The 71,296-nt window shown below is 41.9% G+C and overlaps 4 protein-coding genes across 8 annotated transcripts; 1 reads left to right on the forward strand and 3 right to left on the reverse strand.

The window, feature by feature from the left end:
• Positions 1-5,619: 5,619 nt before the first annotated feature.
• meis3 (myeloid ecotropic viral integration site 3) lies at positions 5,620-19,288 on the forward strand. 2 transcript variants are annotated; one of them, XM_050072164.1, is made up of 13 exons: positions 5,620-5,999; positions 6,375-6,476; positions 10,813-10,952; positions 11,260-11,434; positions 11,503-11,577; positions 11,679-11,729; positions 11,877-12,026; positions 12,230-12,338; positions 13,373-13,518; positions 15,140-15,216; positions 16,127-16,185; positions 16,297-16,383; positions 17,936-19,288. In XM_050072164.1, exons 2-13 carry the CDS (start codon positions 6,465-6,467, stop codon positions 18,133-18,135), a joined length of 1,281 nt encoding a protein of 426 aa, XP_049928121.1. In that variant the 5' UTR covers positions 5,620-5,999; positions 6,375-6,464; the 3' UTR covers positions 18,136-19,288. The 2 variants fall into 2 exon arrangements, with proteins under 2 accessions (XP_049928121.1, XP_049928131.1); XM_050072174.1 differs by having other exon boundaries at positions 5,629-5,999; positions 11,527-11,577; positions 17,936-19,287.
• Positions 19,289-29,830: 10,542 nt separating this feature from the next.
• On the reverse strand, positions 29,831-40,615 carry rinl (Ras and Rab interactor-like). 4 transcript variants are annotated; one of them, XM_050073801.1, is made up of 11 exons: positions 40,279-40,615; positions 39,833-39,998; positions 35,965-36,076; positions 35,285-35,357; positions 34,950-35,038; positions 34,759-34,841; positions 33,242-33,473; positions 32,432-33,130; positions 31,942-32,259; positions 31,718-31,852; positions 29,831-30,992 (listed from the first exon to the last, which is right to left on the reverse strand). In XM_050073801.1, coding segments are annotated over exons 1-11 (2,370 nt in total). In that variant the 5' UTR covers positions 40,281-40,615; the 3' UTR covers positions 29,831-30,531. The 4 variants fall into 4 exon arrangements, with proteins under 4 accessions (XP_049929758.1, XP_049929748.1, XP_049929739.1 ...); XM_050073791.1 differs by having other exon boundaries at positions 39,833-40,042; XM_050073782.1 differs by lacking the exon at positions 40,279-40,615 and having other exon boundaries at positions 31,718-31,849; positions 39,833-40,240.
• Positions 40,616-42,087: 1,472 nt separating this feature from the next.
• sirt2 (sirtuin 2 (silent mating type information regulation 2, homolog) 2 (S. cerevisiae)) lies at positions 42,088-50,150 on the reverse strand. Its single transcript, XM_050069546.1, has 16 exons — positions 49,964-50,150; positions 49,752-49,801; positions 49,510-49,561; positions 49,160-49,270; positions 48,984-49,025; positions 48,775-48,881; positions 48,228-48,284; positions 48,031-48,099; positions 47,820-47,949; positions 47,650-47,709; positions 47,454-47,509; positions 47,276-47,352; positions 46,923-46,974; positions 46,743-46,810; positions 45,312-45,378; positions 42,088-43,380 (listed from the first exon to the last, which is right to left on the reverse strand). Exons 1-16 carry the CDS (start codon positions 49,977-49,979, stop codon positions 43,240-43,242), a joined length of 1,155 nt encoding a protein of 384 aa, XP_049925503.1. The 5' UTR covers positions 49,980-50,150; the 3' UTR covers positions 42,088-43,239.
• A 448-nt stretch (positions 50,151-50,598) lies between these two features.
• dmac2 (distal membrane arm assembly component 2) lies at positions 50,599-55,562 on the reverse strand. Its single transcript, XM_050069279.1, has 6 exons — positions 55,532-55,562; positions 54,170-54,360; positions 53,549-53,629; positions 52,570-52,709; positions 52,238-52,400; positions 50,599-52,145 (listed from the first exon to the last, which is right to left on the reverse strand). The coding sequence occupies exons 1-6, from the start codon at positions 55,547-55,549 to the stop codon at positions 51,974-51,976; spliced, it is 765 nt and encodes a 254-aa protein (XP_049925236.1). The 5' UTR covers positions 55,550-55,562; the 3' UTR covers positions 50,599-51,973.
• Between the last annotated feature and the right edge of the window lie 15,734 nt (positions 55,563-71,296).

Below are 71,296 nucleotides of genomic sequence, written 5' to 3' on the forward strand. Positions count from 1 at the left end.
TCTGACATTTATCCTAACGATATGAGGCGGTCTTTGTGGAAAAAAAAGCTTGTTTAGTGGACTAACTTTACACTTGAAGGTTGCCCGTTCACTTACGTTTTAACAGTACACTTGAAGGTTGCCCGTTCACTTACGTTTTAACAGGGCTGACGCTACTAATGCGCCCGGCTGTATCTAGGCTAACGGCTAACATGCTAACTATTACTTTTCGTCACGAGTCACTTGAAACAAATTTAGGACGATAGGAGACAGGTTGAAATAAACCGAAATTTCCCTTTAACTGTCGTTTGTGTCCCACTGCTTTTCCCATTGACACCCCCGCGTGCCATTAAACTATAATGCCGACCGGCCGCGTATCATGCTGACATTAAAGGACTGCTTTTTTGTCACTGTCTGATGCTGCAAGTCACTGCCCAAATGCCATAGCCATGTCTAAGTGTACCGTTCTTCATTTAATCATGCATTTACATGAATTTTTGGGCTGGACCAGAACAACTGGGCCAACTCTGTAAGCAGAAATCAAGACGAACAAAAGTCTGTGACGCTTACAGTTTCAAATTAAAAGCCCTCTAGTGTTTCATGCATGGTCCAGCCAGACTAGGTTTTGACCTGGTCTTGTTTAGTACAAAATTCAGTCTTTCAACGGATTTATTCAGCCAATTTTGATTTAGTTATACAAAAAAATTGCAAACAAAACCAAACTATTCAGTCCAGGCTTTTTAAGGGCCTCCTCCCATTGGGGACCTGGGTAATAAGTCCTACTCCCCCCACCGCTATGACGCCCCAAAACCATATATACTGTGTGTTTAGTAGAATGTACCATATGTTTCATTGTTGAACTTCAACAGAATAATGCATCCACAAGCACTTAAAAGAGAACTTAACATTATCTTTATCACAGATTACTTATTATGCTCAGCCCCCCTCCTCACACACTAATGTTGATGCTTGTCTAACATGTACACACACGCACACACACACAGTATTTTCAACAGAATCCAATAAGCTCTGGGAAATCAATTGGGGTGATCAGGACACTTAATGAGTCCAGTCCTTGCAGGCCTAATTCTCCAGAAGGCGAAGAAACAAATTCAGAGCAAAGAAAAGAATTAAACCTTTGACCAGCAGTCAGAGTAAAGCCGAGTCCCCTCACACACTCCCCCCCCTCCCCTCCATCCAAGCCCTAGCAGTGACAGGTAGATTAAGGGGCGTGATAGATGCCCTTCTCTGTATCTCCCTCTCTCCTACCCCCCCATCCCCTTTCCCTCCCCTCCATCCATCATGGCGGCTGGTGTAATTGCGGCTGCGTGGGGCTGGCAGAGGGAGCCTCCATCCATCTCCTTAACAACAAACAGTCAGGAGGACGGATGGCGCTGCGCTCCCCAGTTAATCTCCATCTATAAGAGGGGGGGGCAGCGAGGAGGAGGAGGGATGGAGCAGGAGAGGAAGAAAATAACAGAGGGGAGAAAGGTAGTGTTGGCTTACTATAAACAAAAAGAGATGGAGAGGAGGGAAGGATGGGGAGATGGTGAGAGGCCATGCCCAAACAGGTAGAACCCTCAGTGAAGGAAGAGGAATGACCCAGGAGGGCTCGAGAAACTGGATGGAAAGTTTGCAAACAGGCTGCAAGTGCAGATAAGGGTGGATTTGCTAAGTGAGCGTGCCAGAAGAAAGCAGGAGAGATGGTGGAAGGAAGGGAGGGGGGCGAAAATTTATGTCTATGTGGCCAGACGACCCAGAAACTGGAGAGGCACAGGCTCATAAAAATGCACTCTGCACCCCCTCGACTACCCCTCACTTCTACCCGTTTCCTTCCCTCATCCTTGTGTTCTCCCTTTACTTCCCTCCATCATTTGGCTCCCTCTGCCTCGTGTAGCTGGTGGAGGGTCACACGGCTCTCTGATGTTTTGGTGCGGTTGTGTGCGGTTGCCAAAGGTCACGGCAGCCATATTTTCTTAATGGCGGAGTCACTGAAGTCAACAAGGCTGGGTGGCCCTTTACTTTCCTCCATCTCTGTCCTGTAGAGTCAAGTAAACTAGACTTTTTTGGCAACGTGAGGGTAGCAGTTTGAAGAGGTTGTTGTTTTACACCTTGCAGATGATGCATTGGCATTTCAACAGCTTTCAACATCATATTTTTGTTGGCACCAACAGCATCATGGAAGGTGAAAATTACAGAGGACAAAAGCAACTTGTAAAAAAGAAAAATGTGGCATTTTTTTGTTTGCTACCTGCTCAGAGCTTCATGAGATTACAGTGGCCGAGTCTGTTTCTAATCTCATACACAAAGACACATGCAGTCTCGCAGGTAAACATCCACAGTCATACACACAGTCTCACAAACACAGCTTCCTTCTCTGCTTGTTGTTTCCTGTTTTCTAGCCCAGGGCATCGCCTGCAGTGAGGCCCGACTTAGAATAGGAGCACCTTGACACTGACCCACCAGCACGCAAGCAAACAACTAAGCAAGCACACAAAGACACACAAACATGCACCGCCATCATGGACACACTTGCATGTGAGTCCGAGCGCACGCCCTCAACAGGCCTTGGTGGGTGCAGGGGAGCGAGCACTTGAGCCTTGACAGGGAGTGACAAATAACTGCAGCAGCCTTGACATGCAGAATGGTCCCACAGTGAACCTGCCTGACTGATATTCAGCTGTGTGGTGCAGGAGAGGAGCTTGTTTTTTACAGCAGAGCTCCACAACCAGAGGGAATCTGGTAAACCTGCATTCACCTGGAAGTTTGCCTTCAGACAAGTAACCATTTCTGCATATTAAAACCAACAATGCATTTAACAAAACAGAGTATAAATGAGAGTATTCAAGTCATATGCTGCTGAGAAGATCTGACATGATGCTCAAACTTAAAGATTTATATAGTAGGTAGAATTTTATGTTCAGTTTGTTACAGTGTTAACAAGACGATAAGAACATCTTCTAAAGGCATCAAAAGGAAAACTATTTCATGTTGGAGCAGAAAATAGAAAATTTGCCTTCCATTGGCTGTATGTCTTCATTGTTTTAATAATAATTGCAAAACCAACAAAAGTTTTACCATTAAAGGCTCTGTTTTCTTTCTTCTGACCTTACTAAAACTCAATGTGTAGAAAAGTATTGAACAGAAATAAAGTAGGACTATTTACAGAACACAACAAAATCTCACAAAACATAACATTCAGAACATTTTGTGAGATGTTATGTTGTCTGAAATGTCGTTGTTTTCTAAAGTATTGTAGTTTTGTGAAATTTTGTGCTTCCTGAAATGTTGTGTTTTTTAAAGTTTCATAGTGTTTTGTGAAATGTTGTTATGTTTTTGTGAGATCTTGTGTTTTCTGAAGTATCGTTGTTTTCTAAAATATTGGCGAGTTTTGTGAAATGTACTTTTCAGAAACATCGTAGTTTTCTAAAAAAAAATAAATAAAATGTACTCTTTAGTGAAATGTTGTGTTTTGTGAGATGTGTTGTTTTCTGAAACATCATTGTTTTCTAAAGTATTGTAGTGTTTTGTGAAGCGTTGTAATGTTTGGACCCTCAGGGCCACCATACCAAAGTATTTCCTGTTTTGTAATAAAGGCCATGGATTATTAAAACATTTGTGTTCACCAAAAAGAGCATTTACACTTAAATAAATGTACATAATGTCATCATACAGTGATCCTACTTATGTTTGAGATACTTTTCTCCTCTGAATAAAGTTATAAAACTCCAGTGTCAGAAATCTAAATGGGCTTATTTGGGATTTGTGAAGGCTGCTGTGTAAAAAGTACTGTCAACATTAATCAAAGGTATAAAGCAGATTAAAATTTATTGTATGTAACCATGTTTTACATCTATGGTCTTTATGACCCTATAAGCAGTGCAAAATTACTGTAGAGGACCTCTGAAACATGTCATCTGTAAAACAAAACACTTACTGTAAGAAGTATCAAACCAAAATGAGTGCTAAGTGTGTGTCTAAGTTTTGTTAGGATGGATTTCTACTGATAGTTGTTCCCATATAAAGACACTCTGTAACCTGTGAGATTCTTTTTTCTTATTATTTTACTGTAATATTTCACTTCACCCTGCTCTTTTATACGCCTGTGCATGGTGACAATACTAAGATAAATCTTGTTCTATGTATACAAGGGTGTGTGATATTAGAGGACATCTGTGTGTCTTTTTGGGGACAACATATGTTGTGTTAACATTATGCAGTGCAGAAAACTACAGGCGTTGCCTCACTAACACAAGGAGAAGTGATAAAAATGTCAGATCCTTTAGTGTCTGTGATGTAAATGAGAGTAATCTACATGTTTAGATAATAGTCTGTTAGATAAATGTTACTGAGACCTTAGATTTATGGTCTGAGTGAGGAAAAACACTGGCCATGACTTGTGATTTGTGAAGGCCCTCCACCAAGAGAAATAATAAACCCCAAAACCCTGTGAAGATGAATTCCTCAGATGATGCTCACCTCAGTGTTAATCCTTTTCATTCAACCTGTTAAAGTGAAAACAAGCCTTGGATCGTCTTTTCCAGCCCATTGACACTGCCTCATGGCTCAGTGTAGGAGGGGGTTGAGCGCTGTGATCACGCCTGCAGGAAACCAGCATCCTGCAGAGTTAAAAGACCCCTGGCTGTACGCTCGGTGCGGGGCCCTCACAGGCCGCCCCACGGTCAAACTCCATGCCGCCCACGGAGACGCCTGCCTCGGCCCGCTGTTCCCCGCCAAGCCGCTGCTGATTGAAGTGCAGCCGCCTGTTGGCCCCTCACAGCGGGACCGGGGGAAGAGGAGCGTTTTGAATAATTATTATGTTACTGAGGTGACATTTACAACACAAGACTGGGAGTTTAGCTATTCCACCGACATGTGAAAGGCTTTTCTCCTCTCTGGTTAAAATTAAACTTTCTCACGATGTGTTTTCTCACTTCTCCCAATCAACAAAAGAGGGCCAAAGGGTGACATTTGGGCTGTGTCAAAAGGCTGACTCACAATTGATTGACAATAACAATAAAACACTTTGAAAGCTATTATCAGCCAGTGAATTTCTTGTCGTGTAGCACGCTTCAAACTTATTTATGACCCTGTATGAGGAGAAACTTTATTAAAACTCTTTATTTTTGCTGCAAGTGCCCTTAAAACTTAACTCTCCTGCAGGCCAGACACATTTAGATTGCGCAATTTTTCTTTCTGGGTGCATTTAAAAGTGCATATTTCCAATGTGCTGCATTTGTTATCAGACTTATCAAGATTTTGAGGCGAATCCACTGCCACTTTTTAAAAGAAATATCTGTTTCCAAGCTGCAGACACGATCGTGTAAGGGATTTCATACCCAACACAGACTGTTCTTATCACCTTAATTGATTGTCTAGAGTTTAATAGACTGTTGAACGGGCTCCATCCCGCACAGAGCACGATTCTTCTTCTATCCCGAGATAGCGCAGCTGCAGCGGGGATAGGGAGAAAGTGTGGAAGGATGGAGGGATGATGGAGAAGCTCGGGAGGAGAGACGAGATAAAACGATCGCGGGGGTCTTCTTCTTCTTCTTTTCTGGCGTTTGTGTGTGTGATAAGGAGGAGGAGGAGTAACGGAGGAAGAGGAGGAGGAGGGATGGAGGAAAGGAGGAGGGGGGGCAAGAGACCCCGTCGCGTTTTGACCCTGCGAAACCTCCCCGCACACCGCCACCACCACCACCACCATCACCACTCCTCTTCCTCCTCCTCCTCCTTCTTCTTCTCTCCTCTTGAGACAGAAAACACCATCGCTCACTCCCAGCCGTGACATTTTCCAGCCTGTCGCCGTATGCTGCGCGGACAGCGAGCACAAGGAGCCAAAAAGGAAGGGACGCTTTCTGTCTGCCCTCCACAGCCACCGAGCATCCCGACGGGCTGCGAGCCGGAGCGAGAGGCGCACCAGGCGGAGGCGAGGCGCTGCAGGAAACCGCTGCTCCCTTACACCGGGTTTCTGGACTACACCGGACACGGCCCGAACAGGACTGGATATTTACGTCTCGGTGGGACATTTTACACCATTTCACTGGGAGCCCTTTTTTACATTACTCAACAGCATCAGCCAATTGCATTTATTAGGCTGCGAGCTTTATTATAGCGTTTACTGCCGCTAAGTGTATTATAAACCATTAAGCTCACATCGACAATAGCGCAGGCAAGGATATCAACGTCCATAAAATCTCCAGTCCCGTCTTAATGTAATATAAAACGCGATGGGCACGGAGTAAACACACACATACACACACAGGGAGCAGGTCTTCACTGTTTTCCACCCTCACCCTTATATTGTTGTTGTTGAATCCGTGTTGGCGGTTTGTGCGTGATGTTTATCATGTTTGCAGCTTCTGTGTTAATGAAAAATATACTTTTATTTCCAGGACCACGGGGACACAGGAAGGGGGCAAAGCTCGCTGGACTAACCGAGCAGCGCATCATCATCTCCGGTGTAGGACTGGCTGTCGAGGCGCATGGAGAAGAGGGTAGGTCTGCTGTTTTATTTATAATTATGAGAATGGTTTAAAGCAGAATCTGGCGGTTAACAGATTTTGTATCACTTTAAAGAAGAGGTAATTAGAGAAGCACCATAATGGGAGCGTATGGTTGGGGATCCTCTTTGCACTCTGTGGTCGGGTGTAGCAGGCAGACACACAAAACACAAGGCCCACTGGAAACAGACTAGTGGACTGTACTGGCATGGACTTCATGTTTAGAAAACAACAGGAAAACGTGCCCTTTTTTGTACTGTAAAACTATTACAAATGCTCTGCATGTACCACAAAATATTAATTTCTAAGCGCTTTAATGGTGCTGCAAAGAAAAAACTTTAACCAGGAACCTCTAATTCATAAAGTGAAATGCAGTTCAGTTGAGGTTATGTTATCTATATTTTGCAATGCTGATAGCAGCAATCTCTCAAAACGCTTCTGAGGAACTGTTGATTTGGATCTATGTTTCATCCTCCCCTCTGAGTGATATGGATTTATTGTGCAATGTCAGTCAGGCGTTATAATGGCACATAAGGGTTAGAGTGGTGTAGGTCAGAGAGGAGATGCAGCTCTTCAGCTTGGTAAGTAGGTGAGGTTTTTTTTTTTTTGCTACAGTGATTCAGAGGCATGTTGGAGGTGGAGGTGGTGTTGGACAAAGACAGTGGCTGATGGACAGCAGGCGAAGCTCTGAGTGGAGGAGAGCAATTAGAAGTGTACAGTGTGTAGACAGAAAATCAGTGCTGTATGAAAACAGAGCTGAGGAGTACACACACACACACACACACACACACACACACACACACACACACACATACAAAACCAACCAACAACAGCTTAAACATCAAATTTAAATGCAGATTTTCAAAGTTAAATAGGTTTCTGCTGTTAGTTTAATAATATAAATGTAGTTTCTGGGTGTAAACTGGTCATTTGTGCAGCTACAGGTTATACGAACTGGTTACTGGATGTTAAAAAAAGTAGCATGGATGTTATTTTTCATGGAGCATTTCAACTTTATACTGCACTATTCTATTTTGCACAGTGTGAGAAACAAAAGCATTTATTGGGCGAAATTTTAAGAGAACAAAATGGAGGTTAAAGATCTAATGCATGTTTGGTGGAAACACGTTGGAAGAGTGTTTTAAAAGTTTTCTTTTTTATGGCACTGTGCAGTCAGGTCCATTTTGATTTGCTGTTTTATCTGCTTTAAATTAAAGAGTCACAAACTTCTATCTGTATAGCTTAAAAAAAACTATAGGCAGCTTTAAATAAGTACTTTTGCACGTTTGCTTCAACTTTATGTTGTCCTCAGTCTTGTTTCTAAAAGTGCAGAAAAACAACTAAACTTCAAGCAAATTCACATTTACTTTTTATTTTCCTAATTCGAGGCACTGGGAAAGTTAGGGTTAGTTTGCATGTGCTTTTTATGTAGAAACGAGTTTAAGATAATAGCTATTATAATAACATAACATGGAAATGTCAACAAAGTTAGATGTACCCGGCTTTTTAAAAATAGTTAAGCAAGTTTATTAATTCAGTTAGACTTTAGGAGCGTCTGAAATATGAGTACCGAATTTTGTCTTCGTTTTTTACCCTTTATTTAACAGCCTTTAATGTTTCAGTTTAATATAAATCCAGTTCAAAGTGAAATGACGTTATTTCTGCACAGACTGCATGTTTCCCCAGATGAAGCAGCCTGTCAGGCCCGTAAAAGTTTTCTGCATCGCTTGAAAAAGCACAATTAAAACTTGTTGTCCTGCCATCTGAAGCCTGTTTACCAGCTCCGTGACTTAAAAAAAAAGGGAAAATTCGCGGAATTTGTCATCTCGACTTGTGCGCTTTGATCCGCTGGACGCGCAGAAACCCGATAGGAGCCGTGCGTAAAGAGAGACGCGCAATCCGATAGCGGTGATTGTGTTAATAGCCAGACTCCATAAAAACTAGAAGGTGTCCCGGGCCAGGGCCTCAGAGCAGGTGCTTTCTGTGATCCCGGTGGCCATATGGGACTCTGGAATACAACAATTTGATAAGCCATTTAGGACAGTGGTTCCCAAAGTGGGGTCCAGAGACCTCCAGGGGTCCTGCAGAGGGGTCTGCAAGAGGACAGTGCATGCACATGAAATTTAATTTCTCTTTTATTTAATTCCCAGAGGTCACCATAGAGAGTGTAATTGCTTTGATGTTGGGTTTCACTGTTGCTGTGTCACCACTTACAATTTAGATTCTAGTAACACCAAGATTTTTGTCCAAAAGTTTATGTGTGGAGTGCAAACAAATTGGACACTGTGAGCCATTTTGAGTTTTGATAGTGTTTAAATGTATCTTAAAATGAAAGGAAATATTTTAATCACTAAAAATCTGAGCAAATAAAAGGCTGTTGCAGTCACACACTTGTGTAGTAAATCACAGCCTCGTGGTGGCCTGCTTTGGGAACGGTGTCCACAGAAGAACTAGGCTCAGCAGATCATAACTTTTACAGCTTGGTTAAAATAATACAGAAGTGAAAGGTGTCCGGGGCCAGGCCACCTAGCAGGTGCTGTCCGTCTGTGATCCCTCTGGCCCTTTGGGACTGCGGCAGGAGTCCCTTTAATCCAGCAGAAAGAGAACAGAAGCAGATCTGCTGACCTGAGCAACGATGCCTCAGAGACAGAGGCTGCAGCGAAGCACAAATTAGCTCGCTAACACAGAGAAAGAGAGGGGGGAAACCAGAGAGTCACACATGTATATTCATGATGCAACATGTACAAGTTGTGTCTGTTCTGTGTCTGTGCATGTGTGTGTGATTTCATCTGTGAGCGTGCCATATGTGTGTCTGATTCACTGTGTTGGAGGGTGTGTGAGCGGGCCCCTGTGAGGCTGTCACAGCGGGTTGTGAGGGACGTCTCAGCACGGCTCCTGTCTAGTCTGAGTTGAGGAGGGAGGAGACGATATTAGCAGCTACAGGCTCATCGTCTTTCTCCATGGATCTCATCTCCCTCTTTACATGTCTCCTCCTTCGCTCCTCTGCTAAGCACCAAAACAGCAGACTTTTCAAGAACCGAGAAAATCTGCTTTTTTATCTTGACTTGCTTTGAGATTCAGAGGTTATCCAAGTGCATTTGAAAAGGGTTTATGATCCTGAGGGTGACAGGATTTTCAGCAGCATGTAATCCTTCAACTGAAGTGAGAGAGTTTTCCTGATGAGGGAATGGGGATGTGCACACACAGCTGGACTTTGCTCCATCAATTTACACACACACACTTGGAGTATAGCCAAAATGCATCAATGTAAATTAGACAGAATGATTTGATAAAAAGGACTTTATGCTCTTCTCACTGTTGATTTTTGTTGATACTGGGGTTTGTTTTGCTTGCAACGATTAAAACATCTTCCCCACTACAACACTACTATCATTAAAACTGACAAAAACATATGCATGTACGAGGGCTGCACAAGTAATCGAAATGTAATCGAAATGGCCAAGTGCAAAATCAGAATTGTAGGAGCTGCAATTTTTTGGTAAAGGTAAAACGTGTCACAACGTATCATTATTAATGAAGCATTGTGGTGCTACAGAGATACCTACAATGCCTACAAATCATATTCCAGATGTAAGGGAACACGCTTTGGTACAGACACCAGCAAAAATCACTCCATCTTCTATTTTTTTCAGTGAAGATGAAATACAAAATTTTCCTTCCCACTTAAATCTGCAGTCAAAATAATGGCGATATAATTTTTTTGGGCATATTGTGCAGCCATAGCATGTATACACATGCAATCTGAAATAATTGGTGCATTAACCAATCAGTGGATTGGAAAAAAAATAATCAGCAACCATTTTAGTAATGTTTTAAATCATTTTTTTTTTATGGCAAAAATGCCCATAATTAACTGGTTCCAGCTTCTTAAATGTAAGAGAAATGTTTTTCTTAGTTTTCTACGATAGTAAATTGACTATCTTTGGATTTTTGAATGTTGGTTGGAGAAAAAAAAAGCAAACTGTACATGTCAACTTAGGTTTTGGAGCTATAGACCAAACAATTAATCGAGAAACAATTGTAGGTTCAGTGAAAATACATGTTAGCTGCAGCCCTAATAAACACACAAACCACATTAAGTTCTGTTCTTAATAAGCAGCGCCAAATTCGTTCAACAATTCAAACACTGCTGCAGCTGTAAAAGAGCAGCAGCAGATCTCCTAACTGAGCATTCGTCCAGTAAGTCGTGTCTCAGAAGCCCCCTGACAGCTCAGCTCCACAACACACTCACAATACGACTTGATGTCAGACAAGCACAGATGTCGAATGTGTCTCATGTTTTCCGTCTTTCCATCTAATTGTGTTTCAGTATGAAGAGCTGGTGCACTACTCAGGGTCGGAGGGCATGTCGGTGGGGGGGTACGGGGACGATGTCAGGCCGCTTCCTCCCCCACACTACGGACCCACCATACCCGACTCCCTCAAACACCACAAAGACCAGATCTACGGGTAAGCATGTGTGTTTGAAACCCTAGATGTGGAGGAAATAATGATTTATGCAGCCTGTTAGCGACAACATTGTTTAAATTACATCTGCGCTTTTAGCAGATTGACAAACGGTTTATATTTGTGTGGCGAATATTAAAATACATGTGAAGTGTTTACAGCTGTCTGTGCTATAAAGTTTCTGTAACACCTTCTGTGAATGTATCGTGTGTACACTATGTCAACTGTTACTGTGTTTATGTATAGTATGTTAACTGTGTATATATATATGTGTGTGTGTGTGTGTGTGTGTGTGTGTGTGCGTGTGCAGTCACCCACTGTTTCCACTGCTGGCCTTAGTGTTTGAAAAGTGCGAGCTCGCCACCTGCTCCCCTCGAGACTCCGCCTCCCTCTCAGCCACCTCCCACCTCCCCGGCATGACCAATCACAGCGACGTCTGCTCCTCTGAATCCTTCAACGATGACATCGCCGCATTTGCAAAACAGGTGAGTGGCAGCCGTGAGAGCCAATCACAGAACAGACATCAGTGAAAGGATGTTTTTAGGTTTTGTAGTCATTTGGTTTTTTTGCGTCGCAGATCCGTTCGGAGAAGCCCATATTTTCTTCCAATCCTGAGCTCGACAACTTGGTACGGCGTGCACAGAAATCACATGAAAGTATAAACGCGCTTTTTCACACGTGCATTGTGGGATATGTGCTGATAAGAAATCCACTTTCTCCTCTCCACAGATGATCCAGGCCATACAGGTTCTTCGCTTTCATTTACTGGAGTTAGAGAAGGTTGGTCAGTCTTACATTACATTACATATGGAGATGTGTGAATTGCTTTAAGAGAGGCTTTAAAAAATGTGAACTTGTCCTTTAATTAACACATAGGCTCTGATTAAGTCAATTAACAGTATGATGAATGTAAATCTGTTTCCGCAGGTGCATGATCTGTGCGATAACTTCTGCCACCGCTACATCACCTGTCTAAAGGGCAAAATGCCCACAGACCTCATCCTGGACGACCGGGAGGGCGGCTCCAAGTCTGACATGGAGGACTTCACCGGATCCTGCACCAGTCTGTCGGAGCAGGTGAAACAAGCTGTCAGAGTGCAGGATGTTAAACAGCATGCAGTGACGCTGTAGGAGCGACACCACCGCTCACCTGCCCATCTGCATTCACTGGATGTCTGAATAATGACCGTGTGTTTCACTCTCACCTGCTGGGAGTTCTCCATCTTCCCATTGCTCCACCTCCTCCACCAATCGCCTCTCTGTCTCTTCTCTCCCTGCAGAATGCATCGTGGTTACGGGAGCCAGATGAATGTGCCACGACTCCCCTGGGAACGCCAGGCACCTGCGGCCTGCCTTCACACAGCACAGCAGACAACTGTAGCGACACAGGTACACACACACACACATATATACACACAGTGGAAATACTGTATGAGTGAGAAAAGACTGCACTGTATTAACATTTTGATTTTCTGTCTTAAAGGGGCAGTACACCACAAAATCAAAAAAACATATTTTTCCGTTTACCTGTAGAGCTATTTATAAATCTAGACTGTTTTGGTGTGAGCTGCAGAGTGTTGGAGATATCAGCCGTAGAGATGTCTGCCTCCACTCCAATATAATGCAACTAGCCGGCACTCGGCTTGTGGTGCTCAAAGTTCCAAAAAATAAATTTGGAAACACTCAACGGCAATGTCTCCGTCCAGAAATCATGACTCAGTTACTCAAGATAATCCACAGACCTTGTTGTGAGCAGTTTCAAGTAGGAACTATTTTCTTTCTACCAAACTACCCCCGGAAAACTGAGTTACTGTGCAGAAGGAAGCGTGCATCTACTCATGGACGAGAGGCTCTTGCTCTTGACAGTGTGAGACATACACATTAATGGCGTCCTCCTCGGCTGAGCTATAACGCTAGCTAGCTCAGTGGTGCTAGGTGAGCTAGGACTAGATGCATGCTTCCTTCTGCACAGTGATACGGTTGGCAGGTATAGTTTGGTAGAAAAAAAAAGTTCCTACGTGAAACTGTGCAGAGAGAGAGACATTGCTGTTGAGTTTTTCAAATGTATTTTCGGGATACTTTGCACCACTTGCTGAGTGTCATGTAGTCACATTTTATCGGAGAGAAGGCAGACATCTCTACGGCCAATAACCTCCAACACTCGGCAACTCACACCCAAACAACTGAGACTGATAAATAGCACTACAGGTAAGATTTTGGGGTGACCTGTGCCTTTAAGATTACTTAGATTAGATTAGATTTATCTCATTAGCAAATCATTGTTGTTAAAGCTGGATACTCAAAATTGGTCAATTTTAGTTGTAAAACACACATTATTGCAACATATCAGAAAATACTGTGAGCTTGTATCAGCTGATAGACATTCATACAGTCCCTGAAATATGATTTGTGCATCCCTGCAGGCGATGGTCTGGACGGAGGAGCTGCCTCCCCCAGTACAGGAGACGACGACGACTCCGACAGAGACAGGAGGAACAACAAGAAGCGGGGAATCTTCCCCAAAGTGGCCACAAACATCATGAGAGCGTGGCTCTTCCAGCACCTGTCGGTGAGAAAGCTTTGTCACAGTTTTATCACATCAAAGACAAATATTGGATTTGGACAATAATTAAAACCTGCAGGGCTGTAACAAACAAAGGAAAGCTGGTGGACGGCGCTGCACGAGAGACTAATTACTGAAAGAGAGGATTTAGTGTGAGGCAAAACGTCACTGACAGGAACAGACAGAAGAGGGAACCGAGTGTGTAATGGAGGTCAATTAAATTAAATGAAAAATCGGGGGATTAAGTGATTATGTGAATATGCTCGCTATTGAATAACTGTGGAAGTGATAGAAATGGAGTGAGTAATTGTTGGTGAGGTAATTAGCTACTAAATGAGGCAGGTCAAATGTTGCTTCACTCCAATTATTACAGTACGTGTGTGTGTGTGCGAGAGAGAGGAATACAGAGGGAGACCGAGGGCTTGCTGAGATTGAAAATGTGAATTCAGATGGAAGGTCATCAGTATTCACACCGAGCTTTCTCTCACATGCAACTGTAGATTTAAGATGAAGTTACATTACGTCATTAGTTGCCTCGAGATTATTCTGTTGTTGATCCACAAGAATTCAGTCATGTTTGGACAAAAAAAAAGCTGGGTTTTTGCTCTCTTTAAAGGGTAACACAACCTAAATGAGGTATTCCAGTGTTATTTCCGTGGCTTAGGAAAGTCCAATCAAAATACCAGAGAATTAAGTCTCAAACTTGTGATGTCATTAAGTATAAAGTCTGGAGCTGCTCCATTGACGTTGACTTATGTACCTAAATTAAAGCTGTTATCTCAAAGCCACCAGACTACACGGACAAAACACTTATTCTACTTGGCACAACGCGGGAGTTGCTGGTCTAATGCTGCCCCGATTGATGTGTAAGGGAAAGCAGTGAAAATATTCCAAATATAGTGTACACTTAAGCTGATATTGATTTTTTTTAGGTGGCCAAAATATGTTTTGCTGCGGCCCCCGTCCACAGCAATACGTTGCTTAGCTTCCGAGATCGTAGATTTGGTTTATCAAAGACGATAAGCACAGCAGAGACGTCAGATAGGTCGGACCATCGTGTTTAACTGTTAATCTTTAAATGGTACAGCTCCTGCTGAAATTGACAATACACATAAACAAGTTTGGCGAAATCTCCGCAATTGAAAACACAGTGAAAACAGATGTCTACTCGGACGTTAGCGAGACATCAGGAAGATTTGATCTAGGCTATACCAACTGGTCTAGCTCCTTAGACATTAGCTCAAAGTCCAGGCAGTTTAATAACTTTAGCGTTATACTTATGTTCGGCCATGTCGTCCAGCTAGTTTGCTGTCTCTGTCAAGTAGCTGTCCATTAGTCACTAACTCTACAGCACGAAACAACGCTTCAAAATAATGTGTTTTTTACCAAACTTGACATGTTTGCGAGTCACTTGTGGTCCATTCAGAATGGACTCATGACCCACTTTTGGACCAAGACCCACCAGTTGTTCACTGTCTACACAGCAGCCCCAGACTCTATACCCGGTGACATCACAAATATTAGTTTGAGCACTCTAGTTTTTGGATTTGGAGGAGAGTTATTTATGTTTACTGATATTTTTGGACTAAATTTGAAATTAACCCTTGCTCTGTATGTCCTCCCCCAGCACCCGTACCCGTCTGAGGAGCAGAAGAAGCAGCTGTCCCAGGACACAGGACTGACCATCTTACAGGTCAACAACTGGTCAGTGCACTCTCAATCAATACACTAATTCTAGCCCTGTGGCTCACCAATAATCAGTTAAACTGTCATGTTTAAATGTAAAACGCCAACTTTCAATTTAACAGCATGGCTGCGGCCACGTCAATAACATATTGGCGTGATAGTTTGGTGCAGAAATGAACAGTATCTACATTTTACAGCTCACTCTTATTGCAGTTTTTGCTTGGTAACTCCTTATCGTGCATGTTTTGTGCAAATAAATGTCAGTTGAATGAAAGGTCGCACTTTTACGAGACTTTTAGGCCATGAGACTGTAATCTATTTTATTAGAGAGGGGCTCGTAACGGAGGAAGAAATGTCTTGCTAAGCATCTTTTTCTGAAGCTGCAGCACAGTAAAATCCACTTGCTCTATGTTCATAAAACAGAATAGCAAATCAATATCCAATAATCAGATGGTTTACTGCCCCACAATCCCCTGTGTGCTCCCCAGGCACACGTGTATCTCAACAAGCAGAACACACACACACGTACGGGACGTTTTCATGTTTCTGATCAGTTAGTTCTGTCATAATGTTTCATGTCTGCACCTCAGATACTGAGACAGAAACATATCCAAAAGAGGAAGTGTGCTTTACATGTCAAACAATAGATTCTGCAATCTGATAACTTACATGTTTTTATTTGTACCCCGCTGCAGCAAACACACAGAGTGACCCAGTCAATGCAGATCAATCAATTATCACAGGGCGATCAATACCTGCTCTGCCCTAACGTTGATTTACTCTGCCCTCTAAAAGGGTTAAGTGGTTGTAAAATGGAAAAGGTTAATAGTCTCCCGGTCAGCCTTTTTCTTCATTAACGGGTGGCCTCGTCCATCTCTCTCCCTGTTTCTGAACACACTCTTTCTTTACGTCTCTGTCCCCTGTGCAGGTTCATCAACGCCAGGAGGAGAATAGTTCAGCCGATGATTGACCAGTCAAATCGCTCAGGTCGGTGTTTATAAGTCAGTCAGCTGGTCACTGGCTCTCTCAGTTCATGTGTATATACGAGTGTGTGTGTGTGTTGTATATCTGTGTCTGACGGTGTGTGTTGTCTCACAGGTCAGGGTGGCCCGTACAGCCCAGAGGGAGCAGCTCTTGGGGGCTACGGGCTTGACGGACAGGCCCACCTTGGGCTACGAACAGCAGGTACAGTAGCCTGTAGGGAAATACTGCTCTTCTTCACATGCGTACAGAACAGAGCACAAAATACACAACTCCAGGATAATGACAATGATATAGAATATTTTTCACTGTCAACAAATCCCATGAAAAAACAAAGACAATGAACTGATTCTACTCTCAGTATTGTTTGTGTAAACAAAGCCTGATATTTTATTCCTCTGAGTTCCATTGTTGTCCAAAAACTATTCGAACGTTTCTTCATCATCATGAACACACACACGGTTATTTATTTTGACTCAATCCCACATGCACCGTCCTGCAGCCCCAAATACTCACCAGAGCTCCAAATGTGGATTAATCCACGTCTGAAAATAGTCCCTCAAATTCCATTATTTCCTCCTGTTTAAGTGACATTTATTAAAAACTACAGTGGCCAACTGTTTCTAAAAATTAATAAACCTTTTAAAATATGAAACTAAATGCATATTTTTTAAGATTTACCTCTTCATTGGGAACAAATAGTTGTGGGGTTGAGGGCCACACAGGCGCTGGAGACTTTAACACTGTTAGTTTTAATCTTTGGTCTTTCCAAAGGATTTTTGGAGAACAACAAAAAAAAAAAATAGAGAGAGAGCATATCACCCTTTAAGTCCATGTAAGGACAGATTAGATAAAAAACACAGTCACTGCTGAGTCTTCGCAAAAAAAGTAAAATAAAAATTTAAAAGAAATATGGCTTTAAGGGGGCACAGTTGAAGTGAGTAATTTTAAATAAAAATTCACATATAAATATTTATACTCTGTTTAATCTTCACTGTGCTTTTTAATTAAATACTGTGAATATAAATATTTAAAGGCATGAGTCAAGAGTGAGTGAGTACTTTTTAGTGACGTGTCAGAGGTAGTTTCCGTGCAGACTCCTACTCAGCCTTCCAAAAACTCCTGTTATTTTTCCTATAATTTGAACATAATTAAATGACGAAGTTATTGAAGGCAGCATTGTGTTGGAAGCTGTGGATGGATGCTTTAAAGGAATAATCTGTATGATTTAAATGTGAACTAAAGGTACGCTGACCACCAAAAGTCACAACAACAGACTGAACCCTCTTCCCCATTCTGATGCTGAGCTTGAACTTCAGCAGGTTGTCTTGACCGTGTCTACATGCCTAAATACACTGAGTTGCTGCCATGAGATTAGCTGATTAACTATTTGTGTTACCCAGCAGTTGAATAGGTGTACCTATTTAAGTGAACGATGAGTGTATGTTTGTCTGTATTTAAGGGGAACTTTTATAACAATGGTTACGACCTAGGAAGAGCTGGTACAGAATATTTGTGATACCGTCAGACAGAGTGGAATAAGATGATTTTAACAAAGTGAAATCTACTAAAACAACGGCAGAGAACTGCATAACATGGGGTTAAAGTAGCAGGATTTAGATTCTGTGATTGAGGGTGGTTTGCCAAATTAAATTAAATCCTGTGCACTGCATCCGTTCTGTATTTATCCGCTTCAGTGGAGCTAAATCATAAAAAATATCCCACTTGTAAATGTAAACCTGTGTCTTCCCACCAGGTCTCCAGGGGATGTCTTCTCTGCAGGGTGACTACCCAGGCGCTCTACTGTCCCAACCAGGCTATCCTCCCCACCCGGGACCCTCCCTCCACCCTTACCCGGGCCCTCACCCCCATGCCGCCATGCTGCTCCACCCGCCGCCACATGCACACCCCGCAGAGCCACTCCTCGCCCAGGGACTGGACATACATGCACACTAGTTGTGGGGGGGGGAGTCGGAGTTATGTGTGTGTGTGTGTGAGGGAAATGTACTGTATGAATGTGTGAGTGTGTGCGGTGAGATATGAGTGTGCGTGTGTGTGTGTGCTGTGTATGTGTGATGACGCATACTGAACACTATTTATAGAAAAAAAGACACATTGCTCCAAAAGTTTACATTCCCCACTGAAAGACACTGACCTCAATGTAGCTGTTCCACTCACTCACACACATACGAGTAGACATAAACATTACACTCAAACACACACACACACACACACACACACACATACACACACACACACACACACACACAGTCTGGACCCACAGGTTTAAGCCATACCTCTTTCAGAGTAGAAGTGCTTCCTCCTCTCCAAATGTCTCCACTGTGTCCTGTGGGTGAGACACATGCTTTAAACCACACTTCCCATCATGCCTGCTGAACCACAAGACGACAGTCGAACGGCTCGAAGAGACAGATGAATATTTGTCCCCAGACTTTGCGACAGCACACGGACGTTACTGGATGGGACTCGATCCTGTGAACACGCCTTCTTCACTTCTCCCTGTCTTCCTGCACTCGTTGACTGTCACACACACAAACACACACACCTTCACACACACTTTACTCAAAGCTGATTTGAGTTTTTTCTTATTCTATTTTTATATTTATGTGTGCCACTCCAGGCAGATGCAGCTTCACGTGAGCTTGTCGAAATATTAGTGCTCTTCCTCAGCATGAAGCTAAACACTATGAATGACTTCCAGTCTGCCTCGCTCTCGTACCACTGACCTCCTTAAGATGCCAACAGGCGTCCGTTACCTTAGGATCTTTCCTACACACATGCAAACACACAACATACACACACATAGCAGCAACACTGAAAGCCATTTCCACACACACACACACACACATATACATATACATATACATATACATACACAAACACACACACACACACACAGACACAAAATCTCTGTAAGCATTTCTAGTACATTTTTTGTGTGTCACGGTAGTGTGTGAGGGGAGCTGCAGCCAAAGGACTCTTGAAACATTCGGCTCCCTCTCCACTCTGCTCGGACTGCTGAAACATTTCTGAATGATGATGGGAAATACAGTTAAAGTATTAAAATGTTTTTTTTGTAAGACTTGTCACTGGTTGTCTGTTTTTGCATGTTGTCTGATTCTCCCTGTGGCCAGGAGGTGATGGGTTTTCTGACAGCAGCAACAGTCATGTGTTTGGAGGGTATTGAGGAACTGGGTAGATAGTGTACAGACTCTGAAACTGCACGTCAGCAGTGGCGCACCTAAGGGGGGTCAGGGGGGCTATGGTTACGGCTTGAAGTGACGTTCACTGCTCAAATCAAAATGGCAGTGGATGGCATATTCGCTCGCTGCAGCAGGTGCTCTGCCCTCGCCGAGCCCTCTGTTTCCGACCTCACAACCATCCAGTGTTGGACGGTGGGTCACTACACCAGCCTCCTGGGTGAAAGTATCTGATTGTTGGATCCATCAACATCCCCTCCCACCTGCCATACTCAGACTTTTCGCCCCCTTAACTTGCGTTGATGTCCCACAGCATTTCCCCCTGATGCCAGTGTGCACTGTTACACAACAATGCTAACAGCCGCATATCATGCCGACATGAAAAGACAATTTTTGTCGTCGGTGTCTGACACCGGAAGTCTCTGCCCAAGCACTTATATTCGACGACTTCGACAAAGTTTTAAACATGTTTTTGTTAATTAGATCATACATAAAGAAGCCAGAAGTGTGCAGTTGATAAAAAACACCCTAAAATTAAAAATGCTGATTTTGGTGAGACACCTACCGGGAGATCTTTTGAATAAAAGTATAAAATATTATGGGGAAAACAAATTGTTGGTGGTTTTGTGCTCGCTGTTGGGACATATTCTCAAGTCTGTTCCAAAGTTGACCCATCTCACATAATGTCTGAATTATGGAAGTTTCCATCTGGTATCACCACTGATGGCCAAAACCACTCACTCTAGAGATTTGTATAGTTTATATTGTACAATACTTTGTCAGGAAATGGAACCCAGCCAATGTCTAGGCTCTCTGTTTGTCAGAAAATGTAGAAACTGACAGTCAGTTATGTGCAGTGGTTCCCAACTGGTACAAAAGTGGGTCACAGGTCCATTCTGTATGGACCACAAGTGACTCGCAAACGTGTCAAGTTTGTAAAAAACACACTTTATTTATAAGTACAGTCGATTTTTGGCATAATTTGCTCTCAAACTAGCTCGGCTACATGGCCAAACACAAGTATGACACTATATGTATTGAACGGTGTGGACCTTGAATTAATGACGAAGGAGAAATCTGGATCCTGTTGCTGGACCAGTTGGGAACCACTGGTTTAGCACAAAAGCAACTCAGGATTGGCCTTTTATAAGCACTGTAAAATGTTGCTCGTTTTGCAGCAACTTTCCTCTGAAACACAAATGCATTTTCCCCCAGAAACACAACAGCAGCGGGAAAATTCCTTCCTCTGAGCTCTGTTTGAGCTCGTCAGTTGCTTGGTTTTTCTCATCATCTTATCCTATAACTTTTATCAATCCATCAGATATGTTTAAATCAACTATCATCACACTAACAAATTTGAAGCCCCCTCTTCTCACTCACAGACACAGCCAGAGTCAAAAACAGATGATTAAATAATTAAAAGCAGCCCAAACCAGCTTGGGTGTTCTTGATTTACAATAATCTATACGACTCAGGAATATTTTGATTCCTTCATGAGATGTTCCGCTCACTTTTACACAACCCTCTCTTGATAAATAGTTTAATCTATCTCCTTTTTTCCAATCATAAGTCACATCAGTCCGTCCCCTCCTCTGTGTGACTCTGAGGTGCAGTGATCTGTCACACAGACAGGGTTATCACAGGGAAAAGATTTTATCTTTAATGCCTCATAGCGTGGGCCGGAGCTCCTTGTGGCTCATGTAGATCTTTTACAGTCCTTTCAATCTTCTTTCATACTTGTTTATCACCTTAATTAAGGATAATTACAGGATGTCAACATGTACAAACTCTTCAAACTTAAACAATCGTTTTGCAACTCGATGTACGTGCTCTGTCCTTAGCCTTCACCTCTTCTCTGATCTACATCCTTTAAGCCGTCAAACATCCATACATAATTCCACCCTTTGCCACCCTACATCACCCACAGCACCCCAAACACACAACAAACACTGAATACCCCTTCACCCTGCCCCCATTCGGCCTGGAGCAGGAGGCGGGGTCAGGGGCCAGAGTTCAAACAGGGGTCAACAGGAAATGGCTGTTCTCCCTGGCACCCGGATCCTGACCTCAGCACCCCTCCACTTTTCATTTCTCTCATTTGTCCCTCCACACATTCATTCCTGGGGCATGTTGGTCAGGATGGGTCCCTCACTTTTACTCTCCACCTCTCGCTTTTTCACGACACGTAACAGGCCTCGCAACTTTTGTCTCAGTCCAAACTTATTCCACATCAGGATGACCTCTGAGGATTGAGGGGTGAACGCTGGTTTAACACAAAGCTATTTGTGGGACGGCATGTGCACACTTTATTTTTTTTCATGACATGATAAAATGAATAAACACTTATTCCTTGAGTTAAAATGTGGTCACGTGTACACTGAAAACATACACTGTCCATAATTTATGTTATGATAATGGGTAACTTTCTTTTCTCATGTCTTTGTATCTAAGTTACTAATGTGAATAGCTTTTTTTTTTTTTAATTGAGCTGGCATTGGGCAGGGGCAAAACAGGCTGCAACGTAACAATTTGGGGCATTTGGTGCCATCAATTAACATCCACCAAAAGTGCTTTTTTTGCGCCACTAAAAGGCTGAGATTATTACAAGTGTCTGACACCATTATATAGAAAGGGTCTATGACAGAGTGAGATCCTTTTTGACGAGAAACAGCCCCAAGATTGCTGTCCAGAAACCTATAAGACTCCATTTAAATAAAGAGTAACTTTAGTTTAGCCAGCATATTTTCACATCTAACTGGGTGAATTTAGCATTCACATTAACCCAACTAGAGTCGGTGATTATTGGAACTGTTGAGAAACAAACCAAGATGTCTTTTGCAAGTTTAATTTTGTTTCTTTCAACTTCGAGCAAAGTTACTGTTTATTTAAATGGAGTCTGGTGGGTTTGGCGATAGCGATTTCGGGGCTGTTTCTAGTTAAACAAAAAGGAGCTTAGTCTTTAACAAGAGAGGTCTGTTTACGTACCTCATATTTTCAGACACTGAAAACAACAGTCTGAGCCTGTCAGTGGAAAAAACAAGCACCATTAGTGGATGTAAATTTATGGTGTGAACATGATTTACACTGCAGCCTGTTTCGCCCCTGCTGGCTGTAGTGGTCTCTCTCAATGCTGGACCAGATTCAAAACAGTTGGTACCAGTCATCACTTAGACACAGAAACATGGGGAAGGTTTCACTGTAAGTGTTTTGGTTTAGTCCAACATCTATTCTAAAAAAGTCACTTAAAAATCTTTCCTCATACCAAAAAAAAAAAAAAAAGAAGACAAAAAGTACATAAAATCCAGTGATTTTCCCCCCTATGAATCATTGTAATATTTTATAAAGGTCATTTTAAATTTCTCGCATTTCAGCCCAACTTAAAACAAGACTAAGAGTCTACAGATATTCTGTGATTGTAAAAATGTGTAGTTTATTAAAACTGACTAAAAAGTGTTGTAACATTTCTTCAACTAAAATGTGCATCATACATCTCCAATGTGGCGCCTTTCCTCTAGATTTAGCCAAACCTCAATGGCGGTGGCTCGTCTTGAGTCTCCCTAGCAATTAGACTAATTATGGATTCCAAATTCAAAAAAGGACAACTGAGAATTTAATAGTTTATGGACAGATTTCTGTGCTTTCGCCGGCAATGCTGCAAAGTTAAAGTAGCAAATTATCATGAGAGAAGCTAACTTGTGGTAAAATATTTTGATGGATGCTCATCCGGAGCCATTAGTAATATTAATAGGGAAATTTAGATACCTTCATTATAAGGTTCAAATACGTTTGTGGCTCCATACAGATTTTATTTCCTTTTTTTGGGCCAAAAATTGCTTTCTATCAGTAAAGGTTGCTGACCCCTGGTTTAGGCGCTCATAGCACAGATCGTGGTCTGTAGTCTGTAGTTCAAAACAGAAAAGGTCAACAATGACCTGAACCACTAGTCAGCAGTTACCACTATCTTCCTTAAACATCCAGGATCAGCCGAGCTCTACTTTGAATACACAAACTCCCTACAACAACTGAACCTGTTGATCTATAACGCTGCACTCCATCTATAATGTATGAATATTACCACTCTTGAAAGATTTTTTTTCCCCTCTCCAGCTATTTGAAAACAACGATCCTAAAATGTATGAACCTGCAACACCACAACCCGGGCAGGACTCTCAGCAGAAAAATCAACAACACATACTTTATTCATACATCAGTGTACAGCCCTCTCTCACAGTATCATTCATAGTCATACCCTCAGCTTATTATTGGCTCAGATAGATTGCCAGCCCTTCCTTTCACCAACAGAGACTCCATTCGACGGTGGGAATTACACTGCATAAAAATCTGCCTTTATGTTGACAAATGAAGAGAAGAGGAGGAAAAAGGGGGAGGAGATCGTGCTTCAATGTATTTATGTGCATTGTGTTTCATTGTGTGCGTACTGTGGTTACCAGAGAGTAAAGCCTTATAACAAATCAGAGGAAGGGGATAACATTTTTTTTTTGTGGGAAATGCATTTTGTAAAATTCACACAAGTTGAAACATTTTGTTAAAATGACAACAGTGTCATGTCAAATGAGCTCCATTGCATTGCAGCATTGGGCCTGTGCAGGATAATATATATTGCACTCGGTGTATTGCTACTCTCCTTATAATGTTTCCATCATTTCAAGACCTCCACTGGTTTGAATTTGACCATTTGGGCTATTGAAGCAAAATGAATACACATGTGTAAAGTGGAAATGTGTTGGCGCATGAATATGTGTGTGCATAAATATGTACAATTCCATTTTAACATAAAGTGTATGTGTGTGTGTGTGTGTGTGTGTGTGTGGGAGGTGGGGGTTACTCTGGTGGTCGTTAATCATTCAATTACACACCTGTCAGAGTTCAGACAAGTCGGGGGCAGGGAGGGGAGGGGAGGGAGTGAAAGACAGGGGGGGGGGGAGGAATGGGGGAATGCGGCGGGGAGAGGAGGAAGAGCAGGAGAGAAACTGAATGACAGAGAGAAGGAATGAAAAAGCACCAGGAGGGGTGAAAAAGAGAAGGAGAATGGGCGAAAGTTTTATTGTGTTGTAGTGTGTGAACAAGCCGTGACAGAGGCAAGCTGTTGGATGGTGACAGCCTCTCTGAAAGGCCACAGTAAAGACAAAGACTCTTACATGTATCACAGGGACGAGGACAAGGCTGGGCAGCACAGTAAGGACGCAGTCAAACTCTTTATCCGACCTGATTTAAGACAATAACTGAGCTGAGAGTGGAGCAGTGCAGGCATCTGTATGAGTGCACAATAATTATTAAACCAGGCAATAGAACATGCCAAAAAAGTTGGGATTTAGTTTACTCATCTTACATTTAATAATGTGTGTGCCATGATGATTAGCTTGTCAGAAAGGAAGTCACAGACGCTCGAATTCGTTAAAATACTGACAATAATATTCATAGTGTGATGCTTTCTGCAGTTAAGAAATGAATGTACTTACATTCATACTGACAGGAAGTAGAGGTGGAGTGTATTTGATCTACTTTATATACTGTAGTGAAGTTTTTTATTCTTATTTAACCTTTATTTAACCAGGAATTCCCATTAAGATTGAAACTCTATTCTACAAGAACGATCTGGCCCTGGTAGCAGCCATTAAAAACACATTTAAAATGTAGCAAATAAGACATATAATACAAAAATCCACAATAAAACAACAACTATTCACACATAGTGGCCTCTCAGGAAAAACAAGCACATGTCTCTGTCCTTAAATTCCTCAATGGATTTAAGTGTTTCTAATTTTAGATATTTTTTAAGATTATTTCATGTCCAAGGTGCAGAGTAGGAAAATGCAGCTTTCCCCAGATCTGTTAAAACCCAGGGTACATTAAAAAGCAACCACTTGGAAGAGCTGACACACAGAAGAGTGCAGAGGTAGGCTGGAAGTATGCTGCATATTGCTTTATAGATCGAAATGTACCAGTGCTGTTGTTGTTAGCGAGTGATCAATCAGGTACAAGTACCTCAACTTAGTACTTAAGTGGAGTATGTGAGTAAATGTACTTAGTTACATTCCACCTTTGAGATATTTTTTCGTCAATTGTCTGATATGAACACTGGAAATAGTGCCTATATGTTTGTATTGTATGCAACTCTGTATCCGGTCCCTTCTATACAGTATATGTAGAAGTGTTTGTATGAGCAGCACCTCAACACTTAATCTTCTGTGTGTGTGTGTGTGTGTGTGTGTGTGTGTGTGTGTGTTGCAGTCACGATGTTTAGCTGCAGTACCTCGAATGCCTCAGGCCACAGCCATCTGTGCCCCCCCTCCCCTCCCCTCATTTCACATGCACACAAACACACACACTCCTCTTCTCCTCTCTGCGGACCCCCTCCTCCACTGCCACCACCGCTGCCATATATCTAATTTATGACCGTGGTGAGTGCGTTACACACACTCATGTATGCATAATATATCACATGTGTGAAAGAACTGTGTGTGGGAGAACAAGTGTGTGACACGATGCACTGGCCAGTATAGTCTTGACCGCAACTCCTTCCTCAATGCTTCCCTAAATTTCTCCCTGTGTGTGTGTGTGTGTGTGTGTGTGTGTATGTGTGTGTGTGTGTGTGTGTGTGTGCTCAATGCATGTGTGATCCGGCATGTATCACTGTGTTTCTTTCTTCCACCAGATCTGACAGCGCTGATAAAGTGTGAGAGGGGAAAGGGTGTGTGTGTGTGTGTGTGTGTGTAAAGGCCCAGCTGTTTCTAGGCTTGACATCCACATGCAGGCAGAATGCCAGATGTCTCATTAGGCAAATTTGATTGGCTCGGTCAGTTAGAATGCAGCGATGATACGGTTCCATATGTGTGTGTACATGAAGCTGTGCGTACATGTATGTGTGTGTGTGTGTGTGCATTTACATAAGAGGGCCTCTGTATAACTATTTACATGTGTACATGCCTGATGTATGTGCATTCATTAACTATTTTGTTAACATTTGAATTTACAGGCCGTTAATGACATAGTACTTACAAAAAAGTAAAATCGATAAAGTTGGATATGAAAATGGAAATTAAAAAAAAACTGCCACTTCCTCTCTTTTTAGCGATTTAAAGTATGCAGCTCCTTCAACTTTCTTAAATGCTTCAACCTTAACTTCCACTTTAAGCGCATCAACGTTATGACCCAGACACACCAGAACAACTTCAGAGAACTAGTGGTGACAACGTTCCCCTGCTACATTGCCTAATGGTACCTGAACACACCGCAGTGACTCCAGTTGATGGTCAACCAGCTCAGACGTTCTGTGCCTGCATGAGAAGACATAGCTCTCCACACCAGCAGGCGGCGGTAGTCTGTAACCAACATTCAAAAGGGGAAACTTGGAGATCATCATGATGCTAGTTAGCCAGTTAGCACATTATCAACACAATCCAGTGTTTAAAGGACATAAATGTCTTTTGTAAAGAGCTCAATGGATGGTCTCACCGCCTCTTGACTTTAGCTCATTGTTCACTTTTCTCACTTCCGTGTCTCTTCTTGAGCGCTGAGCTGATTTCATTCTCCAACGTGCTCCACTGTCGTCGACTCGATGTGCTGAATCTGCCAAGAAAAAGGCAACGACGGGGGCTGACGAGGGGCAACAGTGCGGGTCACACCACACCGACTAGAGCAACAGACGCTCACCGACAGCCTAACATTGACAGCTGGTCATCAGCTTGACGTGTCAGGGCCTTTAACTTTCACTTTAGCTCCTTAAACTTCAACTGCCACTTCAATTTCTGTATTAGTTCTTACCCCACAACTGTGCTTCAACTTCACTTCAGCATCTTTTATTGTTCAGTGTCACTAACTAAGTCAACCCTGGGTGCTTTGACTTCTACCGTCACTTCTACTGCTACTTCAAGTCATAAACATTCAACTTCAACAGCCACTTAAACTTCTTAAAGTGATTATTATTCAGCTGTTTATTATTTGCCTCATCTTTACTGAGACTCCCTTGTATTTTTTTTTTCAGTGTCTGCTGCTTGTTTAAACACCTCAGTTGCTTTCACTGCAACTTTCAACCAAGTCGTTAAACCTTGACTACCAGTTAATCTCCCCTCTGTGCTAATCTTGATTATAAAACATCTTCAAACAAAAAAAATCTGCTTAAAGTGCTTTTCAAAAAGAAGAGAAACAAAGAAAAGGGCAGACAATTTAAGAATTGATAAAAACTAAAATGCATCTAAAAAGGGACTCTTTAAAAAAAAAAAAAAAAAGCAGGTGCCATTTAGTTTCTTTAAAGTATAGGTATTAATATTGTAAGTACTTAAACTTAAAATACTTTCACAACTATTAGTGCTTCAGCTTAAATTGCAGCTTTAACATGATTTTGGGATTCAATGCCAACTTTTAATTCAACTTAACTTCAGCTGTTACTGCAGTTCAAAACTTCAGTCCTTGGCTACTGATATTTTAAATTCTATCAGTGCTAACTTAAGGAACTTTTAAATGACTAACCTTAAACTTACTGTACATTTAACTCTTCTTAATTTTTAGATGATGTTCAACTGTAAATTATCAATTCAAGTTCCTCAATATCAGCTGCAGTTTCCACTTTTCCAGAGCTTCGTTTCTGTCTCCTTTTGATGCTACTACTGCTAAAGTTGCTTCAACTCCTTTTAGTTCTTAAAACATTACGCAGTAATCAATATCCACTGCCACTTTAAGGCATCCTCAAAACCGCGTTACATGCACAGTATTCTCAGTAATGTATGCAGTGTCACTTTTGTGTGTGCGTGTGTGCATCATATTTTGGAGGGAAATCTCCAAAAACAAATCTGCAGGGACCTACAAGCTGCACGAGGTGCTGAATGCAGATTATGCACAATGTTTCTCAGAATTTTTGATCACTGTGTGAATTAGTTCAGATTTTAATTTAATATATTTTAATATATTGCGCAGTAAAAATACAACAATGCCTTATTTCATAAATTAAAAATGTGTATATTGTGCAAACTGTGTATGAAACACCTAAAAATGCATGCTGTAAATCTAACAGGAGGTTCAATGCTGCCCTCTAGTGGTGCAGAGGGAGAACAGATGTTCATGTTGTTATGGGACTTTCTGTGAGGCACCAAGTGGACTGGTCTTTGCAAACGCTTGATAAACTAGAAGAAGGTGCAGTAAGTAAAAGGTAGAAGCTAAAGAAGTAGTTCAGCTGCACTGTAGTCATTGTTGTTGATTGAATAAAGAGCTTCACTGGGTTAGTGAAGCACAGAAATAAACACGAAGGAAATGCTATTGTAGTAGAAGACTTCCAGCACTTTAACAGAGGCACTGTGACATTAGATGTAATGATTATTTAAAGCTTAATTTATTGATTTGTTTGTCTACTTTGGGGTCAGAAAAGACCCACAGTAAGCAGACATGAATGACACACCTGTTACATAAATAATAAATTATGGATAACACGTTACCAAACAACTGCCTGCTGCTACTTACACATCCAGCAGAATAACTGTAGCGTTAATTTGGAGTCGTGTTTCTGTCCAACTGATGGATGTAAGCCAGTTTTAATTCTCCTTTTAGCTTTGTTATTGAGAATATCTGTCTCTTTTGCTGCTAAATGCTCCACTGTTCCCTAATTGTGTCTGTCTGTTTGGTGCTTTTTCTGCCGTGAACCTTCTTTAGGGTCATCAAGAGTAATTCAAGTGAACCTGCTGGCTTTGTTTGCTCATTTAAAAGGGACAGTTCACCCCAAAATCAAAAATACACATTTTTCCTCTTACCTGTAGTGCTATCTATCAGAGTAGATTGTTTCGGTGTGAGTTGCCAAGTGTTGGAGATATCGGCTGTAGAGGTCTCTGCCTTCTCTCCAGTATAATGGAACTAGATGGCACTCGGCTTTTTGTGCTCAAATTGCTAAATAAAAATAAGTTTGAAAAACTCCACAGAAATGTCTCTTTCCAGAAATCATGACCTGGTTACTCAAGATAATCCACAGACCTTGTTGTGAGCACTTTCATGGAGGAACTATTTTCTTTCTATGAAACTACACCCGCCAGCTGTATCACAACGCAGAAAGAAGTGTGCATCTATGCATCCATGGTGGTAGGTGAGCCAGCAGAAGATTTATGTTGAGTAAGCAGGTCATGATTTTTGGAATGAGACATTGTGTTGAGTTTTTAAAATATATTCTTTTGGCGTTGTGACCACCACAAGCCGAGTGACATCTAGTTCCATTATATTAGAAAGAAGGCGGACATCTCTACAGCCAATATCTCCAACACTCGGCAACCGACACCAAAACAATCCAGACTGATAAATAGCACTGCAGGTAAGGGTTCAAATATGTATTTTTGATCGGCCCCTTTAACACTGCTTGACACCTGCAATGATAATAATTCATGAGACGGAGCTGCTGCTGGAAATGATACTGCTGAGAGTGAAGCAAGCTGTATAAACAAAATGGTTTGTTGGTTTTATTAAAATACTCTTTTTGCACAGTTATCTTAATTTTAATGTATTTACAAATCAAAAATGACATTAAGTTAATCAATATATAAAATAATACAAACTCATGCTGCACCTTACAAAAAATAACAGCCTCCAAACATGAACTTTAACTTTCAGTTGTTCCCAAATAAATATACTAAAACCTTTGTATAAACTCTTTTTTACAGTAAAACTATGACATTAAACTTGGCCTCATTTATGCCTGTGCTCCTTAACTTTAACCCCTGACCCCTCTCTCACAGGTTACAGCCTCAGCGTGGGCAGTTTGACTGCTATTGCAGCTTCCCTGAATTTTTTATTTGAAAGGTTGTCAGACCACTGAAGAGTATAAATATCCAGTATTCTGTAAGAAAAAAATTTGAGAGACGTAAAAATATCTCTTTATCCCATAAAAAACAGCATTCAGATTTATCTGGAGACCGCTGCAGGAGGCCCGACCACAATTTCATAATCAAGTGAAAGCAGTCTGTTAAAGACACCAATCAAAAGCTTTCTTTGGCCTCCACAGAAGAGGAGTCTGAGCAGAACGGGACGTGCTTGTGGTTCATGTGGCAGACGTCTGAAGGGTCTGACCCACCTGAGATAATTTAAAGGTAATTTGAGGTTCTTTTAATGTGACAGGTCGCCATTCTTTTTCTCTCCATCACAATCCTTCTTGGTCCTCTTCTCCTGCTGTGCATAGAGTCGGTTCATCCTCCTGTTTGTTCCACATTACCTCATGCTGACTACAGTCTGATGTTGGAGTGGACATCTGTGATTCGTCCTCACCTCCTCTGCTCGTCTCTTCCGCCAGCGGCTGCAGAGCCTCTGTGCTGCTCTCTGTCTGCTGCTGTGACTCATCAGTATTAACAGAGTCTGACTGTTTCCCACTGTCCTCTTCAGTCTTAGTTGCTGAGTTCTGTACATTCCTGTCCCGACAGGGTTGCCTGCGAATGGTCCGTCGGTTCTGGCTGCGCCGTGATTGGTTGCAGTGCAGGGTGCGCCTACGATGCCATTGGTTAAGAGAGTTTTGGGCTTCCACGCTGAGCTGACGGGCGGCCAGTCGTGGCCGGAAGCTGGTGATGTAGTAAAGAGAGGCGTATAGAGTTGTAAGGTAGTAGCCACCTGTTGGTTGGGAGAATGCAGAAAAAGAAATGGTCTGTGACTTGTGATCATAATTTAACAGTATCAACATCTCTGTAGTCATGGCTGGGAGTCAAACCCACAACTGCATTTGGAGACAAGAAGTGAGCTGCATCAGCTATTTGTAGATCCCTCACAAAGTTAAGTGTGTGAAGTCCCCTCTATGTTCTTCGTGACTGCTACCAAGTTTCAATCCAGCAGTTTATTTATCTGTTTGCCAAATGTGCATATTAAGGCAGTACAGGAGGAGGTGCACATTAATAATCCTCCAGGACTGTAACATGCTCATGTTTAACCCAAACAATGTGTCATGTGACTGCAGTTGGTTCAGATCGAGGTTGGAACATGTTCTCACCACAAACGAACTGCACCAGAGTTCGTTTGTAACCGGACTGAGACCACCTCTTCGAGAAGGTCTCGGTCCAGTTGTTTCGTTGCACACCTGAGTGTGATTGCTGTGTTCACACCTGCCCAAACGAACTGCACTTAGGGGGCAAATGAACTTGAGTTCGATTGAACCAAACCAAACAGGGCAGGTGTGAAAGCACCCTAAATCTTCGCTTTATAATCACTTACATTAAACTTGGCTTAGTTTGAACTTACAAAGCGCTGCTGCAACAGAGTACAGAAGCATGGCAACTAATAAATCAGCCAACTGTGTGTTGGGTGTTACAGTGGAAATTTGTGTTATCTTGTGTCTGCCTTACCCTCTCCCTGCAGCTGAGTAGGGTCGAGCAGCTCCATCATGTAGTCCGTGTCTAAGTGTAAGGTGACCAGGTCACTACGGAGCAGCACCCACGTCAGGCAGGGCAGGAAATCATCTGCTCCAAACACTTTGTCTGCTGGAGAGAAGAGAAGAATGTGAATTTAAAGGGTAATTAAAGATAAATAAGGTGTCAGTAATAATCATTAAAAACAAACACCTGCCTACCTGAGCTAGCATTAACACTCATGCTGTGATAGATGGTCTTGCAGACTTTGAGCAGGATCTGGACCTTCTTGTTTGGGGAATAAGCCTCATGCATACTGGTCCACTTCTGCTGGATCCGCTCCAGTGTGACAGAGTCTGGAACTCCAACTCCCGCCGACCCCCCTAGCTCCTCCACCTCGTTCTTTTCCAGCACACGTAGGTTGCTCTGGAGACGCTTGAAGGTGCCATCATCAGTCCGGGAATTATGAATGCAGCTGTAGAGGTGTGCAGAGACGGGCTTCAAAGCCACTTTGTGGAGGGAAAGCTCCACCAGGGTGTCTACAGGAGGGCCAAAGGAGAAGAATTTAAAGGAGCACTAACAATTAATTTATGGAGCTGCAAGTTAATAACACATGTTCTGACAGTTACGTTAACAAGCATTTTATAGGGAAGTACATTTTTATTTGTCTATTGTCAAACGTCGCTGTCAGCGTAACCCTAACCCACTCACCGATCTCTGAGTCATTCATGTCAGCGATGCCGTCCAGCAACGCCTGGATTTCAGGATAGTCCAACAGTGTCTCCCTCAGTGACGTAAGTGATGTCCTCACTTCCTGTAAGAACTCTGACCCCGTGACCCCGCTGGGATCAGCCCCTTTCTTCAGCGTCATCTCCACAAATCCTTTCACAGTTTCCGCAAACGCCGTACCTCTCCGCTCGCTCAACTCCTGCACACGATTGGTTAGTCTCTTCTTCGTACTCACCAGCCCACCGAGAGCCTGACCCACCGCTGAGAGACGATGCTTGACCTTGTCAGCCAGCCGGTGCCCTGATGGGTGGTGCGTCACAGAGCATGACGTTTGGTACTCCTGCTCTTCCTCTATGCTGCTGATTGACAGCGAGTCGAGCTCCAGCGAAGGGGGGTGGAGCAAAGAGGAAGGCCTGGGCGGAGGCAGCCAGACTCCATCTTCAATCCAGGATACCCTGTGAGGAGACTGAGGAACCGGGCTGCCATAGGGCTGCAGGTCGGGCACTGTGCTATGTACACTTCCAGGGGAAGATGGAGTAAGGCTCCCCGTGCTCGCTCGGTGAGGGGGGCTGGAGGCAGAATCTCTGCTGGGCCTCCTGAGAACCACCCCTGCTGGAGCAGCTGGTGCTGATGAGGTTGGGGGGCAATGTGGTGAGTCAGCTGACTGCGCTCTGACTAGACCTGGGCAAGGAAAATATGACATATGAACACCATGTTGGTGACTGAACTCACTTAAAGCACTTAATACATAGAAATAGAAGAAATAGTGCAGAGCAAGTAACATGTCCTCACCAGAGCTCTCCACACTGGCAGCAGACGGTTCCTGGTCCAACGAGATGGCTCGTTTACTATGTAGCCCCGCCCCTGCCCATGATCTGGTGGTGCTGAGGCGTCGCTCTCGTTTGTAATGTGATGGCATTGTGGCGCACTGAGCGGTGCTCGCCCTGTGGGTCAGCCAATCATCTCCATGTTCACGAAGGTAGAGAGGATTGATGATACAGAGGGCCCCGTTGGTGGAAGTCAACTGAAGGAGCACACACACACACACACACACACACACACACACACACACACACATACATACACAGACTCAGTGAGAAAATAGGACGATGTGACCCACAGACCACAATGCAGGTTTAAAATAAGCTTCAACTTACAGCAAGCCTCTACTTTAAAGCAGTATTAAGATATTTTTTGGCCACCTGGGGGCAGTGAAATGAGAAGGTTTGTGCCCCAGGCGCCATGTTAAAAACAGTCTAGCTGAAACAAAGCACTGCCCACTGGTAGAGCACACTGTGGATTCTTGGACATGCCATTAGGAGCAATATGGCCCTGATCACACAGAAAACATTTTAGCAGCTGGAGGTGGCTTTTTGAGCTTTTTGTGTTGCTACGTCCCTCAAGTTTCTGCGCTCTAAGTGCCTGGCATTTTTGCTGGATCCTTTGAACCCCGCAAGTTGAGAAAACTTCAGTTCAGAGCAGAAAAGTGCCCCGTGTCATCTCTTTTTTCGTCATCTTTTTTCCCATTGTCCAACCGCATGATTTGAGCGGCGGGCCTTCTGTGGTGGTCACGACAAGTTTACAGTTGGTAAACAATGGAAGAGAAACTGGTGGTAGCAGTTGCTGGACACCCAGAGCTATACGGCCTGACGATAGACAGCAGGTTTCCAAACTGCCCCTGAGTCATCCTAAAATATGCCTAGAAACGGCCATCATGGAGGAGAAGCTCCTGGACCAACTGGTGGTACTCCCCATGATCCACCCTCTTTTTTAGGGTCTCATGTACCCACGCAGATCTCTGTTTCCTTGTGCCCAATGAATTATTTGCTGACAGCCTCTCACCCTCAACCAGAGCTACAGCAAGTACCCTCTGCCTCAACATTTTAGGAACTAGATAATTACTGTAAAAAAAAAAAAAAGGTAGATTGATTACATGGAAAGGTTAGTCTAAGGACATGAGGGGGTGGTTACCTGGCAACAATAAAACGGTGGAGCAAGTGTTTTTATTACTAGTGGCATTCAATTAAAAAAAAAAAAAAAAAAAGGCAGTGTGGAAAAAAAACCCATTACTGTGTGATTGGATCAGGGGAGACAGTGGAGCATGATTCTTTTTTCCACAGATTATCTGTCTCATTTACGACTGTCAGAATATAGTGACAGCAAATATGACAAAACCTATTTTTATAAACGTTATCGACTACAGCTTCATGGTATTTAGACAAATGACGCCTCACTTGCAAACACAAGAAATAAGGAAGTTGTTACCACTACCTGTACTATTACACACACACACACACAGGATAAAGTACCTGTATGGAGCACATGACGCTGCTTGGCTCCCTCTGGGTCATTTCATCAGTCTGTTGGTCAGACGGTGTGCTGAGCCAAGTTTCTGCATGAGAGCAATATAATAGGTAAGGCTGTTTCTGGTTCTGTTTTTCTAATCTAGCTTCAAGGAGAGGATATGAGACAGAGAAGTCACAGAGATGGAAGGACTCACCGGGTTCAAGTTGAGAGAGACGATCTTTGCTCTTCTCGGTTACACTGTAGATCCAGTGAGGAATGGAAAGACACACAGCCAACACATCCCTGACACACAGGACGGGTTGACAAGAGTAAAATACATTTGTTAAGCACTTCTGTCAATGCCCCATCATTTGCTGATTAGGCTTTTCAACTGAATTTAAAATATGACAATCTAAAAGTTATGATGGAGGCAGGATGTTAACGTGATTAGCACTAGAAAACACATACGAATAAGAGAAGCCAAAGTTCAAAGGTAAGTTCAATCCCCACAACAAATAAAAAGGTGCCAGTGGCACAGCTGGTCCTTACCTGGTTAGAGAGTAGAAGAGCACGAGCTGAGCCAAGTCTGAGAAAGACAGCCGAGACTCAGACAACTGGAAGACTGACACGAGAAACAGAGAAACAGTAGGCAGAGTCAGTCTCACGCTCTGTTGAAATAATACATTCCTGGAAACACACAGAAGCTTGAACCAGGAAGAATGAGAGGGGACTTCTAAAGATAAGCCGGTGACAGTCTAATCAATTTTATCCTCACACTGGCCATTACATCTGTTACTTTCTGATACAGTGTGGTTTCTGGCCTGTGATTTGACATCCACTGAATGCATCTGCACAGTAGTGAAAAAGCAGCACTAATGTGTGTCAGTGTAATTAGTGACTTAAAAAGGAGTTAGCAGTGTGAGGAGCCAGTGTTTGCAGTTTGAGAGCCTGTTTGACGAGGTGTGTATCTGATTACCTGTTCTCACCTGTTACAACATTGTGAGGTTTGTACTGTCACTTCAACAGCAAAAAGCAGAACTACACAGCACATGAGGTTATTGGGTTAATGTTTATCAGTCCAGTCTGTCACTTGCAGCAGACGTAATGATTCAGAAAATAACTACTGAAAGCCTCACATGTAGGGAACTTAGTGACCCAACACACACGCACGCACACAAAGAGACAGAAAGAGAAGTACTGTAAGTGTAATGCATGCAGTTGGTCCATACCTGTGCCTGTGCTTTTGATATCATAATCAACGACTGCCTCATTCTCGCCTCCAGCAGACACACACAGCAGGCTGGGCTGAGATGTCGCAGAGTCCCGCACAACCAGGAAACTCTGAAGGGAGACACATGGTGACTCATTTCAGTATGTGAAGCGTTACGGAAGCCTGTTGAGCAGGAAGACGTTTTCTTTTAAATGCTCACACTGGCAAGCTACACGGCGTGGCTCCATGGCAACCAGGCGGCAAAGAGAGAGAGAGAGACAGTGAGTGATGACAGACAGCAGGATGGACAAAAAAACAACACTGTGTCAGGGTTTCTATGACAGGACTGGATTGATTTGATCTGGAAAATTAGTCATGATGACAGGTTGTGACCAAACAGTCACGTTAACGGCAATTTCCCCACAGTTCATTAGTGCTGATAAGTGCTGTGGAGCTGTTTGCCCACTCATAATACTGATATGACTCTGTCTGGAGGCTGGTTAATACTATCTGAGTGTGGCTCAGAACTCCTCACCTCTTTCACACTCTCTTGTGGTTTAGTTGTTTCTTCTCCAAAACCATTAAAACTAAAACAGAAACAATAATGTATACCTACACATTCTTGCTTTTGCACATGATTAAAACATTTGCCAGTGGCAGTAATGGCAGCTTTGATCAATCCTCATGGTGTCCTAGGTCAAGTCCCAAACAAGTCATAATGCTTTCTTTACTAAATGCCATGTTAACAAATATTAACCTTAGTTAAGCATTAGCAAAGTGTGGGATCATTTTGAGAAGGTGAAGGACGAACCCAAGGTGATATGTGAACTCATCTTCATTGGTCGACTACAAACATGACGTATCATCTGAAACATGGAAGTAGCTACATGCCCATTAGCCCACAGCGTCATTAACAGGCGGCTCGCTCAGTGTGTGACGTGCACTTGTAGATAAAATATAGGCCTATATTAATGAAGGTTCATTAGTACGGTTTTGTATTTCTCTGTAATGTAGCACAGTGTTAACAATGTTACTGATACTATTCTTTCTCACACCTTCAACTCAAACCACCAAAATATATCATTTAATAACTAAATTAATATTGTAAACATGCGGGCGACTAGTCGACTAATGGCCCTAAATTATGACTTCTGGTCGACTAGGAAAATTCATAGTCAAGGACAGCCCTGTTATTTTTGTCTCCTTGCACTCAGAATCAGTCACGTGCTATTGCGTAACTCCAACTGCCTTTGAATGTTACTCATGACCAGCCTCTCTATCTTAAAGGGCTGACTAATGCAGCACTGCAGACATAGCCATCATCTATTTGGAATACATTCGTTCCTCATTAAGGGCTACTGAATGTATACTGAGTTATAAAAGTGACATATCTTAAATTAAAGTCACAAAAAACATTTTCTAAAAACATGTTCTTTGACGGGATGAAGTTCTTACCCAAAGTAGAACAGTTTTGGTTATTTCACACAAAATATTTCCACGTCTTGTTTTGTCTGTGATCTATTCACAGGCTCAAAGTAGGCAGGGCTCAGGTGAAAATAAATGATGTCACTTACTTCCATGCACCAATCAGAGTTTAGCAACATTTAAATCAAGGTCAGACGACAGTCAGTAGGTTGCTTATCTGTGCTGCGAGGGCACTGTCAATCCAATCTGACTAAACCACACCCACACGGTCCCTGTGAAACTGAGTGTTTCAGCTCTTCATTAGGTTGTTCTTGTTACCTGAGATCTAAAAGAATTAAGTGGTCTGAATATCTTTAATACCATTTATAATATAGAATTTCTACTGTGTTTAAGACAGAAAACACTTGAAACATAATTTTAACTGCCGAAGTTGTGATAAAACTCATTGCTTTTGGACACTGATGTCCACTGCACTTTGCTTTAACCACACATGTGCTCTGTATGTAGAGACTACGGGTCACATCGCCTTCTTTAGAAACAGCGTCTCAAACAGAACACGCAGTCGGTTGAGACATAACTAACTTGGGTAAAACAAAGCACATGCAACCCAAAGTACAGCGGACCAACGGCTCAGTCATGAAGTTACATCACCACAGCTGAATTCAGAGACGCTTTCAACACACACACACACACACACACACACACACACACACACACACAGGAAGTGGCTGTCATTCTCGGTGTGCACAGAAATAGAGACATGTTTACTGCAAGTCACCACACTTTGAGTATATACACGTACTGGCAATAAAGATGTTACATGAGCGATTACTCCGTTGATTCATAACGGCAACGTTTAGTCATTCGTGCATCTGATTCATAGGAAAATATTCTGGAAACCATTCAGGCAGAAATTAATGAATGAACTGTTTTTTGTTCAGCAATTCATATCAATAAAATTAGCGTGCCTACGACTGACACGAGTTGCATTATTTCACACTGTTAACAATTAATATTCATAAAAATCTACCCTTCCCCATTAACATACTCACAAATCAGTGAATTCCAGTAAGAGTTTTGCATCTCTGCATGATTATTTGCATGTCATTCTTTCAAATATGCCGTTTACTGGAATTTACTGTCCCACTCGAACTCTCCCTTTGGTGCAGATCTATCCATTCTGTAATGTCATTTCCCTGATACGCACACGCTTTTATTCAACACCACTTCTGCATTCAGCCCCCAAAGAAACGCTTGCTGCGTTATCAGATGTCAAATAGAAAAGGGAACTAGTTTATGTTGCAGAGATGTGCGTGTCAGCGTTCAGACCAGCTCAGAGTGATATTACAGAATATTTAAGTGAAGCGTGCAGACATACCTACAGTATGTTTGCTTTTGTTGTCTGAGTACTACTTTGGAGCTATGTAGTGCCATAAAACAGCGGGCCTGAATAACTGGACGAACCAAGAGCTGATGGGATGATACGAAGTGGGTTAGACAAAGGTGTGAGGGTCAGAGAGAGGAGATCCAGAGAAAAGGGGAAAGTAAAAAGACAGATAGTCAGAAATGGAGCCAGACGGACACAAGAAATTAAAGTATTTTGACTCAAAAACATGAGCAGGGGGGTGTTGGTGGCTTAGTGGATAGAGCAGGCGCCCCATGTACAAGGCTGTTGCCGCAGTGGCCAGGGTACGAGTCCAGCCTGTGGCCCCTTGCTGCATGTCATCCCCTCTCTCTCTCCCCCCTTCACGCTTGGCTGTCCTGTCCATTAAAGGCCATTAAAAAAAAACATGTGCAGGCAGATCTATCAGTGAAAGAATAAGTACATGTTCAACAAATATAATCTTTCACCCATTGTCTATATTGAAAGATATGTTAAAATTCAAATGTGCATACTCTGACATCTCTCCATTTAACGCATGTATAGGTCCTGTTTGTGCATGTGTGTGTATTTTGGGCCTGTATGTGTGTGACAACAAAGTGAAAAATTTGAATTTGCCCTCTGGGATTAATAAAATATATCTTCTTCTTCTGCTTCTGCTTCTAGTGGACAACGTCCAACAGCATCGGCCAATTTACAATAAGCTGATTTCAGTGATCATATAGATTTGTAATTTTTGTCACTACAATACTGGATGCTTCAGGCAAAATCCAAAATCTGGAACGTATTGCATTGTGATGAAAAACATAACCAGCATGGAGGCTTCGGAATATTTCAAAAAGGAGAATTATTCATTATCGGAGGATGTATTATCACTCCTGACAAAAGATTTATATTTCATTCACTAGTTCATTATTTTTAAGGGTTTTTAAAGGGCATTCTAAAAGTTTAGAAATGCCAAGAATTTCCTTGAACGTCTGGACTAGTGACACACATCACATTAAATACCTGATGTTACATTACAAAATAAAATCATGCCTCTTCGACTGATTGTATTGCAGTGAGGAGGAGAACAACTCACCCCAGCAGGTGTTCCACAGATAGCGGCGTGGGCCCACTCTCTATCCCAGGGGGCCCCCGGGCACCAGGCCTCCTGACAGCCCTTCAGCTGCTCCAGCAACGACAGTCTCTTCCTGCTGCTCCTCCACGGGATGGCTGTCGTCCCATTAACTGAACTGTGAACCGCCCTGGATGCAAACATTTCGACACGTTTATGTGCATGTACAACCGTCTGCATCCATGCACATAAACAACACATCAGTGTGTGAGTCACATACGGACAACCTGGTGACAAAACAGATTGCTGGTGCCCTCGTGCTCAAAGATCTAGACAAAATTAAAGTTAGAATTTAGATTTTTCAAGTGGACGTTTGAGATTTCTTTTTAACATTAATTTTCAGTACTCAGAAACAAATCGATAGACGTCCAGGGCACAAACTTATTGACGGGATGAAAATGGTAACTTACATGTGTTGGTCTTGCTCAGTTGGTTCGTTAATCTTCTCTCCTCTATACTATTGGCAAATTCCTCCACATGTTGCAATCTTCCTTCTCTTGAACTCTTCCTTTCTGCAAGATGTTGCTTAAGAGCTTAAAAATACCAACAGGGCTAAAATAGGAAGCTCATATCCTCTTCAGAAATACATCCTTAAGAAGGTTCCTGCTGTAATGTGCACAATATTTCAAAATTCAGGTGAACTTTCGTACGTCCACCACGTTCTTCTGCCTCCTGCGCATGCTGGCATTTAATGCACTTTCAATTTTCATGTGAAACAGTTCAGCTGATCTCCCACCTTCTCCGCCCTCCCCTCCCCTCAAGGCTGCATGTGGTTAACCCAGCTCTGTGCACAAGTTGAACAGTGAAAAGACGCTGCATGTTCTCTACAGAGCTACATGTGCTCCCCCCCCCCCCCCCCCCCCCCCNAGAGCTACATGTGCTCCCCCCCCACCCCCCTCAGCAGCACCATCTCCATCTCCTGCTCAGAAATGATGAATGGTTGAGAACAGACAGCGGTTCTGAAAATGTGTCACCACAACTCTGAGATTATCCGCGCTTTTTAAGAGTTACAGATTTTATCTTGCATCTGTGGAAGAAACAAGCACACAGATACAAACACTCAGCTTTGAATCCATCAGATAGAGGTGGTAAAATACAGAAAACATTATCAAGAGAGACAGATTAGAAGCTGCACACATGGGGTTTCGTATCTATTTTATCTCATGAACATGCAGAGTGGTTTGCTGGCTGTCCAGCCGTCATGCCTCTCACGGAAACCGCATACATAGGTATTGTTGATTGGTTAACATTTCCGTGGCAACAACACTTACAGTCTTCCTTTTACATGCAGTTTCTGTTTAAACCATTTCCTGCCAATATCATGATCTGTATGATGGCAATGACCGATATAGCTGGCAGAGACAGAGCCTCCAAACCAACTTCTAACTTCAGGAGTGTTAACCTGCATCATCACTTTTGTTCTAGTTAATACAAAACGGCAGTAGCTTCAGGTTTTACTCACAGGTCTTGATCTCTGCTTTTTAGATTTTCATTTTGAAACTGTCAGAGCTGAAGACCAGCGCACTTTGATCGCTCTAGTTTTGAGCCATGGCTGTGGCAAATGTTGAAGTTTATTACAAACACAGACTGTATAAAAAAGATGGGCGACATTACAGCCCCCCAAAAGTGAAGCCAAAACACCTCAATCACCCCCTGGTGGCTGGCTGCAGTACAGGTTGTAAACCCCGCCCCCTTTATGTTAGCGAATGGGACAAGGGTCAATCTACACATCAATTTTCCTTAGTTGGTTTTTGTCATTGTATGTAGTTCTTGTCACTCTGATGTATGTTCAAGTGTTAATTTTTCTTCAAAGTTTGGTTTTAATCTGTTATTTGAGGCTATAAAAAGGAGGTCTGAGGTCACGATTGACAACTGTGTGTGCCAATCGGTGCGCTCACTGTCACTGGCGCTGCTCAGGATTGGTTGGATGGGTGTTTGGTGGGAAATCAATATGGCGGAGATTGCTACCTTAAGTCTGGCTCCAAATGATGTCCCTGTGTCCCCCCATGTCTTAGCTTCATTTTTGCACAGCAGGAGGAACTGGAGAGGCGTCGCTCTTCTTTATGTCTAGTCACTGATCATTAATTATAAAAATTATCCACTGTCCGATGAATTTCTATATTGTATGAAAAGTTCTATGAGTTAGTACTAACTAAACACTGAAAAATGACCAGAGTTGACTCAGCTTCTCCCTGACACGGTCTCAACAAGAGTGAACATTATCAGCTTTACAAAGGTCAAATTTATTGCAGTATTGGTTTCCACTATTTTGTACAGATGGTGATGTAACCATGTCCACCCCCTGTATTTTACATTTCATGATCCAACAACTCATGCTTGTTTAGCTAGCTCAAACAGTTTCCTATGAATCAACTTCTTTTTGTATTTAATTACACCTTATTTAAGCAAGTCTTTTTTATCCATTTTGTGTTTCTGCAGCACTCTATATATCCCCAGTGATTTAAAAAGCAAAATCAATTACAGTCCTGACTGAAGTGAGAACAAAGTTACTGTTGTTTGTTGCACCATGAGATTAGGAAAACATAATTTGGCCTCATAAACAACCTCAACAACATTGTTAAAAGAAAAAAAACAGAACTAAAATCAAACAGGAGCAGAAGGTTAACATGAAAAACAATGTTAATTGAAAACATTTTAAAAACTTCCACATGACCAATGATCCTACTGTTATATTTACAACTTCCTCAGCTCCCCTACCAAGAAGTTCACTTTGTGATATATTTGACACCTTTAAGATGTCATTGACCAATGCGACCAACTTATTTCTGCTTGCGGAGATGACAGATAAAACACACAAGCCTGGTAATCTTTTGGGGGATCTTAAACTGAAATAAAATGTTTAAAGGAAGGAAAATGGAAGTGGTTTGGCCCAAATCTCTCATCAGATGTGTTCAATAATTGAAGACAACATCGTAGCTTTTCTGTAACGCAGCAAAGTCATGATCACACACTTGTAGAGTCTGTGTGATCACACTGCTGGGCTTTTAGAGATGTTAACCACCTTCCACGCTCTGTGAGATCTGTAAACATCAGCTATTCTTGAACAACGCCACCGTCTATCTGCCCATGCATAGAGTTAGCTGCCTCAGAAAGAAATATATAACTGAGACAGATGTGAGCTAAGGAAAAAAAAATTAGGAAAGTAGGTTAATGTCGGTAAAGTGCAAATGACTGATATAAACAGAAGCATAAAACACAGGGATGTCACACACCCTGTGAGACTGTTCAGAAGAATTAAATGTCCTCAGATGGAAAATGAGAGTGTGGCAGACACCCGTCGAAGCTTCACTTCACTCCAAACTGTGACATCACTACAGTAGATTTTCTTCAAACAGAAGCTTTTTAATTAGTTACTCTTCCTTTTTGGGCTCTGGTGCCACTGATGCAGAGCTCGGCTTGGCTGAGGCTCCTTTGCTCTCGCCCGCCTTCTCTTTCTTTTCCTGACTGTCGATCCTGGCGTGCTCCCGCTTCACCAACTCCTCCAGCTCCGCCTGGAGAAACAACATGACACGGGTAAACACAGCAGGGACTGTAAAGAAAACGATTGGCGAAAAACAGCTCATGCTCTGTGTTCGTTGACAAGTCCGTCCGTGGTGGTGACTTGAGACCACAACATCACACAGGAAAATCATAAATAGGTTACCCAGGCTGACATTTCAAAATCTCTCTTTTTTTTTTTTGCTCCTGCTGCAGCTCTAAACTGATGAGACTTTATGACGACCACAGGCGCAATGTGTACTAAATAGTCTTAATTAGGCGTAACAGTGTGGATCCATACAGATATGTCTAGATTTTATGACTTAATATTCGGTATCTTTACTCTAGACCATCTAGAAGCCTAATAATCATAAGTGTTCAATGACTTTTAAAGTAAAAGTAAATATGAAACTACAGCCAGCATGTGCTTAGCTTAGCATACAGATGAAAATGGAGGGAACAGCTAGTATGGCTCTTTAGAGTCTAAAAATACCACCTACCAACACCTATACAGCTCACTGAATAACAAATGGTATCTTGTCTGTTTAATTCTTACACAAAGAGTAATGTAAAAATGAAATGTTGTGGTTAAAGCATCTCCGCTGGTTACCTGGCAACCTCACAAGGCAAACAAGAGTCCGGGAAGTCAGTGCCCCCAGATGTAGTTTACCAAGAAATGGCTGCAGCAGGTAACTCCCCATAAAACCATAAATTGTGGTTTTTATGCTTCTGGTTTTGTTCAGATTTAACTTACTAGAAACAACGTGTTATTAGTGACTTTTAGAGGTGCAGCAGGCGGACCTTTTATTTCTTACAATGTCAAACTGGTCCTTTAATTCAACATGGAGAAGACAACACTACGCATGTGCTGGCATATTTGTTCGTACTGAAGAGAATAAGATCATATGAAAGAGAGGAAATGGGAGTTATAACACCTGACACTGTATTACAACCTTGCGGCTGTATGCCTCTGCGAACCAGTCAAGATGCTGTCACAGATTACGCCCATGTCTTTCCAGACTCATATGTAGCCATGACAGAAGATAATACCTCAAATATGGATGTTGCTGCGAAGAAGTTAGAAACTCTAAAAAGTGGATGCTTCACACACATCTTCAACTCAGCACAGAAGATCTATATAATCAGTGCAGTTTCAAGGTGGGTACCTAAGATTAGTGTCACCCATTCAGTATCTGACCAAATGTCTCCTTTTTTGTTCCTGACATATGATTTTGAATAATGGCCAGAAATGTGCTTGTGCAGAACATAATGATGTCACAGTGAAGCTGACCTTTGACCTTTTTGGATATAAATGTCTTCACTTCATCATTTTATCTTGAAATGTGTGTAGTGTATGAATTCTTGAAGTATGGACACATGTTTTGTGAGGTCACAGTGACCTTTGACCTTCATCCACCAAATCTTAATTGTTTGTTCTTGAGTTCAAGTAGATGTTTGTGCCAAATTTGAGGAAACTCCCTCAAGGTGTTCTTCAGAATTTGTGTTCACAAGAATGAGACGGACACAAGGTCACAGAGACCTTGACCTCTGACTCAAAGTCCGAGTGGATTTTTGTGGCAAATGTGAAGAAATTCCCTCAAGGCGTTGTTGAGCTATCGCATTCACAAGAATGGGACGGACGGACAACCTAAAAACATAAAGCCTCCAGCCATGGCTATCGCCGGCGCAGAGGTGTGAAAATGAGACTATCTTTGTAAGCCCTATGAGGGAAACAGTGATAAGGCATTGCACTTGAATTGCAGGAGTGGTTACACTGGTGAAATTACCTCCTGACTGAAGTGATTATAATACTAATTGCACTGAAGTCCGAGGCTGTTTATTTTGAAACTCGTGTGTGACTACTCTGTGGTAAATGGATTGCACTTAAACAAGAAGTGCAACCTTAAATGAGCACGGCATCTGTAAAAGATGATGTGTAACTCACCTTCCATCCCAACAGATCAGCTAGAGCCAAACAGCCTTCGTCACATGTGCTGATGTGAGCTACATCTCTGGAGAGAATAAGAGGCCACAAAGTTAGAAACTTAATTTCCAGCACTGATGCACATACTCATATTACAACACTTTCTCCTGGTGGATTTTAAGGATTTTGTTAGCTTGCATTGTCAGAGACGACTGGATAGTTTGTCATTAGTAAAGTGAATGATCAACGATGTTTGAATGGCATGATGATTACTGAGTGATTGGGTGATTACTGAGTAAGAGATTTACTCAGTAATCACATTAAATATGAATTAAGTGTAATGATGAGTATAGACGAAATACAGTGTAGCACAAAGTATCTCATGAAATCATTATCATGGATAATGCTTTTGTACCCTCTGGTAGCGCAGAGGTGAACTGCATGATGACAGTTTAAAACAAGTGGCAACCTCAGAGGCTGAAAACATGAAGCTAATGTTAAGTGCCACAAACTGTGGTTTCTAAAATGGCCACTCGAGGCTGGTTTCAGGAACAAGTCAATCCCCACAGACACCCAAATTAAAATGCCCAACCTTGCAGCAGAAATAAACATGTGTACAGCCTGGTACAAAAAATGGTTTTGATCTCTGTAGATAATTTCAACATTTATAACAACTGTACAGGGGGTGCATTTTTATATAACTCACCTGTTTAAATTTTATTAAAGCTTAAAGTTATGCATCATCAAAGGTGTGGCCTCTTTAAGTGACAGGTGGGTGCTGTCTGTTGACAAGTCACTGCCACAGCCACAATGTTGGTTGGATAACGTAACCATAGTGTAAGTGTTGTACCAAGTTTTGTTTGCCTCAAAAAGGGATTATTTAGCGTCTGGTTGGGCTAAAAGACCCACTAAGAAGTCGCATGTTCAGTTTTTTACAGGAAGTACATTTTGTTTTGATGGTTTCAAGCCTGTTTTTCTCTAGCAAAAAATAGCATTTTCAAAGCAAACTACAGACTGTATCAAACGTCTATGACTGTAAATGCACTATGCTAACCAAACTGGCAGTTAGCGTCAGGGTTAGCTCCACCGTCTCCTCCAAATAAAGTAAATTCTAGCTCCAAAAACTAAGATGGCGATGGCCAAAATGCCAGAGGGTGGTGTCTACATTTTAATACCTTCCTTAAGTTTCACAGGGGTATATGGTATATGACAGCATTTGTGTGTGGTGCTACCTGTGATGTTATTTCCACCACTTGCATTTATAAAAAGTTTTTATTGTCACTAAAAACCTTTTTCCCCTTTATCTAACCCAGTGTATTTGATCGGATTCACATCAGATCTGAAAATCTGATATTTGATATGTTTTCACATAAACTAAAAGGTGTAATGGGAGGAGAAAGGTGATATGGTAAAACAGCTGGAGAGGGAAAAAAAACATCATCTCTTTATCACCTGTATGCCTTGTCTGAGTCAAAGTCCATCCCTCCTCCAAAACCCAGCAACCCAAACAGAGGATCAGCCTGCACAGAGAACCATATAAACAATACTGCACAGACAATCTTAGACATACATCTATGACAGAACAAAAAAAGGTAAAGGCAGAAAGAGGTTGATGGAAGGGTGAAGGCTCACCTGCCCTGCCTTCTCCATGTTAATGAGCAGTCTGGGGCAGCTCTTTGAAACCCTAAATGACAAAGAAACACAGGGAAGGACACAAAGACGGGGACACAATTACTTAAACAATATTACAGTAATTCAACCGAAGCTCTAAACCAGAGTAATGTACGATAAATTCCATAATGTGGGTGAGCAGGCGCTCAGCATCGTGTTCAGACACTCCAAAAAGACCATGAGATTATTGCTGGAAACAAGCCTGAATGTTTTATAATGCAGGACAGTCTCACTGGCTGTTCTACTGCCAGATCCTTACTGCAGCAGTGTCTGTGGTCAGCAGCAGATTTTAGAAATATGAAACTCTGCAGTACCTGCCGACTAGGCCTGCAAATGGCTGGACCTGCAGAGACGTCCCCATGACGATGAGAAGGTCACAGCGAGGGAAGTCCTGAAAGGTAAATAAAGACGATGAGAGTTTATTTCAGCAGAGATGTTACATCACATTCTCTTCAAACATGCACACACGCTTGAAAACAACCACGTGCTCACCATCTTCATTGAGGTGAAGAATCGGACAGGTAGGTTCTCTCCAAAGAAGACGATATCTGGGTGAAGAGAGATAAGGGACACAGAGATTGTGAGGTTAAAGATGACGATGATGGTGAAATTACACAAGACAAGCTAACACAACTAAAATGACAAAAAAAAAAAAAAAACCAAGATAGGAAGTCAAAGATCTCCTGACCTGGCTTGACCAAACTGCTGCACTTATCACATCTGGGGATGTCATCAGAAAAGATTTTCTCTACAAAGCAGAGGGCAGAGGTTAAAGTCCAAGATGGCTGATATCACAACAACAGTAATCAATAATCAATACTCCTAGGCTCTCTAAAGTTAAACAAAATGAAAAGGCACCTTTCATCCAGTCCAGGTTGTACTCTTTGCGGCAACAGAAGCTGACACAGTGGGACGTGTAGAACGTTCCATGAGCTTCAATTAGATCCTCTCCCTCGAGCCCGGCCACGCGCTCCAGGGTGTCAATGTTCTGTGCGAAAACACACAAATCAATGTCAAAACAAAAATGGAAAGATTCAACGTGCAGCGTGTGGAGTGGGCTTTTTCTTACCTGTGAGTAGCAGCGTCTCAGGTACCCCTTGTCCTTCAGCAGCTTTATGAAGTAGTGACAGATTGTGGGCTAATCCGATAAAAGTCACACACAAGAGAACGAACATCTGTGAGGCAGCTGATGTTTCAATCTATTTTTCTTTTTTAACAATTTTTAAGGATTAATATGAGGCATACAAGGCAGCAAGTGTTTTGTACCTTAAACTGTCCTGGGTAGAGCTCCCTGGCCAAGGCGAAGAAAGGTTCTGGATGTTTCTGAGAAATTAAGATGTTATAGAAAAATGTTTAATTTTCCTGTAGCGACAGCGAAGAGTGAAGTAGGCACTGCCTCACATCATAAAACAGGATGGTCTTCAGATACATGTACAAGGGTGTACTTAGCAATTAGCCATAGTGCAGTGACACATCTTACTGGAAAACTGAGGTTTAGTGTTCAGTGTTTTTGTTCCTGAGTTTAGGATAAGGTCCCGACACTCTAATTTGACTATTCAATGACTTTCAGAGGCTTTTCTTAAAAGTAACAACCTAAAATCGGCATGTTCTTGGCATCTGGCATGACACTGCATTAAAACAGAAATCCAGGAGACTTGGCTTCTTGGCTAAATACTTAATTAATTAGGAAATAATTACCATTCTAATATTAATTTTGATTATGTGTCAAAACTGTCAAGAATTCTTGAAGCCCCTGAGAAAGCCATTTTATGCTCTACTGTGTCACTCTTCAAACTTTTAAACAATCTTTCACCTTGAAGTAATCTATCTGGAAGATGGCCTCTGGGTAAGGCAGGTTGTATTTTTGCAGGTTTGCATACAGGCCAGTTCCTGGTGAGCGGAAATCAGGGATCCCAGCCGCTGTGGGTGGAGATGGTGTCAAGGGTTACAGATTGAAACACATGATACAAACAAAAAGAAAGTAGTGTAATACTTTCAAATACTTAAATCCGAGAAACTCACATGTGGATATTCCTGCTCCAACCATGCAGATGATGTTTTTACCTGTGTGGATGCAGACAGACCACTCACTTAAATAAAAAAATAAGTGCTTTATGATAACAGGCTTGTGAGCATGTAATCAATCCACTGTGGTCAGCCGTAATGGATGTGCTGACTGGAAGCAGTCAGAGACTCACATTTGCCGCTCTTTATGTATCGCGCCACCCCGTCCAGGGTCAGCTCATCCAGGACTTTCTCTGCTGAGCCCAGGCCCAGGGTGCTGGAGAAGAGGTTGCGCAGAAAGTCCACTAGCAGAAACACAACAACAAAGGAGGATAAAAAGCAACATGGGAGAATATTTAAGCAATTAATTAATGAAATAATAAATGTAAGCACTAAATTTGTAGCATGATTGCATGTGTGTGTAAAACATGACATTATTAATAGTGTATTAATGCAACAAATATGGTATTGACTTGACAACAGTATGATCTTCTTGTCTATTTTTTGCATCACTGCATGTTTCAGATTATTTGTTTCCACATACTCTCGGTGTCTCCTGCTGCCTCTTCCCCACTGCTGTCGTCGTCAGATTGTTCCTACAATAAACAAAATACTGACATTAAAACCAGTGACTTTGTGCGCAGTGGACCTGCTGTGAATGGCTGCTTTCTTCACCCAAGATCTGCGTTAGTCACACGATGACAGATGACTGCTTTGTTCTGACAGGCAGCCGAGTAACAAGTCACTAGCCACGGTCTCACAACTGCAGTTAATTTATTTTCTTACCTCTGGTTCAGGTGTAACCTCCTCCTCTTCTTCTTCTTTTTTAGGAAGCTCTACAAATGTAAAATTAAATGCCAGGTCAAAGTCCGCCGCAACAAATGTTTTTCCGTGTTAAGTGAGCTGTTAGCATTATAGCTAGTTAAACTAGCTAGCTCGGTAGCGCCGTCAGAATGTCGAAGTTTTAACTCAATTTGCACATTAGACACTCTTCTTACCTGCTGCATCAGACATTTATCCGTCTACTAAGACCCTTTAACCACGAGGGTCCGAATGACAACTATTTTAAATCCCAGATTTTGCGAAGTTACGACCGGTATTCACTTCAGTTAGCTCTCAGCTGGACCGTCGTGTTGTTGTCCGTCAGAAACACGTTCCGTGTTTGTTGTGACCTAGTTACCATGACGCATGGTTCCTACCGCAGACCTCACTACTTTATGTTCCGGTAAATGTCAATCAATCAATAAACTAAGTCTTAATAATAGGTAACGTGAAGAATGACTAATTTAAATAGGCATTGCTATCTAACAGGCAGTGTGAAGTAGCACTAGTTCTGTTCACATCAATACTGGCTACTAAATAATTGTAGATGGTGTCTTTACATACAAGAGTATCAGCGGTTTCTTCATCCCCATTCACTCTTGTGTCTTCATCCACCCACTGTAGGGTCTGACACTGCTGCAGCACAAGGCTCATACTGGATTATGGGCTTTAGTTTCCTCACATAAGCTTCCACAGTGAAGATTAGAAATATACAGACACATTAAGATGTGTGGCCACGTGGTTTTCTTCATCTGTTAAACATGAGTTGTGAATTCACAGGTAAAAGTAATACATTTACAATAAATTTGATTTTAAACAATAAAATCTTTATTCAGAATATTTAGAATAATATTTACATTCCAGCACATAAGACAATTATCACTGTGCAGACAAAGTGTATTTTGCTTGAGGCAGATACGACTTTGCGTAGATTGAGATTCACATCGTAACGGTGCAGACAGATGACAAAATTAAGACAGTACAAGTTTGTTCCATGCTTGCTATATTTTCTCTTTTACACAAGCTTGTATCTAATTAAGCCCTGTTTCCTCCAAGCAGTACAGTACAGTACAGTTTAGTACGCTTTTTTTCCCCCCCGTTTCCACTGTGAAAAGTTGTGGATGGCACCAATAGAACGGTTCTGCACCGTCCCCATGTTTGGTCCCCCCTCTGTTGGGGTACCTAGCACACAGATCTGGTACTAAAAGGTGAAGCTGTGAATACTGCAGTCTGATTGGTCAGTAGAGGACGGTCACTCTGCTCAGGGCTGAGTTGTGTCTGGTTTTGAGGCTCATGTAACCACTGTTCATACTGTGGAGAGTTTTATTAGTAAACTGTAACTATAAAATGAAAGGATGTTTTGCTGCCTCTCACAGCAGCTGGAGACTGAGAAAAAAATAACTGAATTCACTGGGACGACTGCCGGCAACTTTTAGGGTGGAACGTTTACTTGTAATGTTACTCAATGCATGAGGTGAAGACGTCAATTCATCAACACATTTTGAGTGGATATTCACGCACTTATACATATTGATTTCAAATGGATTATGTGAACTGCATATATTCTCATCCTCACTTGGAGGAATAAAAAAGCATCGCAGAGCGTTGTTCCTGTGGGCTACGGCAACACTAAACCCCTGAGCTTGCTTTAGAAGGACTACATGCATCCCGCTATTTTTAAATATCCCATTGAGAGAGACTCTCACTGCAGCCTGTTCTATTTTGTTCTGAAAATGTCGGCGTGCAGCCTCGTTCTGTGGACGATAAACCAGGTGCTGGACGGAGCAGTGAGTAACAACAACCCTGCCCACATTTAAGAGTACTGTTTGCGGTGGAAACACAAGGGTCTAGGTACCATGTCTGAAGGGCTACTTTGGTTCCAAAGGTACCATACCGAAAGTGTTTGGTGGAAACGGGGCTTTAGATGTTGCCAGTGGTGTGTCACATCTCTCTGAAGAGCAAACTGGTTTGGTCTGATATCGAAAATAAGCTGCGACAGCTTTATTGCTCAAAAAATCCTACTTACTACCTCTCCAATTCTTAGGTCAGATGTTTCTTTCAGATGTGTCGTTGCTCCGTCAGCAGCACTCTTTTCATCAGATTACAGTGACCTGACGGCAGAGCTCTCTCAGAGGATTCTTTGTCTCCTTAAAGTCTCTTGATTCCTCCGAGTCCCTGCCCATTCCCTACCTTTGCCCTTCCATATGCTCCTCCTTCCCTTCTCCTTCCTGCATCAGGCTGTGGTTGTAGCCAGTAGCAGTGATCTGGCACTGTGGTAGCATCTCCTCCAGCAGGATGATGACCAACCCAGGATGCGAAATCCCAGGGAGGGACGACACGTCTAGACGCCGCAGCCCTCTGCAACAGCAGCACAACAAGGGAGGGACTAAATACAGAGTAACGTTTCGGTAATATTAACAAGGCTATGTTGTGGGTCTTTTGATAATTACTTGAGATTCCTGAGTGCAGCCAGGCCGCCTGTAGTGATGCGTGGACAGTGAGAGATGTCCAGTTCCTCCAGAGAGTCCTGAAACATGTGGAGCCTGGCCAGGAACCAGTCGTCCACTTCAGGACAACCTCTTAATGACAGAGTCCGCAAACAATTCTGACCCTCTGAGGGAGGACAAAGCAGATCAAAAACACTCAATTTGCATGCTTCATATTATTGAAATAAATTAACAGATCATGTGCCTGACGCAGAGAGAAAATTAGATTACAGTAGTGACCATGTGAGGAAAAAGAAGAGAAACTGGAAAAGCAAGGCAGAGTTGGAGCTCATTACCCAGGTTCCCCAGTCCTGTGTAGTTGATCACTGTGTAGTTCATGTCTACTTCCTCTAGGGGTGTGTTTTTGTGATCCAAGAAGGCCCAACTGAACTTGCCCCTCTTGTCTGCATGAAACCACTCTGACTGGCCGACAAACCTGAGGACACAGCACAGACAATGACACAACAACTGTAACACAAACAGCATTTGAGCACATTTGAGACACGACTATCAAAGTGTTATCTCTGCTAAATTACATGCAGATTATATACAAACATACTGCAAAACACTAACACTGCAGACAAAAACTAAATATGTTAATACTAACAGAAAAAGTAGGAACCACAGAATCTGTTTGAATGTTTTCAATGCATTTGAGCTCATCTGACAGGCAGCCAATCTCGTACCTGAGGTCCGTCTGTTACGGTATGAGTTTCAAAGACTTTAAATTTAATTCCATATCAATAAGGTGATCCACAGAAAATTAATTACCTATTTAAGTAAAAGAATAATCATAATTTTTAAGCCAAAACTCCAAACTTTCTTCTTTTCAATGTGAGGATTTTCTGCTTTCCTCTGTTTCATATCATCGTAAATTCAGTATCTCTGGATTTTTACAACATTTTTCGGACATAACAATTTATGTTATGAACCAAACAGTTAATTGATTGAAATATTTCAAGCAGCAGATTCTTCAGCAGTGAAAACAGTTGTTACTTGCAGCCCTACATGAATTAAATGCTTGATCGCAGTCAATTTACATCACACAGAAAGACATAAATCATAATGCTACACCCATAAATAGGTTCAGAAACAGTAGCTGCCTTTCGTCATGACGTTTTTGTCATAAAATAAATTGTGTGATCACCTACCCCCTAATATTTCTAAGTACAACCTGAAGGCTGACAGGAGCAGAAATAAAACAAACGAACAAAAAAAGGTCTGCAGTGTATGCATGTGACAAACTGTGCAGAGGCAAGGGAACAAGGCACTTACCTAAATCCTCCCTTTAGACTCAAGATGTAATACGCTGATGCTATGTCTGAACCATAAAACGTCTGAGTGTAGCCAAAGAAACTGTGAACGACAGGAGGGAAAAGTCAGCGATGGTGAGATAACTACACTAACAACGAGCACACAGCCTGAAGAATAGTTTATTTATGATAACCATTACAAATCCATGTCATATTTTAACTTATTACATGCACATTCAGCTATTAATATAAAATATATACATTTTTGTGTTTTTTATTTTAGTGCATTGATTTTTAATTTGGCTATAATACAAAGGAAGGCATTTATGAGGTACTTGACAACTGCTTTAAACATGACGCAGTCAGTCACACACTTCTCAGGTGTGCATATTGAAGGTGATGCAGGGGACACGTACCACTTGATATCTAAAACATATAAATGAGTCTCTCCTTCTTTTGATGCACAGAAGGCAAAAATTGATGCAAAAATATTCACCAGAATGCAGGAAATTAGGTATTAGGTATTCACATGTTCCCTATCCCAGTATTGAAATGAAACCTACGCCTCTGGCAACAGACACCAGCAGCAGCAGTGGTATGGATGCATCTCCACGTTCAAGACAACCAAAAATGTTTTTCTTACGCATTCTTCTTCTGAATCCCCTTCATCTTCATTTTAGACCCCCAGCTCAGGAGCATTTCCACATCATAGAAACGCTGAGTGAGGTAGAGGAGGAGCCTTGTGTGCAGAGGAGGGGGAGACACTGAGCTGGAGCTCCACCGTCGCGGGGCAACAAGGAGGAGCGCCGACCGCTGGCAACATCTGTGTAGAGACTGTACAGAGAGGCAGAGGAGAGAGACTGAGAGGAAGGACATGGCAGGAAACTGTGACTACTATCCTCATCCTCAGTTCATGTCTAAATAGAGAATATGAGAAATAAAAAACTAGAGATGTCTATGAAAGCGTTCATGTCCTGATGCTCACAGTGTCTTTGTTGTCTGAAACCCTTAATCTGTTATTAGTCATGTAGACACTTCGTCAAAGCTGCAGCCCTGAAAGACTATCTTTAACATTATACAGATGTTAGACTTTTCCAAAACTTCCAGTTATTTCTAATGACTCCATTAACGTTTCCAGGCCTGTAAAGTGTAATTCAATGACTTTTCCAGGTTTTCCATGACCATGGGAACCCTGTTATCTTGTCAGATAAAACAGCTGCTGACAAAGTTTTCCTTTGGGTACATAATTTGTAGTTATTTGTAGTAATAAATATCAATATATTGCAATATATATTACCGCAAAACTCAGCAAATTGTAAATCCCAATATTATTGTATCGTGACTTCAGAATCGTGATAATATCATGGTAGTATCGTGGGGCCTCTGGTGATTCCCACCCCTATAAATAAGCTATTTAGTTTTGTTTTAATGATCTGTTCATTGAAAATGCTCATCAGTTGGTTCAACATAGCCTTTGAGTAGCTTTTTTGGGAGGAATAGAGACTTTATACCATAGTATATTTTAATATGTTTTAATTTCTGCCATGCTGTGTACAAGCATTTGTAAATAAGACTAGAAGGACCAATAGTTTTGGTACTGGGTAAGCTTGTATGTAAAGAATATTTAAGCATGTCAAACATGCATATTCTGTTAAACCAACATGAATTGTGTTACTGGTGTGGTCCACAACAGACGGGTGCTGTGCTAATTGTGTTTAGAGATTCAAATGTGACAACAGGTTGGATAAAAGGGCGTTAACGACTGTAAAAAGCTGTAATAAGGCGACTAAAACTGAGTTAAAATTTAAATTTAGCTTAACGTTAATTTACAGCCATATGCATGTTACAGCCTTCTAGCTAAAATACAGACGACAGTGAACGCAACATATCTATTAACGGTCTCGTTACATGCTCTTTATAGTCTGTCATTAAAAGAAATGACGTTACATAAAAGGTTTGACAATTATATGAGTAATAACTAGTTTACATTTGAAGGGTAACTCACCATGATAGTGGCAGCCATGACAGCGCCGTCCAACAGGAAGTCGAAAGGGACAAACGTTGCAACTCCGCATTTTGCAGTCAGTTGTTGTTCATGGTTTTAGCCGCTAAGTGTCACTGTCTGCACGTCTCTGATGCTGCAGACCTGATAAACCTTACCTGACCTGAGACACACAGCAAGGACGGGACAAGACGGGACACCATGGGACAAGATGGGACAAGTGTCTCGCACAGCAGCGGTGTGGGTGTTTAAACGTGTGCACTGTTACACTTGAATCAACAAGTAAATACATGTAGGGCCAACTGTCTGTGGTGGTTATTAAGGTCATCAGTAATAGAGTGTGTAAAATACATTGCAGAAAATTTCTACAATCATTTCTCTCGTGTGAAGCTTTCAGTGTGAGGAACATAATTTTGAGTATGACACAAAGAGGTGGAAAATGATCGTAGGCCTACCCTGGGCCGAACTGAGAGGATTACTGCATGATTAAAAAAAGCAGAATAAAACTTCACTGGAATTAATTTCTTTGGCAAAATTACAGTGAATTAGCATCCAATAAGTCAACTTTATCATTTAAAGGCACAGTCCAAATATCTTATATAGGAACAATAATAGATGCCAAACTGATCATTTGAACACAGATGCTAAGAAAGATTTGCTATATTTCATGCATAAACCGAGACAGTTTAAAGTGGATATATGTATTACAGTTTTATTTCTTGCTATGTCTTCCTCTGCTTGTGTGCATAACAAAGGGAGCACATATTTAAAAGCTTGAACTGTTCAGTTACTTTGCTAAATCCGTAAACACCCTTCACTCTGGAAACATGTCCGTTACTGTCATCCGTACTGTGTCTGCGACTGTTGTTTAGGTGTGTATTGTGATTCATTATATGCATTTTAACCAAGCAGTGAAGCCAAAGGCAGATGTCAGCATTACTGACAATAAGGATTATTATTATCATTATCATTATAATTAAGTATGTCTTAAGTTTTTGTAAAGAATTTTGTAAAAATTGTAACATTGCATTTTAACAAAATGATCAATGTTACTCACTTCACCCACCACTGGTTTTAATGTTTTGGCTGATTGGTGTATACATGCATACATATATAGGCGAATGAAATAACAACCACCATTTTTCTTCACTCTCTTCAGCCTCTTTATGGACATTGTAAGATGTTGTGACACCAGAGATGTCTGCCACAAACTCCAAACTTCAAGAGGGTCGTCTCTGTCCAGGTGAGTGTGGGTGCTTTTTAACTGTTTAATGTTTCACAGCCTGCTGATTGCTTCTCACTGGTGCATCAAACCATGTTCAGGATGACCATGAGTTCCTGACGACCATCCTGGGTCAGATGAGGAGTCTGGCTGCACCGCTGCATAAGTTGCATCCTTCGTGGGAACAAGCTACAGCTGCCCTGTGGAGAGAGACCTGGTGTTTAAAATGCAGAACACCAGAACATGCAAAAGGTAAGAGCACCTAGAGAAACAAACAGCATGTGGTGGTAGCTCTCCACTGCATTACTCTCTTATTGTGAATTTTTAGCTTAGGCCAGTTCACCCAAATAAGAAAATAAAACACATTTCTCTTTTAATGTGTATTGCTGTGCAGCTGTGGTGCTCAATCCGTCAGAGAGGAGGACTTCACTAACCTATCTTTGAACCTGATTCCTGGAGGTTCAGTAGCTTACAGCAAATGATCCAGGAATTAATGTCAAGCTCCAGAGGAAGATCTGGTCCAGGTGAGCAGCCATGGGGACATCACAGGTGAGTCTGTTGTTGTTTTGCAGGTGAAGGTGAAGCTGACAGACCACCATCTCGTCTTGTGATCCTGGCGCAGCAGTATGTCCCCCTCAGGAGGAAGGGTTTCCCCCAGATAGCCTGGTTCCTCCCGAGGTTTCTGCCTTTTTAAAAGGCAGTTTTTCCTCGCCACTGTCGTCTCTAGCTTTAGCCAAATCAGAACTCATCTCCCACATACATCAGTGTCACATCATGACATGGTGATGAGTTGGTCAGCCTGGTGGTCCAGCACAGAGAAGCCTGAGATAGTTAGTGGGAGAGGGCCACACAGCAGTGTGCATCAGTCACCTCAAGGTGGCAGCCTGCAGCTATTTATTCAGTCTTCCTCTAAGCATTGTCTGGTTTTCCTCTTTAATACCTCAGGGAGAGAAGATGACTTGAGACTCCGCTCGTCTGACAGATGTGTCACTGAAAAAATACCACCACACCACACCCACTCTGCTTCTGTCAATATTACACACACATACACACACACACACCACCCGCACACACACGCACACGTCCATAGACCTCCCCAAGCTCCACACTCACAGCGAGTATAATATGACAGACGGCTCACACCTGCTGGTGTAAACAATTACCAAATGAGATCACGGCTTGTGCTTCTCGTGTGTGTTGGACTGGCGTAAAGAAGAAGCATCAGTAGATGGTGAGGCAAACGGAGTGTTACAGTGATCAGGTACGTTCAGTGGTTCAAACTCTGAGTGTGTTCCCAGTGAGTATCCCAACAGTGACCAACATAAACACAACATACTGTCAAAAAATTACACTCAAAATGGAAAATACAATGTCAGGAAAACGGTTTACAGTTTATTAGCTCTGTGGTGTCAGTTGGAGACAAAGGGATGGAAAGATGGAGGAAAAGGCAGTGTGAGACTCAAAGTCTGTGGAGCCTGAGCAAATCACATTACTGAAGGGTTGGTTGAATGAACATATGGACCACTGAAGTAAAGAGTGACTGGCAGAGGGAATTAATGAATCGATCTGGGAATGGATGGTGGGATAGATGGATTGCTTACTGGACCAGAATTTTAATGCTTCAACAGCACTGACAGTTAGACAATGTTTGTATTGTCCTCGTGGTGCTGTGTGTACGTGTGTGTGTGTTTCTGTGCAGGGACGTTTGGGGCTGTTCACGTGGGCCTACATTGAGATTGATGATGATCGATTTTGATACATTTGAGCTCTAGAAATTAAATATTCTGCAGGCAGCTCCGGTTGGAAACACCTCAAAACAAATCAATCTTTATCAGGTGGAGATAACATTTTTTTATATCAGCCCCCAAGAATATTCATGTGTGCAGATCAAAAGCATTTCTCTTTGAAATTCACTGTACGCTGTTGTCGATGGGATATCTGCTCATATTGTTTACATAGCAGTTTGATGCCCTGCATTCATACCCCCATATATTTGTTTATACTCATGAATTTTTGATTGCGCCTTAATGGACCTTTGAAAAGGGAACCATACAGTAGCTTAAAGTTTAAAGTCAACAAAACACAGTCTGCAAATATATAGGCCTAGATGGCTTATCTGGGCCATAAAGCAAAAGTATAGTCTCTTAAATATTGACATAATAATACATTTTTAATGCAGGAGCTTTCCCCTCCTAAATATCACCAACACTATAGCCCAGAAGCCAATAATGGTGGCGCTACAATAAACATGACTTTCTTATTCTTTCATAACCCCGGCCTTTCCCAAAGCATAAAGAGGGTTAAATACTTTTTTAAGGGTTATAGGAAGCATCCAAAAAGCATGCAAACGCAGTGATCCAGCTTTCAAAACTGCCCTATTACATCTTTGATAACACGGCAGATCCAGAGTAGTGGAGGATCGTGACTTATTTCCACTGTACATTTTGTGCTCCACTGATTTTCTTCCTTTTTCTCTTTCATCCATGGTGAAGTCAGTAATCAGGATGAGGTGAACAAAAGGATGCCCACAGCTAGTGGGTATCATTGTTTTTATCTTGGACAAAAGCCTTTCAGGTGGTGATCGTAGAGTTGAAAGGATTAGCTGATTGTCTCACAAGGGAAAATTAAGTAAGGGGGAATAAAAAACGTGAATAGAAAAAAAAATATGCACAGTAGTTTTAACTAAAGACGTCTAAAGTTCTTCAAAATAGGTAGTGGAAGAATTACTCCAGCTACCAATTCAGCATTTGCATCTTTTAAAGAAAAATAAAGACAAACTTTGCCTGGTTCCAGTTCCCCAGTTGAGATTGATTTCTTATGTGACAGTAAATTGCATATCTTTGAGTACTGGACCACTGTATGGGCAAAAAACAGTAATCTGAAAACAACACTTTGGGCTTTAGGCACTTGTGATTTAATTTTTTTTACACTGTTTCATAATAATTTACTTCTCCTCTAGAGAAAACCATGCTTGATTCTAATATTAAAAAGCCTGTAACTTTTTTTTTAATGTATTATCAACTGCAATGTCATCAAATTCCCAGAAATTTATATGCTTGAACAACTTTAGTTTCAGCGTCATTTTGTTCGTAGATTGCAGGAATATGTGCTTCAGAATAAAATACATTTTGTATTATCAGTGTTTAATACAGGTTTGAGGTTACGCAAGGATGTAATATAGGCACGTGGCACACACGATTGTATCAGCTGCATAAAAATGGTTGGAAAGTTGGAGTTGGAGTAATAATATTATTGATGTAGATTGTAAATGAATATGGGCCCAGCAGAGAACCTTGTGGTACCCCCTTTTGTTATTAAAAGAGAGGATGACGTGAGGCCATCCATACAGAATACTCATATTCTATCAGACAAAGATGTATGAAATTGTCACAGCTCAAATTTCTTAGGTTTTGTTTTTCTTATTCATTTATGTTGTTTCCTGTTTTACTTTGAAACTCACATCTCCTCATGTTTCAGATCACTTCAGTTCCTGCCCATGTGTTTTCCCTCCCTTTTGATGACTTCACCTGTGTCTGATGGTCCGTCCCGCCCTGATCAGCCTCACCTGTGTCTCGTTATCCTTCCCCTCACTCAAGTATTTAGTGTGTGTCTTGTTTTCTCTCAGTGCCAGTTTGAGTCACGACTAGCTACTGTTGATGGCGGCTGAAGGTTTGGAAAAATTTAGACAAAAAGGCACCAAGCTGTAGAGGTATGACGCACACTTTAGTTCCCAACTGGAGGGTCATGGTCCAAAGGTGGGTCCCAGGTCCATTCTGAATGGACTGCAAGTAGGGTTGGAAATTAGTACCAGCTACCAGTCAAATCTTGGTAACATATACAAATGGCTGCTAAATTTACTTTTCTCATCAACCGAAAAAACAATGATAATCTAAAGAGTGGCTGGTAGATTCTGTTGAAATCAACTAGCCACAGTGGCAGGTGAACAAATAAGTTAATTTCCAAACCTGAATGCAAGTGACTTGCAAATGTGTCAAGTTTGTAAAGAAACACATTTTATTTTGAAGTACGTAAGTGGATTTTCTGTACAGAGCTTTTATTTTGAGGTGCTGTTTCCTGCTGTAGAGTAAGTAACTAACAGACGGCTGCTGGACAGAGACAGCAAACTAGCTCGACAACATGGCCGAATGCAAGTATGATGCCGAATGTATCACACATTGTAGACCTTGAACTAATGACTCAGGAGAAATCTGGTCCCCGTGGTTGGACCCGTCGGGAATCACTGCTTTAGTTGACGAAATGTTAAACATTCTTTTAAATCAGTGTATAGGCCATAGATTTTTACGACTGGAAAACATAAAAGACTCACTTTAGGCCTACAACAATGATAAATGAAACTTAAAATCTTAAAAAATAACCGTTATCCATGTTATTTTTTTGTTAAAGTCACAGAGAACCCGTGGAGAGTAGCTACAGAGCCGTATGTGGCTCTGAAGCAGCAGGTTGCCTACCCTTGCCCTAGGTGATAGTCTGCCTTCTCATTATGTTCCTCTGCCACCCTTAAATCCACCTTAAAATGCAGTCCTTACATGGCTATAAATCCATTTCCTCCACTTGCTTGTTAGACTGTCAGTGAGTTCACAGCAGAGTCACACTGGCAGCATTAGTCCACCCTGAGTAGAAGGTTTCACTTATGAGCAGGCAATTTTAGTCTGCTCTTGACCGATGCTCATCACAGTGACGATTTTATTTCTCGTCAGCGGGAAATGGCAGGACTGCTTCCCCAGCCTTGTTAGCTGATGAAGACTGAGGTTTCCTAATAGCTGCTCCCCCGTGGCTCCCCACTTTTTACTGTGAGTTGCGGTAAGTGATGGCCCTGTGGGAAAGCCATTAGCCATCAGTTGTCTCTCTGGTTCTTTCTCTCTGCCCCCACATCTTCCCTCTGTGTTTTTTTGCAGAGATGTGGTAAAGACACACACACCTCACAGTCACATACACACATGCACAAACCTCTGCAGCATTCTGGAGACCGTTAGTGGCTGTCAGGGTTGTTTTGTTTTGACCAGCTCCCATAAGGCCAGCGGAGTCTGTGCAGTCTGGGCACAGAAGCCATTAATGGACGGTTGTACCAGGCCGGTTGCTTAATGCTCACAGTGAGGGACAGCCACTGGGGGCCAACTGGAGGGTACAAAGGGCATAACAAGCAAGCCAACAAATAACTGAAAAACTCCTTAAAATTCAGGGTACATCCACACAAATACTTTTTGCATTTTAAAATGCATAACTATTGCTATTTTTACGCCTAGCGTCCACACTTCCCTGGTGTTCTGGAACCCCAAAAAGAGAGACCTTTGAAAATGCTGCTGAACCCATTTTAGTTTAAAACTCTGTAGTTGTAGTTTTAGTCTGGACAGGCAGAGACAGAGGCTGTTGCAGATGATGACGCAGAAACACACATTCGCTTCTCCATTGGTTCAGTCTCAGCTTGTCAAGTCAAAACATTATAGCGAGGTCTACATACCTTTTGTGATTTTATCCTCTTGTGTGGGTACTCCTTTGCTGTTGCCTTGGCTTCCTCCAGCAATAGATAATGCTCCCGGCTGGTACCGCTCTAATATGTTACCGTACTTGCTTTGTAACGACTCTCAGTCTGTTAACAGTTTGACCATGTTGTAGGTCCAAGCAAAAATATCTCTGGTCTTACTTTTCACCATCTCCATAGTATTTTCTGTAACTAAGCATCCAAGTGCAGTAGGTCCAGGTATCTTTTAAAAAACGAGTACCAATGCCGTTAAAGTGATACAGATACTAATAGAGTACTTCAGTTGATACCCATGATGTGAATGGAGTGGTGTGTAGTATAACCATACTTTCAAACACATTGGTGGCATTGCAGTGTACTGAATAGCCAGCTCTGTTAATACACCATGCTCAACTTCACCAAACTACGATGTGTTACCTCTCTCAGTGACAGCTTACTGGCTATGAACTGTAGTTGGGAACATGCTTGACTCGTCATTAGCTGGTAACTAGCTTCTAGTGGTCCGGACCACAGATGTTCGGGTGCCATTCATCAACAATGGCTTTATTGCAGTCTTCGCCACAAAACAATACACATGGCCTTCTCGTGAAGTTGAACAGTAGCCCTGAGCTTATCTAGACACTTAATTCTGCTGGCTATTGTCACTCTTTGGTCTTCACTATAACAGCCCAAGAGAGAGCCGCTTCCCTCCACATACACAATGAAGCACACGTCACACACTCACAGGTTACCCACAAGGCCACCGCCCTTAAAGGGGAAAAGAGTGAGCCAGTAACAAGTGAATAAGTTGGAGCTGCTGCAAGAGTGTGTGTTGATGAGAATCTTGCAGCACACACATAGTGACAGGGCAAACTGTTAGCATCACATGGCTAACTTAACTTAACAACTTATTTAAGGGTTTAACAACAGCTTCAAGCAGCTTTGGTGTCAGTGTGAGTTTGCTGGGATTGTTTAATGGCTCAATGTTGGATGTTAGCCCCTTCTGCAGTGTTACCTCGTGCTAACCAAGCAGAAGTTGACTAACCGTTTAAAGGGCGGCTCTGGAGATGGCAGCAACAGAAAGTTTGCTAATCCGGCAGGGAGTAAGGATGGTCCAGGATCAGATGCTGGGCACAAAGAGGATCAAATGCAGGTATCATTTGACTGAAGAAGTACCGTGTTACTTTGTTTGATACCTGGGTATTGAGTACAGATTCCCAGCCCTGCTTCGTTTTGACACCGGTACACACATGCAGTGTGAATAATCATGTGAAATGCATATTAAGGCATGTTAATGTGGACAGAGATTAATTCTGAGACAGTGCAAAACCTCTCATGTGTACAGAGATTTTTCTTGTTTTAAATCTGTTTAAAAATGAAAATGTATTAGTGTAGATGTGGTCTCAGATATATATGTTTAGATTATGTTGATTTTATTTGTGCAAACTGCTTGAAAATTAATGAAATGGAAAACGTGATGTTACATATTCATGATTTAATATGATTAATAAGTAGAGAGTTGTCATGGATGAACCAGTTTTCCTTTGCTGAAGCTTAAGTTGCTCACTATATAGCCTAATTGGCACGCACATGCACACGCACACGCACGCACACACACACACACACACACACACACACACACACGTCTTCTGTAATTAAGCGTGCATACCATCGATGGACTGTTAATATGATGTGTGTCCCCTTACCTTTTGTACATTTGCTCATCATTCAGACACCTTTGCACACCACTTGTGTCTGCTGCCTGCACAAGAGCACACAATCATCATCTTGTTATCTCTCTTTCTTCCACACATCTGTACTAATTTCCATTGACAGAATTAATTACCACGTTGACGAACAGCACGCCGACTGAACCCATCGTTACGCACGCCCTGCATTATACAGCACCATTATCTCGTGGGGAGATGTCACTTAAAATAGCACAGCAGCCAAAAATAGCATAAGCTGGCGGAGCATGTCATAGGATAGAGACTGTAGCGACTGCAAAATTCTGATACACCTAAAACCACTGCTGTTCACTCACGTCTTGGTGTGGCGTTGAACACATATGCAGAACTGTATCTGGCTCATGCACATGCAGACATGAATGCAAACACCTTCAAATGCTGCTATTTGGAGATCAATACTTTCCTGTGTGTGAGTATCAAAAAAGCAGAATAAAGTTAGGTTGGATTTTCAGTTACTTTACAGCAGAAATGAAAACTATTAAATCAATATCAAACAGATCTCTAAATATAAATCCTTTCACTTTAGTTATCATGTAAAAACAGCTCTCCAAATCTCTCCGTCCCTCGTCTTCTCTCTGTAAGACAGTGACTTTACATACTCCATGAGTATTCCCATTAGATTGAAGAGAGTTTTCAAAGTGCCAGCTACACAGCAGCAGATGAATAATGCAAAGGAAATAAAGGGCTTTTTTCTGCACGGCAGCTACGTGAGCTATGATACATCAGATGTAAGTTGTAAACTGACGCTAACCTCAAAACGTCTGCTTGGCATGCCATCTCTGTTGTGTGACTTCTGAATGACTCCTTGCATTCACAATGATACTTCTGTTGTGCATGATATAGGTTGTTTTAATGAGTTTTTTTCATTTAATTGAGCTAAATAAAAGCCTTTATAGTGTATGTTGGATACAGTGTAATGTGCTGTGAGGCATATTCATTGTATTTTACATTACAGCTATAAATAGATGCAGCTAAATTAGGGTTAATTAGACTTATCAGTCATCTTATATCCTGTCGTAGTTTCCTATTCCAGTTCTTTCTACGCCCATTTTATTTCTCTGAACACCTCTTCTTTAACTCCTTTGTTCTTCTTGCACGCCACACCCAACCTCCCGTTTTTCTGCACTCGATAGCCTCCTTCCGTAACAGCACATGCAAGTCAGGCTTTTTAATGTATAAATTCAGCTCATGCGTTATCATTTCCGCTCACGTCCCTCCCTAATCTCTCCCTCTCTCTGTCTTTGTCAGCAGAATATTGAGTTCAGCCCGTGGTGTGTAATAAGCACACATGCAGCGCACACACATATAAATACATGTCAAAGGGAGCAGGAGAGGAAAAGGAGACAGAAGATTCAAAACGACTCCAAGATCGAGCTGCAAATCATGAATAACTAATAACATGTTCATATTCCGGCTGTTGGTTCATGGTGTCATCAATCACGGCCCTGTCTTTTTACTCCGCTGTAGCTTCATTAAGCTGATAATGGACTCTGGGCTGCATGTCAACCAGGCAATATCTGCTTCTATTCAAACTATGATTAAATAACCTCTCTGAGCAGCCAAACTCACTCCGAACTGTGTTTGCCGCTGTATAATCTAGCTGATAAAAGCCTTTCATTGCAAGCTGTGAGTCTGTACACCACTGCAGTTTTCTCAGGCATGACCTCAAACATATTTCAATGTGCGGAAAGTTTCAAATTATCTGAGCAAAATCCTTTAAGACCAGTTCATAGTGTTAGAGCCATTTCTAAAGTCCTAGAGTCCTAGTTTCCTATTATTTTTTAATCACTTTAATGCGCCACCTGACCTGGCTTCTCAGGACATTTTAATTAACGGCAGGTGTGCTCAAGCAAGTGTGGAGCATGGAAGATGCCACGGGGTTACAGTCTTTAACCTCAGTGTTTTTGGTTGATCTTAGTATTTTATTGTTGTTTTTTAATACCCCATTAATTTTAACTTTGTTTTTGGAGAGCCCTGTTTATTTGGGGAATGTTTGTTTGAGGATTTTTTGTTTCCATTTTTTAATAACGCAACAGTCAAGACAATCAGTTCAGCGTCATCTTGCAACTCTCCATACATCCTGCAAATCAGGACAGGATCAACTCTAAAACCAACAGCAGCACCCTGGATCATCATGCAGTGACTAAATCTAAATCAAAGACAGTTAGTTCATCACATCTCCCGTCATAGCATCTGCATAGTCATAGCATAGTCTCCACATCTGTGTGTCTGCGAGGGCCTGTTTTGGTTTGTGTGACGAAAATATCGTCAACCCTTTGTGGACATCCACGTGCAGCCCATCTTTTCTAGACTGAGTGGACTGTAGGAGACACTGACTGTGCGTGCTCCAATCTCTCGCTCCAGACTCTAGGTCAGGGGTCTGCAACCTTTGCCATTAAAAGAGCCATTTTTGACCAAAAATAATTTGAAAAAATCTGTGTGGAGCCGCAAAACATGTTTGAGCCTTATAATCAAGGTAAATATCCCATTAAGTCTAAATTAGCGTATACTCATGGTCTAAATAAGCATTCATTAATATGTTTTACCACAAGGTGGACACTGTGCGGGGCACTATTAATAATTATCTGGTACTTAAATTTTGCAGAGCTGGCAGTGAGAGCAAACAAATCTGTCCACGCACTACTACATTCTCTATTTTATTCAATTTACTTTTTTGGATTTGGCATCCATAGCTAACCAGCCGCTGTTATCGAGGTTCAGCAACATTTGGATTCATAGAAGGAATTTCCATAGACTTCTTTTCTCAAAGGCTCAAGGAGCCACTGGACAGGGGCTAAAGAGCCACATGTGGCTCCGGAGCCACAGGTTGCCTACCCCTGCTCTAGTCAAATCCAAAACACTGCAGTCAAGCCAGCAGCCGCCGCCTAACCACAGTAAGGTTAGTTTTAAGTTGGATATTTGACAGACATTCACTCTGGACCTAGCGGTATCATGTTGTTTTTATTGTCACCCAATGTTGGCAGTAGGAGTGCGGTAAGGTCACCTTCAAGCCTTCCTCTTTACTGCCGCGGACTGTCAGTTGTACTATCCATGCGACTGCAGTTCTTTGCAGACGTTGAATGTGGAAAGTATGTCCCAGCTTTTAGGCTTCAGACCGTTCTGAACACTTTGTCTCTAACTGTTCTTTCTGCTCTGGTTGCAATGTAATTGTATAGTGTGTTGGATTTCTTCATATGATCATCTGCTCCAGGCACACTACATTATGTAGCTATGCTGCTACATGTAGCCACGTACATGCTAACATCAGGAAAACATGTACTCTTGGTTGCCGATGTTAATTTCTCCCAGATTTTGGATCAGATTCCTGTTGAAACATGTCCAGAGCTTAAAAGCTTTTATGGGCCATAGTAAAAAGTGTTGCTATCCTCTGCTGCAGCCATTCCCCAGCTATAATGACAGTGAAACAACGCAGAGATGTGGAAGATCAATCAGAGCAGACTGGGCTTTTTCAAAATGGGGACTTAAAGGGACAGGCGCTCAACAAAGTGTTTCAGTAGGAGGGTGAACACAGATGTTCCAGTACAGAAAGTATGACAAAAATAAAGTGTTTTTTGACTATTAAAGTGTGTAAACATGTTCTAATAGAAACCTTAGATACAAGCATGAACCTGAAAATTAGCACAATAGGTCCCCTTTAATAATTTTTTAAGCCTGGATGTTAGTTTCTCATTTCACAACTAAGCTTTTTGTGCCAGTGTCATGGATGTAAAATACTTAAATCTTCATTTATGAGTGCTTTAGATTAGTCATGGGGAGACTGTAAGCTATTACATAACCTACCAATCTTCCTGTCTCCTCCTGTAAGCCCCCCTCCCCTCACCTTAATACTGGACCCTTTTCACTTTCAGGTGATAAGCTGATTATTGAGATGGCGATCTCCTGTCACAGACAGACACGCAGCGGGAGGTCTGATGAAGCCGAGGCAAACCCCTGTCTAAAACACTGATTGGTTTTTGCTGTCTGCTCCACACAAGTCTGAGGATTCAGTTGAAGATTATCCCGCTACGGGTTTCCCAAAATCATTTTAATGTTGGGATCAAATTCATTCTCGGAGATGAGGAGAATAAAGCAGTTGTTTTTGTCAGTAAGCACGTGCATGTGATTTTATAGATTAAACTGGCGGTAACCCCCAAATCTCAGCATGCTGCATGCAATAACAAAATTCATTATAGTTTAACAAAGACAGGCCTATAATACATAATGTAGCCTACATAACACAGCATATGATGTCAACCACATGAAATCCATTATCTCAATGTAAAAAACCATTAATCTGATGCAGATTTAATGACAAACCTTATTTTCTTAATGACCAACTCTGCCTATCATCATACAACCGCAGCTCAATAATTATTCATTAAAATTTGTTGGTCTGACAGTCACCATCTGGAGCTGTCAGGATGCCTGAGCCATAACTGCTTCGATGTGTCTCATTGCTGCCGTCCATCTCTCATAATGTGACTGTAGCATCAGCTCCCTTGAAAATTCCTGAAACAGACTGTAAAAAGCAGTGAGCTCTTTTCTCACTGACTGGAAGTGACGTCAATAAAAGCCCTCTGAGACAAACTTGTGATTTGGGGCTTCATAAATAACACTGACACGTCTTGTCAGTACACTTCTGCTGCTCCACACTCACAGACCCTTTTCACAGTGTCACAGCAGGGTGAGCACAGCTGCAGCTGATAGAATTAAAAAAGGGTAAGTTTGACAGGGATGGGCCAGTTAGTGAGCACTGGCATTAATACTGACTACTGTCAATGTCTGTCACTCATTAACTCACCTAAATCAAAGTGTTTAAGTAATTAAGTTTATTAGCTGCAGCTGTGTTTTCTATGCTATGACGACTATGAAGAGTCCCTGAGAATCTAATGTCGCTCTACAGCAACAAATACTAATAGTTTGACAGTTATTATTTTTTATAGCGTTGTACGCCGCAGCCTCTCTAAATGTGGGCTAATTTGTTGTTGGTGTGACGTCAATATCGTGAGACATTAACTCATCAATGTCCCACTGTATTCAACTCTAATATTCACCTTTATGAGACTGTAGCTGCAAGCATTTGGTTGACGTCAGCCTCCGAGTTGTTCTGATTCATGTATATTGTACATTTCTGAAAGCTATCTCCAATTGGTGAAAAGAAGCACAGAGTTGTCATACAGAGCATAGCAACCATGGATGAATAAAGAGAACTCGATACAGAAAAAGGAGGTTGGGCCCCCCTTCATTCCTATTAAAGTCGCTCAGTGGTGCATCTTCCTTATTGTGGGGCCCATCAGCAGGCGCACTAGAGACTTAAGACCTTTGCACACTGAGTCCGTTATTTTCATCCGAAATTGTCGCAAGTCAGAGCCTTTAGAGACGTTTGACCAAGAATCAGTGAAGAAAATGTGGCGGGGGGACACAGCCGTGACAAGACAGAGGAACGGGGCATACAGGATCATTTTATAACTCAGACAGCTACTTTCCACAGGTCAGATAGTAATATTCAGGTGGATGATGATGACGAGGAGGAGGATGTGGAATGTGGAGACAGAGAGGGAGGACAGCTCCGCCCCTTCATGGAGCTGCGGTGCCAAATTCAAGACACAGGGAGGGAGTGGTGACAGCTAGATATGTAACTCCAAGGGAGAGAGGCAAAGAAGGAAACATGTCTTTTATTTTTGTCACATAATGCAAATTTTTCACGACTACAACAATAAAACGCATTGGAATCTGTGTGCAAGGTTTCTGTACGTAACAATTTTTTTAGTGAGGAGCTAACTTCAGGTTTAGCCTTTCGTTAACATGAATGGGGATAAAATGATGTAATTGTGCTGCTCCTAGAGACTCTCAAAATGTTACCTGACCGAAGGGTTCAAATCCAGATAGTGAAACAAGTCATTTTGCAGTGTTGAGACATTCAAATAAACTTAATCCACTGATTTACAGATGTCTCTTTTATAATGTAGGACATGTTTGCCCATGTGGCATCACAGGCTTGTGTTACAACTGGTGAACCAGGTAAGAGTGGACTCAAATGCACGGACAATTCAGGTAAAATAACAGTCTTTACTGGTCAGAAGGTAGGTTTGGTACACAGAAGGACTAACAGTTAACGCCAACAAATCCAATAGGGATGAAGCAGAGTCAATCAACAGGCTAAATCCAACAACCAAGAAAAGGACACTGGGCCACTAGACACACAATGAGCTAAGATAACTGGCACTGAGAGAAAACAAGACACACACTTAATACTCTGGTGAGGGGAAGGATAATGAGACACAGGTGAGGCTAATCAGGGCGGGGCAGACAATCAGACACAGGTGAGGTCATCAAAACGGGAGGGAAAACACACAGGGGCAGGAAGTGAGGTGATCTGAAACAAGAAGAGACGTGAGTGTCAAAAAAATAGGAAACAACATGAATGACTGGAATAAAAAACATAACCTAAGAAACTTGAGCTGTGACAGCTTGGTGGTGGCAACATGAATACAAAGACCCCAACTCTGGCAGTAACAATACAGGTAAATAAAATCTTAACAACACATACAGTTAATTAAAAATAAGCTATATACTCGTTGTTTACATTAGGGCTGCAACGACTAATCGATGACTAATCGACTATTAAAATAATCGGTGACTATTTTAGTAGTCGACTAATCGGTTTGAGTCATTTTTCATAGAAAAGTACTATAAAAGTGCCCCAAAATACTCTTATTGCAGCTTCTTATGTTGAAATAATTTGGCATGAGTACGAAACAAGACATAATTTTGAGGTTTGGGAGAGACAGACCGACATTTTTCAACATTTTAACACATTTTTCGATAAAATGATTAGTCGACTAATCGAAGAAATAATTTTCAGGTTAGTCAACAATGAAAATAATTGTTAGTTGCAGCCCTAGTTTACATGTGACTTACATTAATTCATTGAACTGTAAACACAACACTGACATAGTAATATCACCTTGTAAAGTGTTAGCAAACATTTGGCTGACACATCACACAGGAAACAGAGATAGAAAGCTCACATTAGGCTATAAACAAACTACACCACAGACTCATGACTTTGACGTTGCCACTATGAGGCTGTAAAGCTTCAAAATTAAGGTGTGGGATATTTACTGACGTAATTTATGTTGTAGAAAAAAACATGACAATGTCGTAAACTTGTGTAACCAAAGACCTTATTTCAGGCGTCGAACCAAAAACTCATTGACTTCGAGACAAGAGACTGGAAGTGCAAAAATGCAGACTCATTTCCCTGTTTTAGGACTTATTTCTTTAGCACTCTATTTGTCGTTCCTAACAACACACCC

The sequence above is a fragment of the Epinephelus moara genome, chromosome 2 (assembly GCF_006386435.1).
Source record: "Epinephelus moara isolate mb chromosome 2, YSFRI_EMoa_1.0, whole genome shotgun sequence".
NCBI classification, from domain to species: domain Eukaryota; kingdom Metazoa; phylum Chordata; class Actinopteri; order Perciformes; family Serranidae; genus Epinephelus; species Epinephelus moara.

Coding starts and splice junctions, on each gene's coding strand:
- meis3 (XM_050072164.1), top strand. Junction 12,027..12,229: donor GCACCAGTCTGTCGGAGCAG/GTGAAACAAGCT, acceptor CTCTCCCTGCAG/AATGCATCGTGGTTACGGGA. Junction 12,339..13,372: donor AGACAACTGTAGCGACACAG/GTACACACACAC, acceptor GCATCCCTGCAG/GCGATGGTCTGGACGGAGGA.
- rinl (XM_050073774.1), bottom strand. CDS start 40,069: ATGTGTTGTTTATGTGCATGGATGCAGACGGTTGTACATGCACATAAA. Junction 33,474..34,758: donor GCGTCATGTGCTCCATACAG/GTACTTTATCCT, acceptor GTGCTCCTTCAG/TTGACTTCCACCAACGGGGC. Junction 32,260..32,431: donor CATGAATGACTCAGAGATCG/GTGAGTGGGTTA, acceptor GCCCTCCTGTAG/ACACCCTGGTGGAGCTTTCC.
- sirt2 (XM_050069546.1), bottom strand. Junction 48,882..48,983: donor TGGAGCAGGAATATCCACAT/GTGAGTTTCTCG, acceptor CTCCACCCACAG/CGGCTGGGATCCCTGATTTC. Junction 47,950..48,030: donor TGAGACGCTGCTACTCACAG/GTAAGAAAAAGC, acceptor GTTTTCGCACAG/AACATTGACACCCTGGAGCG.
- dmac2 (XM_050069279.1), bottom strand. Junction 52,710..53,548: donor AGTCTAAAGGGAGGATTTAG/GTAAGTGCCTTG, acceptor CTGTGTCCTCAG/GTTTGTCGGCCAGTCAGAGT. Junction 52,146..52,237: donor GCTGCACTCAGGAATCTCAA/GTAATTATCAAA, acceptor CTGCTGTTGCAG/AGGGCTGCGGCGTCTAGACG.